The sequence below is a fragment of the Chlamydotis macqueenii genome, chromosome 6 (genome assembly GCF_036417535.1).
Source record: "Chlamydotis macqueenii isolate bChlMac1 chromosome 6, bChlMac1.mat, whole genome shotgun sequence".
NCBI classification, from domain to species: domain Eukaryota; kingdom Metazoa; phylum Chordata; class Aves; order Otidiformes; family Otididae; genus Chlamydotis; species Chlamydotis macqueenii.
The window spans coordinates 22,213,343-22,283,584 of record NC_141561.1 but is presented as its reverse complement, the minus strand read 5'-3'; the positions used below and the strand labels follow the sequence as shown (position 1 = coordinate 22,283,584).

Here is a 70,242-nt window from a genome sequence, read left to right as displayed (position 1 = left end):
GCCTGAAGAAAAGCACAATTTCTAGTGATCTAGCTCCAGATGATCCATAAGAATTACTTAGCCTAGAGCTGCTTCTTGCCAAGCTCTTTCCTCCAGGTCCTCACTGCTCCTTCCCTGCCACAACTGTCCCCTGCCTGTCATGTGACCCAGGGATGCACACAGACCAGATCGTATCACTGAGGCCCCTGGTACATCTGATTACAAACTAGGTAGTAATTCTGGATGTGTGACAGCACATAAATATATTCAGATAACAGGGGACAGATATTTATGAGGACACCTGATTACTTGATCAGTAAAGGCTAATGCCCACATCCATAATGCCTTGCCTGAGCAAAGAAGACTGAGCTCCATTCATCTAATTCATCACATCCTCATTTAAGGTTCCTGCTTATGAAATGACATTCAAATCTTTATAAATAATTAGCTATACTAAAACAAAAGAATAAGAATATATGCAGGTTTTTTAAAAAAGTTCCTGTTCCAAACATTAAGAAGTAGATGCACATTAGAAAAAAAAAAGTATTACCGGATAAATGGAAAGATTAAGAATTTACTTAAGTGATTCTCATGTGCCTTACTCATTACTTCTCCATAAGCCTAGCTTTTCATGCAAAAAGCATAGGTTACGGAAAATGAATAGGATATTCACTCTGTATGTTGTGAAGAATAATAATAAATGACAAATTAATTTCAAAGTTATGTTTACACTATTTTTTTACTTGGATGCATGCCAGGAAATACAGTACTGCACTAAATAATTCACAAAGAAAACACTGTCACAAGTGAAATTTCCAGACTACGATCAGATTTTAAATCAATGTATGCTTTTACATAGTGTGTGAAAATATAATACTGGAATGAAAGTGTCTCTTAGAATATTTAAATATATACAGCACTTAGGTAGTTCTCAGCTTTCTACTTTTAAAAAGTAACAATAGTAAATGCTTCAAAATCAGGAAGATAGAAGCCTTGTTTTTAAGATAGTTTGGAAATAATCAATCTGTATGACATAGGTATGATTCAGCACGCCAAGCTTATGAGCACCTCCAACAGTTCTCCAAAAGTTATATGATAGACTTCTATCTTTTTAATATTGAAATAGTTGCCTGCATCAGACTATTATTAATTAACTTAGTGCTAATGATGTCTAATTTTGTAAAGCAGGTATGCCAAAAGGCCCCAAACAGGTCTCAACATCCCATGAGGATATTCCCAGTAAATCCTCCTTGCTCCATCTTATCATATGGCCCATAGTATTGTCAATAATCTATTCCAAGTGCAGCAGAGTCCTGGACTCTGTATGTCTTGAAGTAAACTTGATGTGCATAGGTCCTGTTCTCAGATTTCAGTCTTTGATCTCAGAGGGTCAAGTCCAGGCTAAAATTTTTGTGTAACATTTTCTTTGGTGTGTAAGATGCTGCTATCCAGTTGATTTAACTTCCAAAATCACTGTCAAACTCCCTAGTCACTCATCCACATAATTTCAGATCTCTATCTGGGCTATCTGAGTTTTTGGGGCTGTTTCCCATAAAGAGTATGATAGAAAAGCAAGGATTACAGACTAAGGGTTTGGACACTTGTTAACAATACCACGCATCAGCCTGTCACATGCTACAGCCCGAGACTTATGCATGACAGTACAATTTGGTTGAATCCTCTTTCCCTGAGGTCTATGTGTGAAGTGACACACTGCAGCTTGAGCAGATCTGACTATTTGTCACTGTGAAAAGACACGGTCCCATTTCCCCATCACCACTTCTGTTCAACTTCTGTGTACTTTTCCCTGCCTTTGTCCTGACTGCTGCTTTTCTGACCAGCAGGAGGAAGCAAGACAATCTGGGGAACAAAGTGGAGAGCAGGAGGAAGATTCTGCTTTCAGTGGTGCAAGCTGTTAAAAACTGACTCAAATGTGATGTGTAATTTCATCTCAAAATTAAAATAGCCTGTGTTAAAAGCACATACATAGTTACAGCATTTTTAGTGCGGTGACATGCTAAAGCAGTCCTGTGAAGAACTTTCTCTAGATACAGCATCTCTAAGTCTAGGCATCCTTAGACACAGCTTCTTCCCTCAGATCTCACTCCTGTTTTGAGCTCTGATTTTAAAGCATGTCACATAGGGCAGAGAGATCTTGCAACATCTTGTATGTGATATGGGACACCTGTTCTTTGCCAAATGTACAAACCAAAATTCTAGAGTTATGCCTCTAGTATTTCTAACTGGCACGTGCTTCACATGCTGTAGGGAGGTGTCATGGATTGCTCATGAGATGCCTTCCACCTCAGAAGACACACAGTGTGGTTCTGGGTGTACTGGAGGTGCACTGCATAGCACCTCATAACTGCCAAAAAGGAATGTTCCTCTTCATTCCTCCTATTTCCTCTCCTGCTCCTTCTTGGCTGATCCTGTTGCTGACTTTCAGCAAGTTCTGAACACACACTAGATTCTTTAGGAACCATTTTAACACCACAATGGACAAGTACCATTTATGATTTCAAAGGGACTCTAACCTCATCAAGAGAGCTGCCTCTTCACAAGTTGCCTATGATGAGACCCTTACAGCTCAGCAGTCATTTGCTTCTTGAGAATTTGCAGCCCATTGGATGTTAGAAACTCTAACAATTAGCTATTTTTCCTTTGCACAGATGTTTTGTTATGTTTGAAGCAAAGGTAATAATGTTTGTCAGTTAACTCAGAGCAAGCATTATCTTCAGATGTGATTTCAAGATGAAACACTATGCTTACTGTAAAATATATTTGGACTCCTTCTCCTTGCTCTTGCACATTGTCCACCATCTCCCTTCTCCCATCTTTGGCACTTCTGAGACACTTTGTGCAGGCAATTAAACTTCCTATTCTGGCAAAAACTGTACTTGGAGTGGATGGGGGGGGGGTGTTAGTTTTCAATTCAGTTTATGGATCTGACAAGGGCCAGAGGTGGCACAAACAAACAAGCCGTAAGATGAAGTCTGAGTCAAAGAGAAAGCTGAAAGGGAGAAGTGGAGGAAAAAAGTAGGAGTATTTTAGCCACAGTGAGCTGTTAGATTGTCTCACCCACCTAGGTAATTTCATCCATACAGATGAAATGTAATTGACTCTGTAACGCCACATGGTGATGTGGCAGAGCAGGATTTTCCTTCTCTTTTCTCTGTGAGAACTGTTAAGTAACATTCCTGTTATATTCCTTTGTTAATATACTGCTGACCTTAGGCTACATCCTTATGTTTAAAATACAAGTTATATGATATTTATAAATCATATATGATGAGGAATATTAATTGTGCAAGTATCTTCCAAGATTTGTAGTGTCAACCTACAGCTTTATTGTATAGAGTTTATATGTGACCCGTAAGCAGTAGAAGACTGATCTGAGGATAGGAGACAAAGACTACCTCACCCTCCTTGTTCTGACTCACTCTTCATTCAGTCTTCCACAAACCCAAAACCCACCATGCTGCTCCTCAGTCTGCAACAGAGATTGTCACATCTCTGTAAAAAAAAAATGGAGGTCAGTAATGGGAAATCCTCAGAAATCAATTATTCCACATTATATCTTGATGGGTTTCTTAATTAGTCCTTTGGGAGAGAACCAAACATTATCATTTGCAGATCAAACACAAACTAGCATGTAAATGCTCCTTTGGAGCATGCCCTATGTCTACAGTCATTGTTCAGCATTTCCACATGTAAAATAAGACAAAATTCCTTATTTACTTATTTACCCCATTCTATCACACTACTATTCCTTCAAGCCCTTCTTAAAACTCATTTTTCCTATTGTATTATTTTCAAAAATGTTGCTGTACTAATATGCACACAGACTTTTATTGCCTGTATTTTTCCCACTTCAAGTCCTGAAAATCATCTGGACAACTACTGTGCACTGACAGCGTTTTGTCAGGCATCATTTACCTATAGGTGCTGATCCACAAATAATAAGTATTAATATTAACGTGCCTAAAGCTTTTTCATTTGATTGACAAGACACATACAACACTTTCATCAGAGCACATCTACTTCCCAATACGCACATTATTATAGTCTTCCCTTCTCCCTCCTACAGACCAACAATACAACATTTCTATCCTCGGTGTAGACTTAAATGAACTCAAGAAACAGCTGGTTTGGTTACTATTTCAAATCCTCCACACGAATTTAACCAACGTATTTATTAGCTATTCCTTTCTACTTTTAACTACTTCAAGACTTCTTTTTCTTGTATGCATGCAAAGAGGTATCCTATTCCCCAGTCTCATCCAAATTACCGTGAATTGAATGGCAAATTTCTGTCAGCCAAATTTGAATTAGATTCACAGTGGTATCTTATGTGTTGATATTTCATCTGACTTACTACAATACTCTTTCAGTCTCGTGACTTTACTTTTTTTGTCATATAATAGGATTTCCTCCCTAAATAATATTCTGTTATCAATGAATTCTTTGTAGATGTTCCTTTTTTTAATTTTTTTAGCTACGGTAATCTTCCATTTACTTTACATGTATCCTTACCTACACAAGGCTTGAGGCAACATCCTTACTCTGTGACACAGGGAAAAACTGAGTTTCAGAGGAAAAAAAAAAGAAAATGCATAGGGAAAAGCTGCAGAAAACCTTCCCCTATTTTATTCAAAAAATCTATACTTTATATAAAAAACAGTAGTTTGATCACAGTTAGTATAGATCTTACTGAAGTCACCAGGTGTTTCTCATTGCTTATTTATAGCCTGAAATTACACTTCCTATTGAGCAATATTATGTAAAACAACTTCAAAATATTGTTTATTGCTCAATAGTGATTTGTAACTTGAAGCTACAAAGCTGAGGACACACCCTACTCCCATTGAAAAAATTACATTTGCAGTGTATGTTTAAATCACAACATTCCCTTCATAGCCAGAACTAGACAGCCACCCACTTCTGCATCTTCCAGCCTCTGACTGGCTGGGCTCCTGCCGAAGAGCGAGCGAGCGCACATGGATGCAAACAGCATGTTTCACTGGAATTCATGTCCGGATATGCTGGACAAGTTTTCTGGCTGGATGAGTGCAATATATCATTCAGCAGTGAAGTAAATGTAAATAAGGTTATTAAAAATGAAATTCTGAGTTTGTCCAGACAAAATTCGAGTTAATCTTCTATTACAAAGAAAAAATACTCCTGCTTACATTTACACTTTAAGTCTCCAGAGGTTCTTCATTATTTAAGAACAGTAAAATCTTCCCTGTCCTCTCCCCAGAAATGTCAGTGGTAAAACTGTAGGAGAATTTCCACTGCTCTCTGCGGTATTTATCTGCCTTTCTTGGAGTCGTTACTAATGTTTCACTTAGTTCTCTTCATGTTGAAACTATCAAGAATTTTGTCACTGACTTTATAAAAATGTATCGTTAGAAGCTGTTATCTCTGTCAAATTTCTCCATTAATGTCGTGGTTTTGTTAGTGAGGGGGGGGCCTAACTACGACAATTAGTTTTAATGCTATTAGCATAAATTGACACCCCCAAATTTCAGGATTTTTAGGGAACAGTCCAGTGCCCTTATTTTTGCAATATTTAGCTCTAGTTTAAGTATATATACAGGCTAGATAAGCACCTCTGTGGTGCTCTACCATTATCTGCTTTTTAAACTTTACTGAGAGCATTGTATTTTTCTTTCCTAAACTGATGCTCTTTATGAACCACAGTGTGTCAAATTTAGTGGTTTTCTTGGAATTAGCCAGTTACACTAACAGCAAAAACACAGTTCAAACTCCAGTATTCCTGTTGGCCTTAAGGAACAACCCTTGCACTTAAGACCTAACATACTCATTCTGTGGGATGGAAAAAAGGTACTGTTCATGTTGTAGGTGTAATGGGAAACATTAACAAGTCAGCCCAGGGCTGAAACTTATGCAATCAAAAGTTCATACACTCTGTAAAAAAAAAAAACAAACAAAAAAAAAACCCCACCACTGCATCATAATCATTGTATGTTATGTAGGCAACAGAATTAAGAATGAGTTTAAAAGATGCATTTTACAAAATAATTTCAGCTAAGTCTGAGCTGATGAATTGCTTTTTAACGATGCTTATGGTGCTACGTTTTCTCTGGCACAAACCCTGTTCCTGGATCTAGCTTCACTCACTGGTACTGAACTTTTCCTTTCTCCTCTTGGGACATGGGAGAGAGCCAAAAGAGAAGGAGCCAAAGGAGAGAACCTTTCCTCGGGCAGCATTTCTGGCGTTTCGGTTCCCAGCTTGCACACATCCAGGCTGACTGGGAAAACACACCTCGCGAGCTTTGTCAAAGTGCAAGGCGATCCCAGGCCAGGGTAAACAAGTGCTTGCAGAAAAAAAAAAAACCACATAGAGCCGTTTCGCCGTATTACAAGGGACTCTTTCTCCCGTCTCGGAGAGTGCGGGCTCTCCTAAACGGCCCCAGCCGTGCCCCGCAGACCGCTCCGCTCCAATCCCGCCACCGGCCGCCGCGCTGCCCCGCGCCCCGCCGCCCCCGCAGCTCCGCGCCGCTCCGCTCCGCTCCACCCCGGCCCGTGCCAGCCCCGGCGCCGGGCCCTGGACGCACCGATGCCCTGGATGAAGACGAAGCCGGTGATGATGAGGACGGGGTGCCAGTTGAACTCCCCCAAGCCGCCGTCCCAGCTCAGCCCTTCGCGGTAGTGGAAGACCCAGACGAGGGAGAAGATGACCGACACGAAGCCGACCAGCAGCGCCGAGACCAGCAGCGCCAAGAAGCGCCCGTAGTCCTCCATCTTCCGAGCCCCGTGCGACGGCAGCCAGCGCCGCGAAGGAGGGGCCGGCCGGGCGGGGTCGGGCCCGGGCCCGGAGCGGCGGAGCGGCGGGCGGTGCCGCCCCGCACCGCGCTGCCCGCCCCGGGGGGGACCCCGCGCCGCAGGGGCCGGCGGCCCTTTCTCGAGGAGGGGGTTGCTTTTGGTTTGTTTGGGGTTTTTTTGGAACAGTTTTTACAAGCTGGCCGAGAGTTTATGTCCCCCTCACGCGGACACAGCCGTTCCTGTGTCGGCCTGTCCCCTTGCCAGGGCGTCGGCCCCGTCGCTCTCCCCGCAACCCCCGCCCCCTTCCCCCCCCCGGCCCTGCGGTGGGGGAGCTGCTGTTTGCGGGTTGTGTGCGCGCGGTGGTGGCGGAGGTCGGCGGGTGTGGTGAGGGAGGGCACTGGGGGGCCACAGGAATTTACAGACCGGCCATAAAGATAAGCCCGCGCAGCCATAAGGGCTGGCAGATAAGGCAGAACAGTGCTGGGATGAAGAGGCCGACGGATGGACTGTACTTGGAGCACGCTTTCCATCACGATCATACTTCCCATTGGATCCGCTGAGCGCTGTAAATGTATACTGGATACCAGTTTCACATACGGACCCTGGCCTGAGTATGCAGGAGTATTTGGGCATTTTTCTGTTGAACAGTATCAAATACATCAAATGTCCGCTAGCTAAGACAGGGAGCACAGAAACCTTAAGACAATTCCAACAGGTATGGGAAGGTCCATTGCAGGGAAGTTAGAGAGGAAAACAAAAAAAAAGAAAACAGAATTGCAAAGGAGACAACAGGCAGCGCTCGCCAAAAGTGTAACTTGATAGATTAGACCAGTTTTGTCAAATCATGTATTTAGTCACTTTTTCCTTTGCTGTAGAACATTCAGCTGGCTTTGAAGCCTGTCAAATGTAGTAGGAGGAGATGCCCAAACATATATATTCAACACTACTTTTCTGGTATTTGATTAGCTTACTTTTACAATATATGAAGTGTCAAAAATACATATGAATTAGAAATTAATTAACGGATTGAGAGAAAAACATACTATTCACTCTCGCTAGTCTTTGAGCTGTCTGATACCTCATGCTCAAATTGAAGCTTAAAAAATGAAAGAGTTTTATGGAACTTAAAATAGTTTCAGTAGAGTATCTGCCAATTCAAACCCAGTTCTTACTGAAGTGTTGGAAATATCTACATAGAGACATGAAGACCAAGCCAGATTGGAGTGGGATGTAAATATATTTCTTCATTATTCTCTGTAATCTCCTAAAAATAGATGTTGGACTCTGACATTTTAAAGAAAAACTTGACTTGAGCATCACTTATATAATGTTTAGTTTTAATTTGCATGGGTTTGCTGTGACCTGCTCTCAGGATTTAAGTGGTTGCTCATTCTAGTGACAATGGTAACTAGAACACTGATATTCTTTAGTTTCATGAGTTACAGCATCTTAGACAAGTGAAGATCTAAACCCTGAATCTTCTGATGAATGCACTCATGCACGAACTTCCAAGGCTGCCAGGTTATTGTTAGGTCTTGAGGCAAACAGGTAATCTCAATATTATGTTCATAAAATTTTTACTAAGTTTTCTACGGATTGCTTACATGAAATTAATCTTTCTTTTCTTTACTTGCAAACCAGCATATAATAAAACCACAAATCTACCTCCTTAGGCACAAAACATATCATGTGGCTTAAATGGTATAGTATTTATACATTATCAATTTGGGGATATTTTTAAAGATGTCTTTTTCTCTACTTCTCTAGAATCCTTTATTCATTGTCTTTTAAAAAAATCAAATAAGCTCCGTTGTACTTTAAAAAAAATCAGTGTTTAGTTAAAGAATATCATAAAACCTTCAAATTTATGTTGAAATGTTGCAGATTGCAAAGCATCAATTTCACAGTGCTTGTCAGTTCCGTACAGGGAATCGCAAAATTATTACATTTAGTTCCAAAAAAAGATTCATAGGCCTCAAAACGTGTCCATTCTTTGCAGTTATATGAGCTGGTATAACAAAATGTCTTTTGTCTCTGCAAAGTATACAAACTAACATAAAATAAATATTTGTTTTAATCTACTTTCTGTGAACCTAAATCTCCAAATTGCAAAATGCTTCCAGTTCCCACTGATTTCAACAAGCTTTGATTACCTCCAGTCACCCCGACAGTCCCAGATAGCAACCTTCTACTCAAGTGGATTTTACTGATGCCTAAAACTATGTATCTCAGAAGACCTTAATGAATTCCTACAGCTCAAACTGGTGTACTCTGTAAAAGCAGCCAATAGTAAGAGCAAACACAGAATTTTATTGAACTGAAAAACAAAGCCCAGTTTTGCCAGCTAACCATGAACAAATTGTGTTAAAACAGAATTGAAGAAACATGAAAGGTTACAGAGTGTTAAACCAAACCTGAACAAAGTGCAAAAATAAATAGTTAGACAAAGTGAAATGTACTTTATGGAGTATCTGTAATGCAGAAGATATTTCAGGCAGCACAATTAGTACCTTCTGCCTGTATTTCTCCTTGTTTCCCGTTCTTCCACCTCTTCTTGCCCTACTTGATAGATCTGCCAGATCGGTGTGAAATCAGAAGCAATCTTTAGCCCAGCTATGATGTCTGAGGAGATTGCACGTTTACATGGGAGTGGGAACTCAACATCGTAACAGCTGACTGCTGAGGGTTGAATTACGCATTTGATAATCTGGACATAAAATCCCACTGGCTTAAAAATGAAACTAGCCTGTATGGGGCTTTCAAGTCTCTTGGATCAATGAACGCCTGCTTTTGTTAACCATTACTGTGGACAGGTGCCACAGCAGCTCGAAGTTGCTATTCTTTCCCAGAGCCTACATCTCCTAAAGCACGTTGATGTTTTTCCGGTACAGCACCAACTCTGTCGGTGTGGGGCTCCCTCTTAGCAGTTCTGTCGGGACATCACCTAATATGCACTTCTTTCTTTGGGCTGCTGGTGTGGTCGGGTGTGGTCGGGTGTGGGAGTAGGATGACTGTTACTTCAGACCTAGAAGAATCTATAAAGTAGACAGACAAAATAAGACCTCAAAAACAGACCAAGATTCACAGAGTATTTTGAAGAGGCAGCAACGGACTCCTGCCTGTATTGTGCCTGCAGTATGTGGCTGATCAGCAACTTCTGTCATTGTTGCTATACCATTAATATATTTTCAGAGCAGCAGCCTGGACATAAATGTTCGTGAATGTTTATCTAAGCAACACACCGTGTCACCATAGATCATTATTTTGTGCTTTGGATGTAACTTTTTAAATACAGGAAGTGTTTCTAGCGACCAGTAACTGACTTGTCAGAGCTGTAGTCAGAAAGAGGTTGGAGTCTCCTTTACCAGCCAGAACTTTATCTCTGTTTTTCCATGCTGGACAAGTCATTGAAGATCCAAGCCTTAGAACAGGACATTCCAGAAGAGTTACGGTGTCCCTCAAAGCATTTGGATTAGTTTTTCAGAAGCCTGATGGCTGTTCATTTGTAAACAAACAAAACTGCTGAGATAGTCCAGCCAGGTTTGTTCTGGCAGCTCATTTAACTGACTCTTGTGCAAGCTTTAGAAATATCCCCTCAGAAGTTATCTTAGCAGGAGTAATACTGACAAATGAGTTTAAGTAATTAGTGTTTGAATGGCATAAACAAACCAGAATGATCCTTTTACTCTTTTTGGCACTGAGTTCCATTCCTAAGCAGCAGAACCATTTGACCTTTGCTGTTGAGGGCATCACTAATTTATCTTTGCAAAAAATGCAACTATTGAATGGGACCCTTCCTAGAAATAATCTTTACTTACTCTCCACCCTGGAGAGAGCTTTCACTGAGATAGCATAAGGCACATAGTGCAGCTTTTGTCCAAAATTCTATACTGGTTATAGGCCAGTCATTATTACCTGTGCATTGAGACTCTTTATCGTGCTTTGATCCATAGACATTTTGCTTCTGTGAGTGGTAAAATATTTTTCTAATAATTTAAAGTCTTTTGTAAAAATTTTTGAAAATTGTGGAACCATGGGGCAGTTGTTTGAACTGCCAAAGGAATATTAGAAAATTTTACTGCTTGCACTCTTCATTGGGGTTGTGCTTTCTCATTTTCTTCCCGACTGCTCAGCAGCCTTGTCAGTGAATATGTCCTCAATGACAAGAGAAAGATAGGATGTGCACTCTTCTTACGCTCAAAGCAAATCTTATCAAGAGAAGCCAGTCCTTCCTATCTTTTCAGTCCCTAGGCACTGACTGGGAAATTTCTCCTACGTCTATCAAATATAAATAAAGGCAGGGATAGCACTTCCGATCTCATTTTTGCTTCTCTGTCCAAATAGCTGATCATTGAGATGTCGTGGTGAAGTGGAAAATAAAAAGCAATTTTGTTGAAGTAGAAATGCTGGAAGTGTACTGCTTTGGTCCACAAAACAAATGGTTACAAGGCAGTAATCAAATCAGGCCAGCTTCCAGGCAGTAGAAAGAAGGGGCAGTGGCATTATGAAGGGCTAAAGTAGGAAGAGCGTGGTGTCAACAGTTGGGAGTTTCCTAGATCTCTGCCTCGGAGCATGGAAATGTGCCACAGCCATGCTGCAAGAGGCAGGCAGCACACGTTTGTACCCGAAGTTGAGACTAACTGCAGATCCAGAAGGTAATCAGGAAAACTGCCAATGTATGAGTCTGAATGTGGAGCATCCAAGTAAACATGTTAACAGAATAATTTTCCCATCTGGCTTCTGGCAAGCAGCTATTACTGGGGACTGGCTGGCAAGCCTGCAATGCTATGGATCATGTGGAGCACATTGCTTCTCCTGCAGCATCTCAAATAAGCCAGAGCTCTTCAGCCACTCTGTGGAGTAATTCCAGTTAATTTTAACTTTTCTTTCCATGCTTCCTTTAGCTCTCCTTGAGAAGAATATGCACTTACTCTTCCCTAAAAAGCATGATATTCCTAAGGACACACTATTCCTTCCCCACTCAGGCAGGAATAAGACATTTGTACTCCTACTAAATGAGTTGTTAAGCTATACCAACCAAAGTAGTTCTTAACAATTGTATCATTGTAACTCTTCACTTTGCTAGGATACCTAGTTCCTTTTTTTTTTTTTTAAAAAAAAAAAAAACACCTATTTTTGCAATTCATTTGAATCTCTTATTATCCAAAGCAAGCAGTTTGACTACTTTAAATTTATTTAATCTGTAAACATTAGAGTGTGTTGACAGAAGATTCTTTTGGTGCTCCTGAAGGTTATTTTGGTCATCATTTTGTAACTTCAGTAAAGCAGAAATAAATACTAAAGTTACAGTTGCATAAATGTCAAGCCTAACAACCAGAGAGCTTCAAGTGGTCCTCTCTGAAAATCTAAGCCTGTGAAATAGCTGCAAAACAAAGATGTTCCCTTAAATATCTCTAACATGGACTTAAATACTGGAATACTTGTTTACTTCTTTTAGTACTCATAACCTATTCAATCTGCGTATCAGGAGAGACACCTGGAACTCATGTTGATACACAGAAATTTTCTTCAAGTATGAATAGGGCTAGTTGACAATGACGGTACTGTTAATCCATTCTTCAAAAGTCACATTTTTGCAGGAAGTGTCTGAATTCTTTTTTTTAGTGGGGACTAATTAAATTTCTCCCGTTTGTAGAAAAAATCAAAGGTTCAGAAAAAGTTCAGATATGCCATGCAATTATTGTTAGTGGGGCATTGCTACAAACATAGCAGATCAATTCACACACCTTCCAGAATAAAAGCTCTTTAAAGGTTTTGTACTGGTGACTGCAGCAATACTTGGCAGTTGTGAAGGAACTCAGTTGCTGTTCTATAAATTATTTTGTGGTTCAGCCTTAGAAAACCACGTTTGACTACTTCTTCCCCTTTTTCACTCATGTCATTTAGGTTTTGTACATTCTGGCAACAGCAGAAAGCTTGTATTAAAAACCTTAGGCGAAACTCAACATGAATTCAGTGAAACCCAACATGAATTCACTAGTCCATGACTTTTTTACTTCCTAAAACAACATTTTCCCTTTTGCAGGCAGGGTGCCCAGAGACTTCACTTGAAGCAGCTAACAGCAATTCCTCACAACTGTTCTTTAAGAAAACACCCAGTCTACATAACACCTTCTATGGGTGTCCTTTCTAGCAGATATTCGTAATAGCAATCTTTATCATAACTGGGAAGCAAATTAATTTGTTTATTAGCTGTTCCGTTGAGTGGGATAGCTGTCGCAGTTGCATAAGGAATAAAAGTTTCTGGCTGGTGAGTTTTGGCAGTCTCCAGTTACTGTTAAGTAATATCAATGGTATTTTTCTCAATAACAAGAGGAAAATAAAAGACAAAATGAGAATAAAATGAGCAAGAAACTGTGCTGTTAAAGTAACTAGACATATCCAGAAAAAAAAAAGAATAAAGAAACATTTCTCCATACTGAAAATTGAAAGCCTGGGTGAAGTTACCTACTTGGGAATGCTGGCAAAAGTGGCTAAGATCCCTTCAGTTCTATGTTTGAAACACACATTTGAGAATCTTTACTCATGTTAACAGTTCATATATATATTTACATTTTTGTATAAGTATATACATATATTTCCTTGGGCATGTAGTCATAGTGAAAATAATGGAAGCATGGGCTTTTCAGCTTCAATCTTTCAGACTATGCATTTGGTCCCGTTACTTGAGATTGCATTTGATCTCATTACTTGAGGCTTTATCTGCAGACTCTGGAAGCCATGGAGTGAGTTGTAAGCACCCCCTGAAATCACGGGAAGTAAAGGAACTCAGAATTTCACACTAATAGTTCCTTAGTCTGATTCTTGTAGAACAGAAAACTATCAGTAAATGAGTTTCCTGATCATAAAGCAGTTAGCTACTGCTTATGAAAAGTGGAGAATATTTTTGTCTTCTGTATTTTATTCATCTTAATCTATGAATTTATAAATGGGAAATAAACTACATTTGAAGAAGTTACTTCTGTTTTTTTCAAAGCAATTTTGTTTCTTTTTTCTTGTACTGTTGTCACACTTTGGTGCTTGCAGACATAATTATGCTGGGCATGTGCACAAGATTTTTTTTCCTCTGTAATGAAAACCACATGAGTATCCTCAGAATTTCTCCACTTTACAAATACTGTTATTCTTTAGCACACTGAATTATTCAGATTGTGTAAGAGATTTCCAAGTACCTAATTTACGTTATGAAAAAGAGAAAGATAAGTGCTCTAGAATCATAATCAATGGACATCAAACTGTAGGTCTGCAGGTCACATCTAATGCATTTATTCAGATTTCACATGAATTTGATACTGCATGATAGTACAGCTCTGCCAGCAACAGTGACCAAAAAGCGCTTACGTATAAAATCTCCTGGCAAAATAAAGTACTACCTTTTTTTTTTTTTCTGGTGGATGGGTTTTGTTTAAAAATTGCCACCAAGCATGCGGGTATTTGTGTTTTTACCTAACAATGTAAAAAACCTACTGGTTCATGGTCAGGATTTTTCTCCCATTTAAATAGGAGTTTATTTTTAGAATTTTCCGGGGCTCTGCATAGGTACAGAAGGCAGCACTGCTGTTCACAGCTTGAAAAGCACAACCTGTAAGCACATAGTGATGCTGCTTCTCTGGTGTGTCCCAGCCCGGTCGTAAGTAGGGTTGTGAATATAGTCTTAAGTGTTCAGGGCTACTCATTCTGGATTCTCTGTTCTTAAATAGCTTTCAAAGTGTTTTAAAGTAAATAGAAACATCTCTCTGGAAGTTCACAGGATGGAACATCTGCCTTTATCTGTATATTTAGAGTGATAGAATTTGTGACACAAAGCTCATAATCTTCTTCATCAAAGTCTAGGCTGCCTGTTGGTCATTACAAATTGCTGGATTTTTCAGAAGACTGATATATACTGTTGTTGATTTAGCAGAATATCACTGCAAAAGTCCACAATAATTTGAAAATAACAGTCACTGGAAAGTATAGTAAACTCTTGAAAGCTATAGCTGATCTTCATGAGCAGTACTTGCACTTTTTAATAAACAATGAAGTTTAAATGTCTTGCTCTGGAGGAGCTGCTTTAATAATCCAAACAGAAATGAACATAAAATATCAGTATCTGCTCGAGTTGGATCTTCTGCCTAAGAGTATAAATTCATGTTAGTTTTTACCCTCATATCCTACTTATATAGTTACTTACATAATAGCAGATAATGGACAGGTGCTTTCTTGGATACTAAGTGAAAACTTATGGAAGCTAGGGTGGAAGTAAAGTGTTGCCACTGCTCTTTATTTCTACTGTTGTTTCATTACCTCCTTAGATCTCCTTTTTGTATTGTTTATTCTTTCCACACTTGTATTTCACTTTTTCTTTTGCATTACACTTTTAATAAAAGCTCACAATAGATAATTTTTATAATTCTTTTAGAGCTCTTCACTGTTGCATCAGCTAGAATGATCCACGCTTCATGAGTAAAGCTTGCAGTGAAAATAAATATTTGGGTTTAGAATTACCACACTCATGATAATGGTGAAGGTAGTGAGAAATGGGATGTTGGTCATCCCTCCAAGATCAGCCCATACTCTTGTAAGCCCATCTTTGGCTTGCACTTGGAAACCCTCTTTATCACCATGAAGTTTACAGCCTGTGTTTTACTGTTTTGGGTGCTTTTCAATTTAAAATGAAAGCTTGCATTCTGCAGAACCTGAATATGCATGGAACACCCATTCATCAGACAGGCTGCACACAGTGATCAGGCTGAGTGTCTGGTAGCTTTCGCTCAGGCTAAACAATCCCTGACCCTCGGCACAGGGAGAACTAGAGAATTGCTTGGTTTTTTATCTATTAATATACATGTATAAATAAAGATATATTAAAAAGGCAGTAAAAATACATAAGAATACATAATAAATACATAAGAAGAGCTTTTATAGGTACGTAGGGGACAAAAGAAAGTCCAGGGAAAATGTAGGCCCCTTCAGAAGGGTGTCCTGGTTACCATGACTTTTTTGCCTCAGTCTTCACCGACAAGAGTTCCTGTCCCACCGCCCAAGCTGTAGAAGGTGCAAGCAGGGACTGCGAGAATGAAGAACTGCCTGCTGTACTCGAAGAGCAGGTTCGGGATCATCTGAGGAACCTGAAGGTGCACAAGTCCATGGGACCTGATGAGATCCATCCGCGGGTCCTGAGGGAACTGGCAGATGAAGTTGCCAAGCCACTGGCTATCGTATTTGAGAAGTCGTGGCGGTCTGGTGAGGTCCCCGATGACTGGAAGAGAGGGAACATAACCCCCATTTTTAAAAAGGGGAACAAGGAAGACCCAGGCAACTACAGGCCGGTCAGCCTCACCTCTGTGCCTGGCAAGGTCATGGAGCAGATTCTCCTGGAAACCATGCTAAGGCACATGGAGAGCAAGGAGGTGGTTGGTGACAGCCAACATGGCTTCACCAAGGGCAGATCGTGCCTGACCAATTTGGTGGCCTTCTATGACGGGGTGACGGCATCGGTGGACAAGGGACGAGCAACTGACATCATCTACCTGGACTTGTGCAAAGCTTTTGACACTGTCCCGCATGACATCCTTCTCTCTAAACTAGAGAGACATGGGTTTGATGGACAGACCACTCGGTGGATAAGGAGTTGGCTGGATGGCCGCACTCAGAGAGTGGTGGTCAATGGCTCGATGTCCAGGTGGAGACCGGTCACGAGTGGCGTCCCTCAGGGGTCCGTGCTGGGCCCGGCCCTGTTCAACATCTTTGTCGGCGACATGGACAGTGGGATAGAGTGCACCCTCAGCAAGTTCGCCGACAACACCAAGTTGTGTGGTGCCGTCGACACGCTGGAAGGGAGGGATGCCATCCAGAGGGACCCTGACAGGCTGGAGAGGTGGGCCTGTGCCAACCTCATGAAGTTCAACCAGGCCAAGTGCAAGGTCCTGCACCTGGGTCATGGCAATCCCAGGCACAAATACAGGCTGGGCGGGGAATGGATTGAGAGCAGCCCTGAGGAGAAGGACTTGGGAGTGCTGGTGGATGAGAAGCTTAACATGAGCAGGCAATGCGCCCTTGCGGCCCAGAAGGCCAACCGCATCCTGGGCTCCATCAAGAGAAGCGTGGCCAGCAGGTCAAGGGAGGTGATTCTCCCCCTCTACTCTGCCCTGGTGAGACCCCACCTGGAGTACTGTGTCCAGTTCTGGAGCCCCCAGCACAAGAAGGACATGGACCAGTTGGAGAAGGTCCAGAGGAGGGCCACGAAGATGATAAAAGGGCTGGAGCACCTCTCTTATGAGGACAGGCTGAGAGAGTTGGGGCTGTTCAGCCTGGAGAAGAGGAGGCTCCGGGGAGACCTGATAGCGGTCTTCCAGTACCTCAAGGGGGCCTACAAGAAAGATGGGGAAAGGCTGTTTAGTAGGGCCTGTTGCGATAGAACAAGGGGTAATGGTTTTAAAATAGAGGGGGGTAGATTTAGATTAGAAATTAGGAAAAAATTTTTTACGATGCGGGTTATAGAACACTGGAACAGGTTGCCCAGAAAGGTGGTGGAGGCCCCATCCCTGGAAACGTTCAAGGCCAGGCTGGATGAGGCTCTGAGCAACCTGACCTAGTCAGGGATGTCCCTGCTCCTTGCAGGGGGGTTGGACTAGATGACCTTTGAAGGTCCCTTCCAACCCTAACCATTCTATGATTCTATGATTCTATTAATACTCCTCTTTAAACCCAAACAAACATAATCAGAAAACCTGAGTGATTTTATTTCTTAAAAAAAAACCAACAGAAGGATTTTGTCTAAGTGGATTAATCGCAGTAAGTCTGTCATTTTCATAATACATACAAAATTTATCCTATATAGTTTTACATACTTTGTTTAATGAATGGTCTGTGTTAAAGTTGCATAGGTAAAACTACATAAGACAGATGGTAGATGATCGGTATGTCCACATCTTTCTCCTTGATGTCCAGTATTTCAGTCCAATTGCTGAAGACAAGCAATAAATGCTGCATCTAGCATTAATGATGAACTGGTGAATACATGAAAAGCCATTATGGACTACAGACAAGCATACAATGTTACAGAAAAAAAAAAAAAACAAACCCAAAACCTCATGCAGTAGTACAAAATGTAAGATTAAGTTTTCCTGAAAAACAGCAGTATGTATGTATGAAGTCCTTAAATAACATCAAAACTGAAGTCTCTGTAGTTGTTGTCTATGGCTTAAATATATTCAAAAATTCTCCCTCCTTTTTTACAAGACACTTTTCCTGTTTTTTTGTGGCTTGAACACTCATCATCTTTTGCAGTATCACAGACCATTTGGTAAACGTAACAACTGAACCTTCTGTTAGGCTTCTGTTCTATATGTAATATGAGGTCTTTGTCAAAGTAAACTTCATGACTGTAAGTCTGAAAGGAGAAAAAAAAAATTCTGATTGAAGTCTCTATTTCCAGAGCTTGCTAATACTCATACTATTTTTCTTGGTGAACAAAAAATATTTAACACTGGTGACCTCCATGATCAGACAGGAACTTTGTGTGGATACACACAAACTGCTCTTCCAGATAAAGGATAGAATTTTAAAACTGTGAGGTTTCCCACATGCCTATTTTAGGAATCTAAGGGCAATTCAGAGCATCTGAATTAAGACCCTAAGTTGCCTATGCAGTCAGTGATAAAAGAGGTGCCAAAGGTGCTGAATATTTCAGACCATCTGGGTTGGAAGTCCTACTAAACTTAGACTGTATGAACAGCCCATTCCATCTCTCCAAATATACATGCAGTGAGGTCCATGCTTAATTCTATGCATGAGTAGTTCAAGTTAAGCTAGTGAGAGTATTTACAAGTTGTAAAGTTAAGCTGATGTAACTAGCCACAGGGTGAGTATTCAAGTTGATAAATACTTCAGAAATACATAAGGACAACCCCTCCTCCAACCACAAAACCAAACAAATCAACCAACAAAAAGAATCTTAATTTCAAATCACGGAGATTTTCAAATAAGTGAACTACTGTCTGATGGAATACTTACAATTTTTGAGTTACAATTATTATTTTGTACACATCTCATCCATAGCACTTGACAACACTATTGATATATCTGCTTCAAATCTGAACAAAAATGCTAGGTAAAAGGGTATAGGGAAGTGTTAGCATGAACAAAAGACAAGAATTCTCCTCACCACATCCCAAGACTCCAGTAATGGAATACTCTTAAGTAGACTCCCACGTTCATTACAATGAAAATCAAGGTGTGCTCTTCCATCAGCTCCTATTTGAGTAACTGCCACAGTGGATAATAAATCCAGTTCATCTTCATAGTCCACAATTTTGAATGTCTTAGGAAAAACAAAACCTCAAGTTTATACATCAAACATAAATTCACATACTCTCTACCTAAAATTGCATAGCTCTTTTTCTTTCAGGTGAAAGCAGAATTGGAAAAATTCCAGTTCTCATCTTCTGGTGTGATAAAGAAAACTTTGCCAGCCTGATACCCAACAAGCATCTTTCCCAACACAAGTTGTCCAATGTATTTCAGCAAAATTCCTTAAGATATGAGAGAAGAAAGTGATGTTCTGAACAATCCTAATGCACAAGTAGATGTATTTTCTATATATCATACAGGAATTTTTTTAAAAATTACTTTTAAAGTGACAGAGGAAACATAATTAAACTCCATGCCCTCTCTTGAAGTAGACATATTAGAGACAGTATAGCTTACAACCATTCACATCAACACCTGTATGTTCTGTTCAGAGCTCTCTCTCGCTCCACAGAGTATGTGACAGTGAAGAACAGACCAAAAGGTGAAGACTGTAAACTGCCTTAATTGCCTCTATCTCACTGTCATGAACTTGGTAATGGACTCTTTAAATTCAAGCCAGGGTTTCTCTTCCGGAAAAATATCTACTGGAATTACAAATAAAGTGTAATAGTGGGACAAAAAAATAGTGTGCAGACTCTAATTTTTTATAAAAAAGTGGATAGAAATGAACTGTTATATTGGACTGTCCTGATTTTTACCATAGTAAAATCTATTTCCTCAGAAAAAAGAATAGAAACGACTGCCAGAAACTGATGAATTTTAACTACTGTGCTTATGTCAATTACAGCTCCAGCTCTAGATAGAGAGTTTAAAAATATTCTTCATAACCTCTTGAAGACTTGACATCAAGGCATGTGGTGTTTTAACTCTCAAGAAGCAGTTACTTAAACGAAGAGCATTGAATACCTTATCCTGCAATCTAATCAAAGTAATTGGGAGAGGAAAACATAGTTTAGAGATACTATATCAAAGACTAGAGGAACCTAAAGCAGAGAAAAAAGGAAATGTTTCTTTCACTTCATAAAATGCTTCATAAGAAATGTTTAAAGGAGATGTTTGAATGGAGAGAAGAGCAGTGGTTCATCACTTTAACATCTCTTTTCTGTGCCACTGGAGTTATGACGGTATTATGGTGCATAAGATCAGTTCTTAAAAGAAAGAGACTATCCAAAGCATGTGTCAACCAAGAAGAAAAGACAACAGATAGAGAGGGGAAATGATGTAATTAAGAAGATTAAGAAAGCCACAGAAGAGGAATAAAGAACTCAAAGACTAACACAGCTAATGGTTACAGCCACCACGCCTGAAACAAGAATGACTTCCGGTTAGCTAAACATTTTAAATAATCCATGAACTGCTCTTACGCACTACATCAGTTACCTCTTGTTCTGGGTCATCATCCAGCAAGTTAAAACGCTTTTTTACCACTCGACCAGAAGCTGTTACAGTAACAGCGTTGTCTACCTGTGCAGAAAAAGAAAAAGGTGGCTCTAAACTTTGGAGCATTTCAGTTTCTTCCTATCTGTTTTACAATGTATCCACATTTAAAGTCTTTTGCTTTCTGACCTTGTTCTAATATCTTGGATCTTGTTTTACTCATTAAATGTAATGAGCAGGCCTAGTGCTGCTCTCTCTTCTTTATGAGGGCTCATGAACTCAGTGGCTTTAGTTGAGATATTACTGATGTTTACTCATATTCAGAGGTTCTCAGCTACAGTAATTTTTAGAACAGAAGTGAGTAAAGCCAAAATGCTGGAATAAGAATTAAGACAGCGAAGTCACCACCAATTTGTTTCTTAGACTCACTTCCGGAAGCGGGGGAAAGTAGCATCTTAAACCATCACAGCTGCTTCCGCTGGGCATTGTTAACAACAGAAACATTAAAAACTGGGGTATCAGTACTTTAATAGAAGTCAAAAAGAAAAGGCACAGCACCAACAGGATTAGAACTTATATTTCTCTGCTCTTATTGCAACAGAATTTATGTAAACAAATGCTAAAAACCAAAAGAGTATGGCAAGTCATTAGATGACAAAGCTTATCCTTTCTGAATTCAATGGAAGTTTTACTCCTGACTTAGTTCAGATTTCTAATACACACACTTCTCTTCTGCAGAAGCTCCAAAATTAGTATTACTGATTTCCAGGGACTTTACAGTACTCAAACTATAAGAACTTGCTTTTATGTAAGACATAACTTTGTATGCTGAAGCAAAATGACAGTTACAGGCACTGCCAAAAAATTGTCTTCACAAGTGTGCTCTTTGACCTTTTTGACATTTAGATTGTCCTTGTGGTTTTCTATCACAAAAGATTTCATTAAACAACTGAGGTGATTTAACAACTCATTTCTCCCAGGAGGTTCAGGTCATCCCCTTGCCACTTGGCTTCACCTTTCTGCACTCTGACCCACTGACGATTCAGTCCCCTTCTGATCCAGTTCCAGTTCAGCTCACCAAGAAAGCAGAGAAGTACTGACCTTTTCTGCTGGGTTATTATTCTATTATTTTAGTGCACTGATTTGGCTCACCAAGTGTTAAATGAATGCCAAACCTGTCACAAGGGAATGACAGATGTGCACGGCCAGGAAAATAAACAGACTTTTGGAAGCAATGTATTGTCTTTGTTGCCTTATGAAGACTTAACCCTAACTTATGAGAGACTTGAAACATTTCTAGCATTAGTATAATCAACTTAACTGAGATGCACACAATTATCACTTGGTGGCACCTTCTTTTGAAGGGAATCTGTCACCATCTTTTTTAAGCAAGTGATACATATACTGCATGTCATAAAGAATGATGAAAACCTGAAGAAAAGACTGGAGGTTACAGAGAGCTATCCTGAAAGTGTTACTGTTTTCAAAATTTTTTTCATATAACTTAAGGTCCAATGAAGACAGAGAATGTCTTTCAATAAACTTTGAATTAAGCCCATAAAACACAGCGATTACTCACATACACAAAACCCCCATGTATTGCTCAAAATCATACACTATGATCTTGGACACTAAACTCACACAGTTTTCTCTGTTGGCCACAATTGTAAAATCTTCTGCAATCTCCATTTGATCTGTATAATTTTTAACTTCCTTAAGCTTCAAGACTCTACAGAAAAAAAACAGAAATTAAAAAATAAGTCGTATAATCTAATCCCCCTAGTACAACACTTCTATATTTATAATTTTTAAAAATCAGGTATATTAAAACATCAGAAATAACTGAAATGGAAATAAATTATTTTTGTAATTTATGTTTATCACAGTGGTCCTTGAACATTTTTCATATCAAAATCTAGTGTTCCCTGCCAGTGTGCATATTTGTCCCATAGAAATCTGCAGCTCTTTCTACCAGAACTTCTGATTCTGACAAATTAATAAATTTTACAGTTTCTAGGGCTTGATGAGTGTTTTGGCCTGCAAATCATCAAACTACTGAATTTATGCAGTTATGCAACTTTTCCTCTAGTGAAAATAAGATTTGAGAAAAAAAGGCCCATACTTTATCAAATTTGGTCCCACGTGGATTATTCTACCTGACATATCTGGATGGAAATATATCCAATCAGGTTCCAGTGAACAGCATTTCATATCCTGTATGCCATTTTTTGCCTGAAGAAGGAAGGAAAAGCTTAGAATATTAGTATTTTGAAAGTCGCACCGATCTAATTAAAGAGGAAACACTGAGCTCCTCTCCACATACCTCTGAAGATTTTTAAGTACTGCTCGTAATCACGACCAGAAAGGGTGGCAGTGGAACAACAACAACAGCAACAATAATAAAAGACTCAGTTCCAGTTCTCAAGATATTCCATGGAACAGTTTCAACTTCTAAAATATTCAATAAGCAATGTCCTTGTACCATGGCTATACGTGGTTCTATCTCTCCTTAAACTAAGCAAAATGAAGATTTAGTCTACACTCTGCAAACACTTCAACAATTCTGGCAATGTGAGTGTCAAAGACATGAGATGTGTCAAAACATGAGAAAAGCATTAGCACAAATTTTGACTTGAGCTCTAAATCTTAGGCTCAGCCTGTTTTGTGGAGTGTGTAAGGCTGGAATAACTTGTGATATTTTGCAAATATTTGTGGAGTGTGTAAGCCTGGGATAACTTGTGATTTCAGTGCAAGCTGGTCAAAATCTTAGGATTTTGGCAGTGGCTTTTTGTTGTTAAATTCAGCTGACCCTGATCATTCAAATTTTCAAATGTATGAACCCACACTGAAAAAACTAGGTGAGAAAGGATTGTACAAGTCCCTTTGAATCAAAACTGATCTTCAGCTATGGTGTGAAAGATCTGTTTTGAAAATAAGAGATAGAGGGGAGATCATTGATTTGATCAGGCTAATAAAAGAGATGAAGACATTTACAGATGAGACATTTTTTAGCGAAGAACCCTTAACTAACAGATCTAGAAGCTGCCTGTATTATAGAAGTATCTTCAGGTCAAATCCAGATCCAAAAAAAAAAAAAAAAACAAAAAAAAAAAAGCTCAGATATAGAGCTCATGCAAAAGAATATATGATGAATAGTACAGAAACAAAAATACTTAGGAATGCTGGATTACACTGGGTAATAAGATCTTTCTAGGGAGAGAGAGAAGGTACAAATTGGGAATAAACTACAAATGTTAAGGAAATTTATTCTGCAATTTCTTAAAACGTTTCTTTAGTCATGCCATTTGGTAGGCTGACTAGTCAGAAGTGCATTAAGGTGTTACCATGCAAGGGATCAGGTAATGGGATTCTGCTTGAGCCTTAAGTTTTAAGCCAAGAATACAGTGCTATGTAGCACTGACAGTACTACAATTATATTGTAATAAACATTTTACATATGATTCCAGTGGACAGCAGATATAACACTGTGGAGTGATGCCTGTGAGAGCGCCACACTGGAAAACAAGGGTATTGTTACCTCGAGCACTACTCAGAAGAAGAGATGAAGACAAATGTGATACACATTCATTTCAGAGAAGCTGCTATCTGAATATATTACCAAAGCATTGTCTTTCAGAGAACAAATATGGAAGACTCCTCTATGCTTTTTCTTGTTAGGTGTGACGATATAATGCCAAGGGTAACCTCCAATTTGAAATGCATTCTCCAGAGAAGATGCTTCAAATAGCAAAGGTGGAGTATCTGCAAACATTCGGTAACGTTAACACCATTAGTAGCAGAATGATCATAATTCCATTGATCCTTACAACTCTAAATTCCAATAAAGCTCTTACTTCTTCAGAACTTTTGAAGACTGGTGGAAATATATTGGCTGTGATCTTTTTTCTAGCCCCAGCTACGCTACCTCACCTAGCATCCAGGCACACATCTGCAAATCCCTGTGGAAGGTTACTGCCTTCTCAGGTCTTCATGCTGAACTGCTCTTCTGATACCTTTGACTTAATTAATTGTAAATGAGCTGGATAACCAAAGATGTAGCAAACAATTAAAATTAATACAGCTCATCTGAGTGGCAGAGGATGTACACATGAACAGAACAAAGAGCATATCAAAAAGGCCATTATTCTCTTGTGAAAAATAGTGATAAATAGTTGGAAACAGCCTAATAGCAGCAATCTCAAATAACAGAATTAAATGCAGAAAGATACCCGAATCTGAATATTACTTCTCCTTTTGCATAACACAACAAAATAGTATTGACCATGAAGGCAATCTTTAGCTGAGTTCATAAAAATCAATAAAAATCTAGGAATTTTTGTAATTAGTGGCAAAAAGTATCTGGTTTTCCTTTCAGTTCAGCTGGGAGAAATTATACAGATGTAATATGCCATTCTTACAAGTCTTCTGTGTACTGAATGAGAGAAGCATCTTGGGATAAAATAGACTGCATGGAGCTTTACAACTTCTACCAACCTAGCCAAATAAAAGCAGTTTCTACATCTGCTATAACTGAATCAACTTTAGACTGAAGATCAGCTCTTTCTAGCAGTACAGAGAAGTGCTGGGAAAAAAATTGAGAAAATGTGGTGAAAATCTGCAATTACAAGGGGCATTTAAACAGGCAGGACATAAAAACCCAAGTTGAATTACTGTGAGGAGAAAAAGCTTCTTATCTGGACTTCTGTGTCCCAAAGGTCTGATCCAACTTGTTCTTGTCCTGCTTAGTCTAGATAATTATCCAGATGATAGCCAATGGTGCTAAGATGTCACATGACATCAGAAGTTTTGTTTACATAGTGCTTCTCTCTTTTTCCCTCATTCATGTTTCCAACAACTTAGTTATTTAGATTGAAGGGAATTAGTTCACTGCCCATGGAAATGAAGTCCTTCTTAAGCTGGAAAGTGGCTGCCTTCTAGTTGTTTTTTGGACTAACACACAGGAAAAGGGAGATTCTGTGCAAGATATAACAAAGTAGAGGTTATAAAAACTGAGGCATCTGCTGAAAACGTAGAGAATGTTGAAGAAGGAGGCATAACCAGAGGACCTACTGATTTTAAAACCTATCAGAAAATGGAAAATCAGTCAAGATAATTTGTTAACATTTTACTCTATTGATTTTTTCTTTTTTTTTCTCCCAAAAATTCTGGTAGATGGACTAAATTATAGATTTAAATGTGTTTCAATAATATATCAGTCCTAAGCACAGGCTGCTGATAAAATATGCCTTTTTAAAATGTTCATTTGGCAAAGATTTGCAAGATCATAGCCACCTAAACCACTGTGATAGCTTGACTCTGCTGCCTCAACTCCCTCTGTCCTGCTATGTGTCACTCACTCTTACTGCTTAACACCTCCTGTTCTAATTGTTTGTAAGTCCTTTCCCTAGCTTTGCCAGTTTTCGATCTCCAGTTGAGTCTCTTTGTTCACTTCTTCAAAACTCTCCAGCCTCATCTAAACATAAAGACATAAAGCTGTTCCTGGCAGCAGTAACAAGTATTTGTTCTAAATATATATAGTTTTAAAATCTCAGCAAAGTATCTTCCTCTTTATTTTTTATTAAATGACTGTATCTTCTAATAATAAATTGAACTACAGTTTTAAGTTCTGTTTCTGTTTAAGTATGTTTCAGAAAGTGACATAAAGGAGATTTATAGGTACACCTTTCTGTTCCTTCTGCTGTGACCAAAATCAAATTCCTTACCGTCAATAGCTGTGAATGACATGGTAGGCACATGGTAGCCTGTAAGTTTTGATCTCTACGCGCTTCCCTTTGGGTACCTAACACACTATAAAAACAGCACCATAATAATGGCCATCCCTTCAGGCAGTTTCTGTAGGGAGGCTAGGACTAAATAAGCAGGAAAATTACAGAGTTAAATTATAGTAAATACAAGCTTAAACTCTGAAACTGTTAAAATCTCGCTCACTGATGCATTACATTACATCGAACAGTCAGTTGGCCATCTCATTCTTAACAGAAAACAGCTCAAAAACCACAGGAATGCAACTAACTGCAAAGAGTAGCCATGGCAAATGTCTGTCATGAGTTCAAAACTTCCTAACCACAAATTCTTGCGTATGATTCAAGATCAAAACTGTTTTCTCCAGTACATTGGTTTTAAATCTCAAAACTAAAAACTACAATGATCTATCAGACATGAGAACAAATCTGGTGTAGGCTTCCTATTAAAGCTCCCACAGCATGTTCTCCATAGGGCCCCTAACATTAAATTGTGGGTTTGCAGACTGAAACAGAGAGGAAAATGAGGAGAAATTTCCCTTTGCAGAACCTGAGACATCAATTATAGCAGCCTATCACTTTGTTTTGATAAAACATTGCAATATAACTGAAAGCCTTCACTATGTAAGTCTGTATTTTATCTTTGTGTATTTCTTCAGGTTTATGTAAATCTGTTTTGGTTTGCCTGTTATTATCTGACATTGTTTGTGAACGTGAAGATCAAAAGCATTTTTTATGCGGACAGCCACCTGTAAAAACCATTTAATAGAGAAACATTCAAAAGTAAAGAAATAAAAGCATGTATTATTTGATATTCGTGAAACCTACTATTTTTTTTTTTAAGTGCCTCAAGTGTGAACTTGCAATAATGTATTTTTAAAGTAAAAAAAAAAAAAAATTCAAAGAAAATCTCAGGCTTTGGTCATTCATTAAGATTCTTAGCACCAAATTCTAATCTCAAATGCACCAACAGCAATGATTGTCTGGTTTCAGAGAAAATAAAGTCATTACATAAAGCAGAACATGCATAAGTTAAAAACAAATCTTATGCCTGAAATAATTAATAGATAATTTGTTCTCTCCTCAGGAATTATTTTTATTGAAACTGGCACATTTCTGACAACTCGGAATTATCAAAATGCAACTCGGACAAATTGCATTTGTTCTCCTTGCATTCCCTCTGCGAGTTAGATTAAACATTCTCACATCTTTTGCTGACATGCTGTATACTGTGCCTCGGTGTTACTAACAGCTGTCCTGGGCCTTCCTCTTTCCCAAGAGCAGTCTCAAAAACAAGGAAAGGGTTTCCACTTCATGCGCTGCTTATGAAGTTTTTCAAATAGCTTAGTTGCTGTACTAGTTTTCTAAGTAAGTCCTATGTAATTAATTCTTGTAATTAAAAGTAAAGCAAAGCACATTTTTACAATAACCAGAAAATAAACCCAGAAATATAGCTACAGCACAGTATGAATACAGTAATTTTAATGTTTTTTCTTTGTATGAAATAAGTCCTAATTAATTCATAACAGCCACTAGCCAAGATAATACAAAGATCGTAAATACCTGTTATTTGAATGTTACATGGAAGACCAAATGGATACTTTCCTACGACTCCCACTTGACCATTCCAGTTGAATTCATGTCCCAAATCAAATGGCTGTTCCATGAACTAAAATAACACAGAACAATTTATCTTTATTGATGCATATTTACTTGCTGTTTAGTTTTATTGCTCTGTTACTACTGCATTCTTTATCTTGATAGAATCATAGAACGGTTTGGGTTGGAAGGGACTTTCAAAGGTCATCTAGTCCAACCCCCCTGCAATAAGCAGGGACATCTTCAACTACATCAGGTTGCTCAGAGCCTCATCCAGCCTGGCCTTGAAACTTGATAGAAACTTGATAGAAACTTCTTGAAGTCTTATTTTTGAATTAACGCTTGATTTTTTGTTAAAAGAATATAAACTCAAAAGTCTCACTGCATTTCAGTTTGAGATCAATCTTCCATGCACCTCAGTTTCTACCCTTAACACTCATCTGTAACTACAGACGAGGTGCGTAAAGAGCACACTCTTATCTAGCATTTACACAGCTTCTCTCTATATGCACTGAAGTGCCTGTCTTACCCTCTCTCTCTTATGTCTTGCTACCTGTAACTGGTGTGGGTTGAATTTTCTGATAGTGTATCCATTTGCATTTTCCAGCTGTAAACAGATTTAGGCAAGAACTATCCTTTGACACATTCATCATGTACCTATGTGGTATTAGATGAATACTTATGATATGGTGCCCCAAAATAGCATAGACTGTATGAAAAATTCTGTATTACATTACCTGTTCAGAGATGGCCTGGAAGTTATAGAGCCTGACCAGACCCATGCTATGCATTACAATCAGAATTCCGTTAGAAACAGCAACATCTGTCACACTATTACCAAATATCTGGAAAAAAAGGAAGAGAAAAATATTCTATTAGGGAATAAATAATTGACAGACAATGCAAAATACTGACATTATGTCCTTAATTTTGCCATAGTTTTCATTTTTCATTCTGACTAAACCCTGTGATCAGTGTTTTAGTTCATTATGTTTTCTGTATCTCATCTGTTCTGCTGTGTTTCTATAATACTTTGCACTGCAGTAACATCTGAGGTTAGATGAGTAATATTCTGCAAACAGATTTGATTCTCTAATCAGTTCTCGTTATATCTTCATATCATGTTACCCAGTTATTATCATACATGAAGAGATTATATTACCCAGCATCATAGAATCATAGAATGGTTAGGGTTGGAAGGGACCTTTAAAGGTCATCTAGTCCAACCCCCCTGCAAGGAGCAGGGACATCCCTGACTAGGTCAGGTTGCTCAGAGCCTCATCCAGCCTGGCCTTGAACGTTTCCAGGGATGGGGCCTCCACCACCTTTCTGGGCAACCTGTTCCAGTGCTCTACAGCCCTCATTGTAAAAAATTTTTTCCTAATATCCAACCTAAATCTACCCCCCTCTATTTTGAAACCATTACCCCTCGTCCTATCACAACAGGCCCTACTGAACAACCTCTCCCCATCTTTCTTGTAGGCCCCCTTGAGGTACTGGAAGACCACTATCAGGTCTCCCCGGAGCCTCCTCTTCTCCAGGCTGAACAGCCCCAATTCTCTCAGCCTGTCCTCACATGAGGGGTGCTCCAGCCCTCTTATCATCAAGAACCTTACTGCTAATTAACGTTTCAGGGCACTATGCTTTTACAAGGATAGTCAAAGTATGACTTCTGAAATTCTGGGACAATTGCCTAAACTATGCCTCTCATACAACTACAGTATAGATCACAATTAATAGAGGAATTAACTTACCTTTTTGTTTATTTCTAGCATTCCAATGAATGAAAGAGGCAAAACTTGGAATACAGCAAGATAGAACAGTACAGACTGTTGGATACCTGCCTGGGAAGAACAACAATATTGAATACAGTTATTACACTTGAGGCATTTATTCACGGTAGGACACCTTCATCTTCTACCATAATAACAAAGCATAATGTCTCCATCTCTGTCCTTGTTTGTTTTTTTTTTTTTTTTAACTGATCTTATAAAAATTTAAGAATGACAAGAGTTTTTCAACAAACTTACCTGCCGTGCTGCTGCAGGAAGCTTATTCTGAGCTGACTTTACAACCATTACTTCTTGAGGAGTATCCCAGCTCAGATACCTATTTGTGACAAGAAAGATGTATCTTAGTAACTTAAAAAGAATTTAATAGTAAACACATTATTTCACGTAATCTACTGTAACTAGGCAGATCTCTCTGTTCAGGCAAACTGTACAGTATCTGATTCGGGAGAAGTGCCTGAGATCTTTGCTGTTTGCAATAATGCAAAGCTCAGAGAACTAGGAATGGCTTACTTCAGTTGGGATTGTGAGAAAAATTCTGAAAGTATGAATATTCACTATCTTAATTTTTCTCCTTCCCTTCATGAATCACTGCCTTCTTATCCTTCAGCCTAAAGGAAATAATTTCTTCTGAGAATTGAAAAAAAATAAGCAGTAACTGCTCTGCTTTTAAAGAGCAAAATGGCTACCTTATGAAGAAGAAACCTTGCAGGTTAAAATGGCTTAAACTTCAAACATATTTTTTTTCTTATGTTTTCCAGCTTTTAAAGGTCCTCTCCTGCTATGTTGCTATTGCAGTACTAAAGGCTGTAAAATTGTCAGAGAAAAGCCAATAGTAGCCTAATTTTTGTGGCTTTTGTGGAATTTGATACCAAATTTGAGACTATAATAATTAAGCTGCTGAAATTTTTCTATAGAAAACAGCATGCAGAAGCAGTACTACAGGTAATGTGCTAGACTAAGAAACTTGAAGTCAGCCATAGGATAATACTAAAATAAACATGATTCCCTTTCTCCAGTATAGTACTAATGATTGTTAATTATATAAAGCCTAGTCAATATTTAATACCTGAATTTGCAACAGGAACCAGCAAGGTATATTTTCTCCAGTATTTCTCCACTATCGGCAGAGAGACGTAGAAGCCAGTTCTGCACTGTCAAGACTATCAGGGAAGATTTATAGTCTGATGGATTTGGTAGCATTTCCCCCTGCATAACAAAAGGTTATCAGAAAAAAGCTTGTACCAGGAAGATACATAACATTTTGACACACTAAAAGAAAACAGAAGTTAATACACATTCCTTAAAAACTAAAGGTGGAAAGCTGCCTGCTAATTACACTAGGATCTCTAAGCTCACGTCTGTGCCAAATAGTCATCTGATAAATATTCAATAATCATCCCATAAATAATCTGTTGTCGCACTTCTTGCAAGGCAGTTACCTGTTCTAGTAAATACTCCTTTTAAAACTTCCTTCCTTGCAAAAATGAAGTTATAACTGCTTATCAATCTAATTGATACCAGTCTTGAAGAGACAATTGTTTAAGTATTGCAGAATAAGACATTTGGTGGTAACTAACAGTAAGAATGGTGGTATTCACACTGCTTTATGTTTAGGCACTTAAAAAATGGGGCTAATATTCCTAAGCTCTGTGGACACTGGGTGAGAGAAAATTCCTCAAAAAGGGGGGAAATTATATAATCTATTACCTAGAAACAGCAGAACGGCTTTTGAGCAGAGTTACTTTAATGGGTCTTCAGTTTATCTGCGTTTTTTAAAATGTCAACAGATCTGGTAAAAACTAAAATTCCCACCTACTGCTAATTAAAAAATAAAGTAAAAATTAGACAGAATTTATATTGTAAGGAATTCCAGTTAGCATAAAGGCACTGTTTAAAAAAATCTTCTACAAAAGCTCACAAAAAAGCATTTGGATGTACTATTGAGAAATTCAGAGAAGTACACCTCTAAACATTCAGTCAAAATAAATAAGCACACATTAAAAAGTTAAATGACCTAACTCCATAAAAATACTGAGAAAGTAGCTTGCAGGGAAAGAACGCTCTATTCTAAATATGTTTCACTGTAGTAAAAAGTAATCTTACCAGTGGGGATTCCAATAATAAAGCATCTTCTATTTTTTCTGACTTAGAACACTTTGGCTTTTGATAAAGTATTCTTGGCTCTTGTGCAATGCTGGAGGAAAATGATTGCTGGTCATTAGTCTATTTTATAAACTACTTTCTATCAACAAGTCATTTCATTCAGCTTTATAAATCCTGCCTTTTCTTTAGACACGTCAGAAATCTAAACATCTTTTTTATACTTTGTAAAGATAACCTGAAATCGCTCTCAAAATAAGGCCTAAGAGACAACAGTTAGTATAAAGTAATATTTAAAAGCTAACTTTCTCTATATTTTCTATATTTCTTAGTTTGGTGTTGTGGTTTGGATTTTTTTTTTTTTTTTTAATAACAAACTTAACAGTAACATTCTTACTTTAGTGACATACATTAAAAAGAAAGCATATTCCAGAAACTAATGGTCATCCTGGAACCTTCCCCTCAAGCTCTTCCAGTGTTGCCTTTCATAATATAAAGGTGTGGCATCATGTACAGATAGGTATTTATTACTAGAATAAAAGCTTTGTACTGTGCACAATCTTCCCCTCAGGGAGAGGATGAGACAAAGATAAACCTGAGAGATGCTAAGACAGGTTAACCCAGTACTGGAAAGCATTTAGACAATGTAGAACAAAAACATGGCTAAGTAGATCTAGATCTCTGCTGTGAGTGATAGATTAATTTAATTAATTCTCACTGGTTTACACTGACAAAGTAATTTGTCTTTTATGTATCAGATGACACCGTCTCAAAACTCTTCTGACCACAGCTTACTCAGCAACACAGTTGTCCAAGTCCCTGACACTTCCCTCGCAAGAGGGATGGGCAAGGGGAAGGACTGCTGACCACAGGACTTCCCGTCCTCTACCCTGCCCTGCGCTGCCTCCTAAGCTGTGCTTCCGCAGCTGATCACGGAACAGGAGAGTACATCAGATCAGAGAACTGATCCGCAAAATACATTAACAAAAAGCAGCAAGTGTTCTGCATAGCATACTTTTACATGAACAATAATTTACTTATTTAATGCAGAATTCATAGACATATGAAGCACCAAGCTTGTTACATAGGCAGATTTTATGACACGTTGTTTAGCACACTGCTAGCTACCAGCTCACAAAGAACTACTGTTCGTCTTTTTAGCACAAAATTAGAAAATGGTGATAATCTTCCACTCCTACTGAAGTGCTCTGAAAGCTGAAGTTATACAGCACCAGTAAGATCACTTTACTTCACCAAAGCAGGTGTCACATTAAGACACAATGGCACCTGAGTGTAATTTAACATTTATGCACCTGGTTATTTTTTGTTCATAAGTAAATTTCACTCAACTCACAGGGGCCACCTGGATAAGTAAAGTCAGCGACATGTCTAAAACAGAATCATAGTGTAAAACTGCAAGCCAGGGTAACTTTTAATTGTAAATTTATTACCTGCTAATACAGCACTGGTAATTGTCTAAGTAAATCCTTCCTCTTTCATATGCAATAGGAGATGCAGAATGAGTTGTCCAAACGTTCTTGAATTTAGTACTTTCCTGAAACAGACAGTGGTTGTAACAGTGATGGCTTTTGTAACAAACCTTGCTTTTTGGAAATATTTTATTTGGCTTCTACAGCTTAATAATGTACTTTAATTGAATCTTTGCTGTTGAATACATAAAGAAAAATCTTGGTTTTTTAAATTGAATTGAAAGACCTTTTTTAAGGAAATTTTGTCTTTTTAAAAACAAAATTAAAAGATCTTTTTGTTAGCTCTTACGAACAGCATCATTAACTTGTCTGCATAAAACTGGCAACTAAACTTCAATGGCAACTTTTAAAATCAAGGACAAAACTCCCTAGAGTGTACATATGCACATAACTCTTTTATGTGTAATTAATTTTATTTACTGAACATCTAACTCCATTCTGCTGTTGGCATTTTGTGTGAAAGGTAGAAATATGTGTTTACAGTTATTTGCAAAAAGTGTGTGAAATGTTAATGGGATAAACTGCTCACATAAAGTTTCTTGTTTATGTTAAGAACATCAAGAGCTCTACACTACTAACAAAGGTTCCAGTCTTACAAAAAAAAAAGTACTTGTGCAAGTCAGATACACTCATTTTTGTTTCAATAAACCTTGCATGTCCATTGATCTAGTAGCATAAGCAGACACTTTAGCTGACTTCCAATAAATATACTTTAAATATAACACAATTGCCAATTCACTTCCACATATTCACTTTCTATCAGCTACTGCATGGGAACTGTAATAGTTTTGATTAAAAAAAAAAATCAAGTTCACTTTAGACTGTAACTGGTTTAATTCCTGGTTTTTTTTTTTTTCTGTGACACAAGTTTCACTGACACATTAGGGGTATGTTTACCTGAGGTTATCTGCTGATTATCTCATTTTGTTGTGAGAACTTCATTCAGATCTAACATTGATGCTCCCTAAACCACTATGAATTTAATATTGTTATTAAATACTAAGCCATCTTAGGGGAAGAAATAAGTGATTAAAAAAATCTCATAAAATCTCATAAAAATTTAATATAATTACTAGATTTACAAGTGCTTGTGCGGTTTTTCCACAGCATATTCTCTCTACATTCCTAGGTCTCTGCCTTATGAAAGAAACTCAACCATTTGTCACTCTCTCCAGCAAAACCGCAGCTTTTTTCTCGCCAATCTTATTAGCGGGCGTGACCAGGGGCTTCTCAAGCACCTGGGCTGGGGACTGGAAGCCCGTACCTGCCTGTAGCATCGCCGTTACCTGACATATTATCTGTCTGAGGAGTCCCAGGTTTTTTCTGTGGGCGACACCAGCATCTCTGGCGTAACAGCCGCGGGCCCTGCGGGTGAGGAGGCGGCAGACGTTGTGAGCCCCGCGCGCGGCCCTCCTCCCGCCGGCGGCTGCCTGCGGGCACATTCCGGGGCCTCGGGGCAGGCTGGCCGGTCTCCCCCGCTTCTGGCTCGCTCTCGGCAGGGCGAGCAGCCTCGCAAGGCCCAGGCCGGATTTCCCTCACCCCTCCCCCGCCCCGGCGATAAGGGAAGCGAAGCGGGAAAAGGCCCAAGCACCCCTCGCTCTCTGACTCCCGAGAGACACAGAAGCCTGCCTGCGGGGCGGAACCAAGCCAGGCCAGGCTGCCGCCTGCGCACCGCACCTCCCCCGCCACCACGAAGCTGAGTAACCCGCTAAGAAAAAACAACCCGACCGCCACCGCCTTCCCTCCGCGGCCCGCCGGGTATTGTAGTTTCCGCTGCCCGAATTCCGCCCGGACTACATCTCCCACCATACCCCGCGGCGGCCCGCCCGCTGCCTCAGGCACCGCGGCTGCCGGCCGGGACGGGCAAGTGTGGCTGCGTGGGTACCCGCGGCCAGCGGGCGGGAGCAGGGCCGCTGCGCCCGTACCGGGGTGTTGCTGCTGGTGAAGCGCCGCACGGAGGAGCGCGGGCAGGAGGAGGGTCGCTGCGCAGAGGTCGGTGAAAGCCGCCGGCAGCCAGGGAGCCGCCCTGGCAGCGGGACCTCTGCTCCCCGCCGGGCTCCGCTGCTTCACCTTGCGCTGGAGGGACTGAAGTAAACGCAGTGCGCGGCGGCGTGTAAATGGAAACGTTTTACCCGCTGTGTTTGTAAATAAAGGCAGGGAAGTTTTGTTAGCTGTGGTGCAGCTTACCAAAAGCGGGTACTGGTCTCTGCTTTAACCCCTTGCTCCGGCAGAGCGAAGCCCCCGGGGCCGGGCGGGGGGGCGGGGCGCGGCGGGGCAGGGACAGCGCCCCCTGCCGGAGCGCGCCCCGCGGGGCTGTGCCGCGGGTGGGCTGGCCGCGGGCAGCGGCGGCCGCCGCTGTGCCGGGTGGAGCGTGCCCGGAGCTGGGGGAGTGTGTGGGGGGGGCAGAGTTAAAGGATTTGTTTAGAACTGCACAGCCAACAGCAACTTCTTGAGATGTTTGACGCTTCACTTTTATATTTTTAGAGCTGTGTCCCAACAGTTGTGACTGGCGTCAATAGCAGAGCACCTGAAGTCTGTGGAAAAACTTGTTTCCCCTCCTTGCCAGAGGCCAGACACCCAAATGGGGTAGTGTGGAAGCTGCTCATCTTCCATGTGTTTCCGTGTCCGTTCTTCAGGATCTCTGAGGGGAACCTTTAATCTTCTGATACTGTGACAAAAGGTAGATTCCTCTGATTTTCTGGTGCTTTGCAGTCCTTTGGATGAATTGAGCTAAACACACAAACACGGTGGTTGCAGTTGCTCCCTCCAAGAGCGGGTTAGGACGGTACACAGAGCATACTGTCCGGTGGATCTGCGACGTTGCCGGGGGCTGCAGAGCTGACGGGGCAGGTTGTGGCTAAGCAGGGTCCGTGTGGACATGCAGAATCTCACAGGGATGTAAATGAAGGAGATTCTTCGATGTGAATTATAGATAGTAGTATAATTAATGTTCTTCTATTGCTGTTCTCAGCATCTTTAATAATAGAAAAACATGATTTGTGCTGAGACAAATTATCCTGTTAGGCAATACAGTTACATGTTCAGTATTCAGTAGAAAATAAGGTTGAAAAACAATTTCAGTGATTGAAACATATATTTGGAGACTTAGATGTATATTTGTACATCCACTGTGCGTGTATACGTGTATATGCATACATAAAGTCAAGACAGCTTTTTTTTTTTTTTCCTTCTTTCTACCTACGTACCAACCAGCAGAGGGTGCGCAGGTTAACTAGGAAGCCTTATTTCCCAGCTGTGCTTACCATTGATGGCTTCCTTGTGACGTTAAACTTGTGAATAGATTAATTTAGTGAATCAGTTTTGTGTTGTATTCTGCTGTATCAACAACAGGAAAAGGAGTGAATTAACTCATCGAAAAAGGGGAAAAATAGGGAAAACAGGGGAAAAAAGTAAAGGATTGCACAGAATACTTGTGTATTTAAATCCCGTATCTCACAGTCATAGGAAGACAACTTGTCTGTAAAGTTAAACAAATGTAAAGGTATTTGCAAGATTGTAGCCTAAGGAATTATTTGTGACTTTGCCTCTTTACATTATTCAGTATTTAAGAAATTTGTACTAAGTGTGACAGGTATCTTAATTTCTATTACTCTAATTATTTTAGAGTTCTTCAGTGTGCTTTTAGTAGATATTACAAACACAAAATCATAGAACACTTATCACTGAAAATGTTATCATAAAGAGTAGAAATTCAATTCCAAGAGTGATTCTAAGATATCAAAATATAGTTTTAGCTTCAGTTGGAATGAAAGTATTCTTCACAAGTTGAAGTATTTTGAATTCAGTTAAAATACTTTATTGAAGCTTCATTTTAGAGGCAAAATAGTCTTTGATGGTGAAGTCAGAATATTTCTATTATAAATTGAAATGATGCGATTTCAACAAAGCATTTATCCTGATCAAAACCTTTCAACATTCCAAAACATAATAAAAACGTTTGAAAATATTAAAGTGTCAACAGAATTGCTACATTTATTTTAAATACTGTGGTTTTCTTGAGTCAGCATTTTTTGACGAGCTTCAGTCAGAATGTTTTATCACATACCTTTGCAAGTGAAAAAGGAAATAGCAGCTCTGGTTTAGTTCAGGGTAGAACAAATTACCTTGGTCACCTGTAGCAACTGAATTCCACATTTTAGCCATACAATTAATTAAAATAAAATGCTTTTGTTAGTTGTTTCATGTTCTCATTAATTGATTAAAGATTCAGTAAATAGAATACATCCATATTTCTAAGGTACCTGTTTCTTTCTCCCTAGTTGGCCATTCATGTCCCTTTGATCTTGCAGTTGCCATTATTTTATCTTTAGTTGCATTCTTTCAAACTGTATTCATTAGGTTAAAACCATATTAACTAATGCAGGTAATTCCCTCAGTACTGAGGAGAAAGCTTTCTGTGCTTCTACTGTATTTTGAGACCAGTAGATGCATATGCCAACAAGAATTAACGGTGCAGTTCATGGTCTCAACTGAAGAACATTTTCCCTTTTTTATAGGAATGGTATGAATGTTTCTTAAACATAAAGAATAAAAATACAATTATAAAACCTGTAGTTTTATAAAATATTGCAAAAATGGTTTATATAGCAGAAAAATTTCCACAGGAGTATCAAGATGGAGAATGGTGGCTGAGAAACAATTCTCAATGAATACAAAATTAGGAAATTAAATAGTAATTTTTTTTAGCTCTCAAGGACTTTTAGCTCTCAAGGACTTTTAGCTCTCTGCTTGTCCCTAATAGCAGTTTGTCTGCTTTTTTTTTTTTACTTTTAGAAGTGATTCTATAGTACCTACATACGTTATTTTATCACAAATATCGTACCTTAAAGTTTTGTTGCTGATCTCCTGGATGTATGGTGATTCAAGTGAATGTTTTCAGTAAATGAGCAGTTTTCTCTCCCTCCCTCTTTCCCTCCCTCTCCATTCTATAAACTATTTCCTCTTTGCTTGACTCTTTTTAACAGACTACCTGGGAAGTAGTGTAAGAACAGGCTCTTCTTATTCATCATTTCTGCACATGTGATTAAAATCATATGTGGTGGAGTTTGTTTTTATCTGCTGTTGCTTTTTAACCAATGTTAACTGTGTTGTCTCTACAGGAGTCAGAATACATCAAAATTATTTTTTGTTTTGTTTTTATTTTCCTCATGGTAGTTAGTGCTCTGCGGTAGTTTTACTGAAGTCATCGTGTGCCCGCAGGGAGGCCTGCATCATTCCTGGTGATGATGCATGAGAAGGAAAAACAGTTGAGAGTTTTAGATCTGCTGAGTTTGAAAAGTTGTGAAATTTCCTATTGTTTCAAATGTGCACAATTGTTTTGAAGTCTATTATTGAAAGACCAATCGTGAAGCCCCAGGAGGGCATGTTTAGTCACTCGGTAGAACAGAATAGCTAGCGTTAAGCATTCACTTAATGAATGGGTCTGGTGAACAGTTAAGTCTTCTCTTTCCCCCTACGCTCTGATTGAAATATTAAAAATAACCACTGGTAATTCATAGTTATACCTTCTGTGTTACCACTGTCTTGAGGAGTTTTTCACTTTGTGTCCATGATTACCACTTGCATCTGTTTTGTGTAAGGTGTTCTCAGCTTTGGTAGTGTCTAACAGTGACAAAACAGATCAGCTACACCTTACAAGAGAGCATTGGGGATTAGTTGTCAAATGTGTGATAAGCTTTTAGGTGCCAAGCAGAAGAAGTAATTGCGTGGAGATCATAGACAGAAAAATATTCTGGAAGCTAGAGATGTAACATAAGCTGCACATGTTCTTCCTAATGTAGGATATTTTTTTCTTTGTAATGGAGACTCTACAAGTAGGCTTAGTGATTGGAGATGGAAGGAGTTGTTAGCATGGTAGGTGGAGATCACTCAAATGTCAAAATATTTTCATCCAATAAGTTCAGTGAACTAGGTTTTTGGACAAAAATGGCAGGTTATTTCCGTTTTGCTTTTTATTTCTTTTTCCCACAGATATCGCTTTCAGAACTGGTATTTCTCAAAGATTTTACTCATCAATGAAGTGGTTTATGTATGTTTTGGTGTGTAGTTTGCTATTTTAAAAAACAAGATTAGAACAGTTCTTTTCTCCTGTATCTAGTTTTTCCTCTGTGGATGTGACTGCTCAAAGTTTTTAATGCCAACATCAATTAGCAATGTATTATTTCAAGTCTAGCTGGCAGTTGATGTGTATACCTTCTTCTGCATATCCACCTTCAAAAAGCTGTATGAAAGGTGCCGTGTTAGATTGTTTGGAGATGGGAGGAGTTTTAAGGCTTTTTTTTTCTTTCAAGTTTCTCAATTAAATCAAGGACCTGATCTGTATTTCTAACAGTGACAAAATTCTAAAGGCTAAAAGGCAGGGAAAAAAATTGTTCTGTATTGCTTTTGAGTATGGTTACCAAGTGTGTTGATTTTTTTGTTGTTTTTTTCTGAAAATTAGTTATACTGCCAAAAAAAATAGGCATTTTTAATGTAATTCAGTTTCATTATAATATCCTTAAAGATGAAGATTGAATTGCTGTGATTAATAATCAAACTTAAAGCCTTCCTGGCTGTGGCTTTGAACAAGGAAATAACTCCTAATTCTTTCAGACAACATTTCGTGCTGTCATGGCTTCAGGGTATGATCATCTTATCTGACAAATAGAAAGGGTGGTTATCTGTTTCATTAACAAAATCAATTAGAGAAACAGTCAGACAATGATTCGCTTCTGAAAAGGTAATTTAAGCTTCCAAGTCATGTAGATGCTTTTGTAACTTTTAGTAGCCGGATTGCCCGTCAATTTCATGATCACTCTAACTTTCAGGGCTATACATGCGTGTCTCTAAGGAGTTCCTTCACATTTAACACTGGATCCAACAGTAAACTTAACTCCCCCACTCTCCTTGCATTTTCTTGGTGTTTCAGAATTTATCAGCTAAAATTGTGCAATTATCATTCAAAGGCTCACATTCTTATAAAAGAGCTGCATCTCTGGATTTTAATGATACAAGATCATCTTAGTCATCTGACTATAATTCCCATCTGTGCATCTTTTCATGTTCTTACTGAGATATTTAGAAAGCCAAGAACAATTATGTGACTAGCCTAGCAGCTGAATCATTGCATTTTATGTTGAATATCAATACTGGCACAGGAAATGCAAGATACTAACTGAGGTATATTTGAATGGTTGAAGGAGGAAGAGAATTTTATAAACAGTTTGCAAAGTAATAATGGAATCTTTATCCAGCCATTTCTATGATTTAATAATAATAATTTTAGATCAGATTGTGGTTTTGGGTTTTGGAGGATTTTCTAATTGTTTTTGTTTTCAATAACATTGCCTTTATGTAAATTATGCATTTTGCAGAAATTGTCATGTGTGTTAATTTTCATGTCTCATAATTATTATTTTATAATACTCTGTATATGTTCATAACTATGAATTATGTTATGAAAAATGCATATTTTCAAAACCAAAGCATGAACAGTGTGTAGTAATTAAAGTATAAACTGGAATTGTTTTAGTTGCTGAGCCACATATTAAAAAAAGAGCCTTAATAAACTTGTTAAAATTAGAAGAGGTTTTAATTTTTTAGTGGGACTGATACATTTTCACTGTATGGTGATGCCCCATATCCTGCTAACATTGCAGTCCTCTCAGCCAAAATTTAACAGTGTTTTTATTTGTAATTGACAGCCAAAAGGCAGGCCCCATTGTATTTAATTTTTGACGAACAAAAATAAATTTTAATCTTTTTTCCTCTTTTATTTTTTCTGTAGGCTTAACATGAATAAACAATGCTCTTTTTAAAGCATGACTCATTCAAAAGTACACCTTAAATGTGGAATTGTTCATTTAATTGAAGTGATTCCTTTGCCAGGCTTTGTATTGATGTGTACAAATTAATCTTTTTTTTATTCACAGTACAAGACTTGTGATCAAAATAGTACTATTTTGCTCAAGATAAAGATCTTCATTTTGTAACCAATTCGCACAGAATGTTTTCTAATAATCTCTGTATTTAAACTGTGCCTGTTCTTTTGTAACTGCATTTTGTATTTCCAGTACATTAAATTTGTATGTGTGGTTTATACAGAAGCATCACAAAAAAAAAAAAAAAAAGGGAAAAAAAAGGACAGAATAATTTTTAAAGTCATATGCAGAACAAAGGCACATCAGGATAAAGGTAGTAGGAGGGGTATTTCATTTTACTCAACTCCTGGAAAGCCTACATTAATGAGAATATGCAAAAAAAAACCAAAACCCACCAACAAAACAAAATACTGGTATTAGCTACGCACACTTATTATCTTTCATTATTAATAGTGTATGAAGAGATTCTAAGTAAAGTAAAATATAGCAATATAAGACAGAATTATACATGTAATAGAAAAATCTCAAGCACTTTATAATTTGCATGAATATAAATTTAACATTTAAAACCTTTCATTTCAAACAGGCCATTAAACAGGCATCAGGAGAATACATGGCAGAAATTTTTGGAAGGCTTTCTAGTGCATAATGTTTACACTTTAAAAAAAAATAAAATCTTTCATTTCCTATATAAAAGCGTAAAACCGCAGTCACAGTTCTAGAATGAAATCTTTTGAAGATGATTACCTAGTGAGTGGGGTGAAAAATGTCAATCTCAATGACGGTATGTACCCGCTAGAACAAGTAGTTTATTTACTGATGGCTTCTTGCTTGTCTTCTTAAAGGTACAATGTCAAACTTGGTTTGTTTTTTTTACTGTATAATTTATCTTTCAACTGGTTGCGTTCCAGTAGCCTTCTTTGGGATTATTTGGGCTTTCAGTACACTGAAGGGCTGTTGCTATTTTCTAAATAGCATTAAAATTGATATTATAGTAAAAGTTTATTACTAAAGCTGATATTGGTGCTTGATTATTTGACCAGTTTCTCATGTAAGTGACATAAACAATTAAGTTACAGCAAAACTGTAATTTGAGTTAATTGTGTTTTCAGGTCTCTAAACGAAATGAATTCCATTAGAAGGCTTTCTGCTTTGTGTCTGAGAAGAAGCAAGATGCAGCAGAGGCACCAAAGTAGTAGACGACCAGCTGTTCCACTTGGATCACGGATTTTAACGGATCCTTCTAAGGTTTTTGAGCATAACATGTGGTGAGCTGTTTCTTCAAGGCTGATTTTAATATATTTTTGTGTAGTATTTACTATGATGAATAATGGGGTGTGTGCATGTATATATGGAAAAACGGACTGCCAGAATAGGCATTAAAAGGTAGTGCTAGAGAGAACTTGAGACTGTCACGAGTGACCTGACAATTACAAGTTCTCAGTGACTTGGGCAAAAAGCTGCAGAGCGAGTAGGTAGTCATGGAATGAAAGGCAAAATATTGTTATAGATCAGTAATGAATTAGGAGACAGAAAGTGTAGAGGATAAGTAGTCCATGTTATAGTTGGAGAAAGTTACTCAATAGGTACAAGAATGTTGCACACTGGATTAGCGCTGTATTCCAAAATGGACACAATTTCAAAAGGAACATATAAATTACTTGTATTCTAAAGGTGTACTGAAGAGGTTACAGCTAGTTCAGCAGAGATTTCCATATAGTGCACAATTGTAAAAGAAAAAAAAGTAAATTGAATCTTAACATAAATATGTTATATAATAGAGAAAACATTAACATGTAAATATTAACAAGAATAAGAATTTTCCTGATTTGCAGCAGTACATCTTCATTTTTGAAAGGCATTTTTATGATTAATGGGGGCTCAGAAAAGAGTGAGAATGCTAGTCAACACTGTGGGAAAAATGAGATTGAAAAGACTAGGATTTTTTACCATGGAACGGAGATGAACACAAAACAGTAAGTGATACAAGAAGTGTTAGAAGGATGGAAGAATATCTAAATCTATCTAGAAAGTAGAAGAATATCTACCTAAGATATTTGGAAGACCAGGAATTTTTATTCCTATAGTTCATAACTTAAGAACAAAAAATATTTGATGAAAAAAGAAGTGGAGAAATTAGAAGTTATACAAAAAATATTTTCTACGTAATTTTAAAATATAATTTTGAATTCTGCCACACACCATTTCTGAGAGCAAGGATTTTGCAAAATTAGACAAGGAACTGAATGTGGCTAATGATAACCAATGGATAATATAACAGAGGAGTAAGAGATGACAAGTTTCGGGGCTTAAGTTTACTTCATAAAAGTAATCTGTAGTTCTTATACCTTCCTCAGAGGTGTCCCCTGCTGGTAACTGTCAGAGAAGTTATTGGACAAGCTTTTGTTCTGAAATGAAATTTCCAACTTGCTTGGTTTTTAAAAATCATTACTGTTTTTAGTAGTGCATTTTATTTGTTAATTAATGAATTTTACTTTTTAATCTAAATTATTTCAAAAATTTCTCTACTAAAATTCTGATGAATAAAAAGGTCTTAAGAGAAGAGTATGACACAGAAGATTGTCTTCTGGTTAATAAACTAATATCTTAATTACTCTTTTTAGTCTCTAAATTTGGGCTTAACTCATGAGGTAAGATATGCAAATACATCTGTCACCTATTACTGCTTTCTAAACTAGATGTCCTCAAGCCATTATCCCCAGCACACACCACCTTATGGACAAATCTGGAGTTATTTATACTTCCGTAAATTCTTTGGTCATGGAAGCTGGCTGGTTATTGTGTTAAAAGAGTGTGAAGTTTATATCTGTGTTTCATAAATCTGTATGTAGTGTAGTTCTTAAGCATGTTCCAGATTCAGGCCATCCTGCTAGGTGGAGAAATTCTTTACTTGTGTGAATGCTGATTCAAGTGTAGGCTGTAGAGTCGAGGTAGGAAAAGATTTTAAGAAAAAGGCCACCCTTGTTTTACATCGACAAAACTCAGTTTTGTTTCATTTTAACATTTTCTTTCAAATAACTGATCACGTGTAGCTTCAGTTTTTCTTGCTAGCATTCGGTGACAGCCTAATACAGAGTTATTGAGCTATGATGCAGGTGGTTGGGATGGATTGTGAAGATGGGATTGAAGGGAACAGGGTTATTCAGAAAATGGATCTGCAGGTGAATCCATGTAGCTCACAAGGGAAAACAGGTGAAACGGAGTTGGAGCAGAGGTTGCATGGAAGTTGCAAAGGTCTTGATAAATCAAGAACCTGGCTGTGAAGTCGGGGGAGATCCTTGGATCTGAAGCTGGCTGAATCAGCAGGGTTCTCACTAAGCACATAAGGGGAATCAGGGTGAGTGGTGGTTGAGCTAAATAGATCATGCAGGGTGAGCATGAGAGATAAATCTTCCCGAGCATTGATGCATGAGGATTTGTGTCCTTTTGTTTTCCACTCGTCATCTCTGATGCTTCATAAAGTGGCATCCTTCTTTTTGCCTATGTGTGAATTGGCAGGGAGCTGAGAGCTGCTACCATTGCTGCTAGGAATACTAAGCAAATTAAATTTGGGAACTAATGCTTCAGATATGTGCTGTGGTGCTTTTCTGTCATTTTGAGAGAGAAGTAACAAATGATGATTGGAGCAGAAAATGTCTGCTTCTGTTCAGGTTAGTAACTGGCATAATTTTTACGTTAGTTTTCAGAAATAATTAAACCCTATGTTAGCCAACATGTTAATGGAAAAGGGATAAGTTGAATAAGCTGAATCAAAAGTAGCATTGCTTGATCTCATGTCAGGCCTTGCTCATGTTAACGGTTCCTGGTTTTGTTAAAATGGATAGCTTGCTTTGCTGCTGTCAGTGTTCAGCATGAAACATTTCTGTGCTTAGAATTCTTCTGTATTCTGCATTCCTGACAGCTTATATTGCTGAAGGAGCTGCCTCATTTGACTCATCCAAACTATGTAAATAGTTTGCATGAGAACTATGCGATATCCCCTCTTTTGTGTATTTTGAACAAGAAGTGCTGCTGCAGTCCTGTTGTTTGGGGTCTTCCATATAGAAATTTATAGGAAACAGCCAAGAGATCTTTTTTCAGCTTTATGAATTTCTAAGGAGGGACAAAAGGCAAATAAGTTGTTGATGAAGATGGAGGACTTCAGGCACCTAAAGTATTATGTGTAAAGCCCTTAAGGGCTGTGACAGAGGCACGATGATGGATTAAAATTGATCAACTAAAGCTTATACCACAGCAAGTCATACAGTTAGCCCTTCTGACAGATGAATAGAACTTGGTTTCAGCTTGCTAGGATAGGCAAGGTAAAAAATTGTGATAGCAGTGAGGGAAGCAGGTCTTTCCAAGAGGATGGCTGCCTAGTAATGCTTTGGTCATTCAGTTTTATTCTGCTACAGCACGTCTGTCAGAGCCTTGACACTGCACAGGAACATTTGGTATACGAACAAATACAGGAAGGGGAGAGGCAACCTGCTGAGGACAATAATGAGAAATATTTCAGTAGAGATGCGGAAATCAAGTCTGAGGCAAGCAGACAAATACATACCAATTAGTCTCCCACAATTAACAAAAGAGGAACAGTGAAGGTCTAAGAATTAAATTACTTATATGTCACTAAGCATGGAACAGGAAGATACTCATTGGCTGTTAAGAGACAATCAGCTCTTTTAAAGTTAGCACCTTGTTCCTTTTCCCATAGTAACCAATGGAATTTTAGTCACAGGCTTTCTGTTAATTTATTTAAGTAGGGTGAGGATCTAACAGATTACTTGAATTATATTATCTAATTTAATCCAATTTCTAAAACTGTTCAGACTGGACGATTTGGAGGGACAGCTGATTTGCTTTTAAAAGCTGCCACCAGCACATTTCTAGGCACTCTCCATTGAGGCCTGATCCAAACACAGAATCTGCAGGGAAGGCAATTTTGTCATCAAGGTCAGATATTGGCTTGGTTCTGTGACCATTTAATGGATTAATATAACATTTAGTGAACTACTTTGAGCAATATAGATAGCATAGACTCTGGAACCATTGCAGCACTGCTTATCTTTTCTTAGGAGTATTTCATTCTTCTTTTCTAAACGTTTCCTGTCTCTGTTCCCCAAATCAGTACAATCCTGTTCAACAATTCCAGCTGTTCCACATGAATAGGTGGATTATGCTCCCTGTTTCAGAAACAGCTGATTCCTTTGCTAAGTCACCTTTGTTCCTCATTATAAACATTAGTAATGTGAGAAATTTCTTGCATCAGTATGTTTGTTGATATGTCTATTATTATATGCAGCTAAAGACAGTTCTAATGGGACACTCAAAATATATTCCTATAAGTGCACTCAATTTACAAGATATATGTTCATCTTATTATTAAGAAAAGAAATGGATGCTACTTCAGCCTCTTTGCCATTGGAAGATTTTTCGTAACCATTTCACCTGAGTTTTACCTAACTAGCAATTAATTTTTATCTGTCATACACTGAAACTTAGTTTTTAACTGTCAGTATCCTTGTGGTCATTTGCTTGCATTCAAAAAGAAAATGTATTTGTGACTGTGTAGCTGATTTGTGACTGTTTTCTCTGGAAAAAAAAAATAATTGAAAATCCGTTTAAAAGGCTGGTTCTTCAAATGCCTTTTGCAGGGACCACATGCAGTGGTCACAAGAAGAAGAGGAGAATGCCAAGGAAAGAGTGGCAGAGAACTCATTTGTGAAAGTCCAGTGGGAAGACCAAGGTAACAAATTCAAAATGGCTTAAAAATTCCTATTTTAATGCTATTTATTAAACCATCTAAAGATGCTTTAAAATCCAGGAGCACTCTTTATTTTTACATTCTCTTGTTTAAATTTGTCGGTCTTTTTTTTTTTTTCCTTTGTTGCCTCAAAAGATTGTCTCTAGCAATTCAGTTACTTATTTGAGCAATTTTGCCTTAAGGGAGGCAATAGGCTCTGTGTAGAACAAGTACATCAATACGGTGCAGTTGCAAGTTCTGGCTCCTTTTGCAGTTCTTCAGAATAAAACTCCTACTGCACAGGACTGTTACTTCATCAAAGGGAATGAATTTGCAGCCAGCTAGGCTGCTGGGGATGAAAGTTCCCATGTACAATATTCAAATGCTTTTTAATGATTTGTGGACTGTTTAGAGAGCTACTGCTTGTACACTGCACTATATTTCAATTAAGTGCCATGAAAATTGCACTGGTCCCAGCTGGTCCCAGCTTGCTGCCTTGGCCGGGCTGAGCTGAGAGCGCTTCAGGAAGCAGTGTGTTCACTTTGTGTGGAAGGTGTTCCAATACATCATGCAGAGTCTGCTCTGTAAACGATTAAGGAATTTCATGTGTGTCTTCAAAGGGGAAACTTAATGTATTCTGTGTTTCTGAGGAATGATAGATCTATGTTCAAACTGGCAAACTAAACCCTAGACTAGACTGTAGGATAGTTACCTATGCTAAAGGTGGAGTATCAACTTGGTAGTAACATAGAAGACTGGATTCTTGATTTGTTTTATCTTTATTAGAAAGATATTCTGAAAACAACTACTTAGATGTCCTAGGCCTCAGTTTACTTGGCATTTCTTGAACCTGTTAAAGTAAATAGTGACATTTTGATCCTGTGCTCAGTTTCACTGGTGTAACTAGGGCACATATTTGAATTACCTGTGAATGTGTCTTGGACTGTGTGCTCTTCATCACTTTGAATGCTCTAGGATTGTCATCCTTCCCTTTTTCTGTTACCTCTCACATTCTTTGTCTAAATACAGGAGTACAATGTTTGTTTTCCAAAAATGACATCTAAGATTTTCATTTGGTTTGTATAAAAAGTTGAAAAAGAGCTTATAATTGAAAAGTAAGCTGTATAACCATGTGGCTCATGGAACCTTTTATTCTTCATCTGCAATCAATTAGAACTTATTTTGAGCTGGTGAGAAGTGGAATAATCAGGCATTTGTCTATTGCCAGAAAACAGAAGAATCCAAGGACATTTCCTATGAGTGCCCTTCTATTTAGAACTTGAATAGGTGAGCATTGCTGATAGTGTTCCTTCAGAAAGCTTCAGATTCATTCTGCAAGTGGAAGTACCTTTTGGCCTATTTGTGTAAACAATGAACTAGACTGAAGCTAACGAGCAGGTTATTTTGGAGCCTTGGAAAATACAGTAAGGGAAAAAGGACAAGACAGATCTCAACAATACTACCTTGCTAAAATAGAATAGTTCTGGTGAGCTCATTAGAACAAGAGACATTAAACTGAATAAACTCATGATACTACCTTTAGGAATTTGATTTACCTATTAGCATAGTCCAGTTTCTTCTCAGGCATGCCTGCTAGTACATAAAAGATTCTGTTAAGGAGAAAAATCAGTTGACTAAGTATGGGACTTTTTTTTTGTCTCAAAAAGTTATACTTTTATTAATTTTGTCATTTTTACATGCTTTGGAAAAGTTAGCAGTCAGGCTACTTAAATTTAAAAAATGAAACAAAAAAAATTTATAATAATACTGCATGTGTGGTTATTACACAGTGGTGCAGGAGTGGCCAGTGAAGGAATGGAAAGGAAAGTGTTCTTTCACTTGAACCTGTGTAATACCATACTAACACAATTTGAAAGGTTGACTTTAGTCTTTGCTTTCCTTCAATTCTGAAATCTGGAAAACTTGATGGGAATTTAAGTACAAGGGTTCTGAGAAGACTTGTAGGAAAGTAGTGAGTATAAAAAGGAGTGATAGTGATTTAAGAACCTTTTGAGTGGAAGGTTTGTTTTTTATACTGAAGCCAAGCAATCTGTGAATGTGCAACAAATGTGCAACAAATCTGGTATATATGACCTCAATCAACTCTGCACTTATAAAACAAGTCTTTACCATTACTCTGCATGTCTGAGTCTTGCCCTTTAATACTACAATTGGATGTATTACATGTTAAATTTAAAAAATTATGCAGATTTCTAGGACAAGGCATTCTGCCACCTCATTGCCACTTCCCACTGCATGTCTGTGCCTCTAATGATAATTCTCAGCCTTGTTTATCTCTGAAAAGCTGTAGCAATTTAAGAAACAGTATGTTAAGATTTAAATGAGAGTAGTAGGAGAAATGGACCATATATTTATCCTGTGCATTTATACTAAAAGAATTAATGGGTAAATGTAAGTGAGCAGGGACAAAATAAAAAAGGCAACACATTATGTGATGTACACGTCAAGGGTAACAAGAAACAGTTCTGTAAATGCTTTGTGAATGAGGGGGAAAAAACAAGAAAAATATTTGGTTTAGTACTTAGGAGGGATGAGGAAGGGAAAACATTCAACAAAAGAGACACTGAAAAAGCTGTAATTCTTATCTTTTTATCAGCCTTCCTTTGAGAGGGTTAGGTGCAGTCCAGTGGCTAGCACAATTAGTGCTGGTGAGAAGAAGGAAAGATCTTGTTCTTGTACTGAGAAATAACAGGTTACAAAGTACATCCATAGAGTACATGGATGACTGGGAAAGCAGAAAAGAGGGTATTTACTTTTTTAAAAAAGGAGGTGGGAAAAGAGAAGAGTCAGAGAATTAGTTTAAATTTCTGGAAAAACACTGGAAGAAATAATCCAGAGCTTGCAGACACTGGATTTGGAAGAACAAAGGAGATGAATATTGGCCAACAAATATTGTTCAAGAATAAATAATGTAAAATCAAGCTAATTTCCTTCTTGGAGAAGGTTACAGGCCTTGGGAATAAGGAAAAAACAGCAGACGTCCTGAAATTTATCCTTAGTCAGGCTTCTGACTTGCTTTACTTGACATTTTCATAAGCAAGTTAGGCAAGCGAGAGCTAATGAAGCTGCTTTTGGGTGAGTGACTGCCTAGAGAGATCCTTTCAGAATAGAAGGCTATGCTGGGCAGAGAAGCATTTTGTTCTGTGTCCAGTTCTGGTTGGTATTTTCATTAGTGACCTCAGGAAATGGGAGACTTGAAGATGGTATTAAGTGAAGAGATGTTTCAAGTATGGTGAAGGACAGGATTAGCATTCAGAAAGATCTGAACAAACAGTAGAAAAAAAAGTATCTCAGAGATATAAACTTGCTAAAAATAAATGCAAAATGCTTTTCTTAGGAATAATTCCTTGAAAAAAATAACTAGGTTCTGGAAAAACTGGCTAGGTAGTCATTTTGCAGAAGGAGATCTGAGAGTTGTGGTGAATCAGTAGCTGAATCAGCAGTGTCATGACATTGCAAAATGGCAAGCTGGGAGTTATAAAAAGGATTACAGCCTTTAAGACTTGTAAAATATTCCTTTTGCTCTGTGTTGATAATGCCTTTACTAGAATACAGCATCAAAAAGTAGTAAATCAATTGGAGAGAATCTAGAGAAGAAAAAATGACCAGAAGTCTAAAAATCATGACTTCTGTGGAAAGGAGAGTTAGGTTTAGACAATCTAGAAAAGAGATTGTTTATGGGACACATAGTAAAAGACTTCAATTAAGTAAATAGGTGTTGCAAGTAGAAGTGAGTAATCTTTGCTTTATCTGCTTGGTTAATGGGACAAGAATTACTGGACTTAAAACTGCAATAAGGAAATTTCAGATTGGGTAGTGGAAAAGGTTTCTAACTGTACAGATAGTGAAGGACTAATATATTACTGAAGAAAGTTGTCAAACCTGTATGGAAGGTGATATTTTAAGAACAAGTTGGACAAATTTCTGTGGAGAAAGAATATGAATTTCCAGACTGGGTAAAATCCCTTCCGGTCCTAACATTCAGTTAGAATGTTTTGTGAATTAAAAGTTAACACTAAGATGTATTGTAAGACTCTGAAGTGTTTTGAAAGTAAGAAAGCCAATATGTTGCTTCTGACTGTATTGTTATTTTCTGTCAAAACTGCGTTGTTGGATGGTTAAGAGTGACCTACTCTCTATTGGCCATGCAGTAACTTTTACCACTCCAGTTCACAGAACTGGATTACTAATTGATGGGGTTTTTTTCTGAGAGATGACTAGCTGCCAATAAATTTACAATTGTCCATAGGGTTTCATAAATCATGAAATTAATTTCAATTTAGTATTTCTTAAATGGGGACGACATGGAGAACATTTAATTGAAAAGACGCATTGCTTTTGTAATTTGAGAAATGAAAGCTTGTCTAAGAAACTTACGATTGTATATTTTGGTGATGCTGTTCTATTATGTCACTGCATTAAAAAAAAAATTATGCAGAAAGCCTGTCTGCCCCATCCTCAGTGACATAAAATCTAATTATGGGAGTTATTTTGAGCACAGATTAAGGTAAGACTCCCAAATCCATGTGTTTTTATTTAAATGTGTACAATGTGGGAAACAGCATTTTTAAACTGTAAATTTGGGGTCCAAATTCCATGTTGCTTTACAGTATTTCATAGCTAAGCTTATATTCACCAAGTTTTTGTTTTGCTTTAATTTCAGATAAATATGAGAGAGAAGCCAGTAAATATTGGAATGAATTTTACAAGACTCATAAAAATAACTTTTTCAAGGATCGCAACTGGCTGTTTCTGGAGTTCCCAGAAATTCTTCCTGAAAAAAGGAGAGGAGAGTTGAAAACAGAAGAAAGATCTTCAGAGCACACAAAAATAAATAGTACCAACAGTTTTTCACACAAAAATGGAATGTTTGAGGGAGGAGAAAAATACTGGAAGAAAAATGATGGAGATGGTTCTGCTTCTGTACAAGGAAATGTATATAATAAAACCCAAGCAAAATCTCTTACTGACAATCCTCAGGGTAAAAACTGTGGAGAAGAACTTGGTGGGCTAGAATCCTTCCCTGGTGGTGATGCCACTTACAGAATATTAGAGGTAATGCACTACAAATGTTCTACCCATCATATACAATTCCGCTTAATTGCTCAAAAGCCTGATAAAGACGCTTAGTATCCAGAAAGTAACATTTAGCATTTGACATGCTACATTCATTTATGGCAGAAATTTTCAGAGAAACCTAGGATCTGGGCTTTGTTTTCCATTTAAAGTTTGTCCCAAATCAGAATTTAGGGCTAGATTGTCAGATTCCATTTTCACTGAAAGTTGGGTTCCTAATTTTTTAAGGAAAGTTCTGTCTTAAAGTGCAGGTACTTGATGCATTCTTGCTAAATGGTGAAATTGGATAAGAATATTGCATTTTCCTATGCAATTTGAGAGATGGATTCTCTCTTAACTTTAGAAAGATATTGAGGAGAAATGTGATCATAGCAGTGATTTGAGATTTGTGGTATGAGTTGTTTATACCTTTTCTGTCCAACATACCTTCAAGTCTAATAGGTCCTACCTACCAGCTAATTTAAGATTAAAAAAAAAAAATTAGGTTTTATTTGCTCATTTATTTTAACTTTTTGTTTCTTTTCTGATTTTAGGTTGGTTGCGGTGCTGGAAACAGTGTCTTTCCTATTTTGAAAGTTCTATGGTATGTAGTGCTGGATTTTCAAATATGAAAGTTGTATTCTCGTCATCTTAATTTTCTTCAAATGTTGGTGCTAGACCAGTGCTGCAGGAAGTGTTGAGTGGACTGTTTTACAGCCATGAAATTCTGATTGCTTGCAGACCTCAGATAGTGTTGGTAGCATGACTAGAAGATACTCCTCATACTGGTCAACCCTAGTCTTGAGGGGACCATACTTGCTGACAAGGTTTGTCTGCAGGTGCATTCAGACTGATGTAAAGCTACCAGACACCTCTTCAAAAGGCCAAAATCAGAGATAGTAGATAATGGCGTGTAATCTACTGGTAAGAAGTTGTATTATTTCTGAATTTGACTGCTACACTTTGTCATATTGCTTCAGGTTTTAGTGTCAAGGAAGGCACAAGTCCTGTATTGCATTACTTAATTCCCTGAAACATCTTAATCCACTTAACAGCTTTTTCTAAAACTGGAAGTTACGACAGCATGTCTTCCTTTCCATGTAGGCAGGAAGGTTTTATTGTGTATGTATCAAGGGTTGAAATAGATTTCTTTTTATTCGTGCCTCCAAGAGCTTGCGTATGGCACAGTTCATTATTCTATATACAAATTCTGATTGCTAGTATCACCACTATACAAAAATACTAAATTTTGCGGATATGGAAACAAAGAGCAAGAGAAATAGAGTGATGCACCAGGGTCATACATGAAACCTATTAGTGTTAGCAATACATCTTCATCCCAAAACAAATGCTTTGCTTTAGACAGCATTTAATGAAAGAGGAGCCCTGTTTCTTAGTAAAAGTTTGGAAAGTAACACTATATAGGGAAAAGATACCGTGTGGCTCTATTAAAAAAGATGAGACAAACTTTTCTGTCTTCCTCACAGGAGGCATTGCTCATAGGTTAGCATTTCTGATAATTAAGAATTCACTCATTAGGTATTTTTCCTGGAGATCTCTATTCTTATGCAAATCCTTTCGTTAGTCACATTAGTTGAACAAGTCACACGTTTGTCTTGTATATGACCTGATGGAAACATCTCTTATCTCTTAGCAGGCCTGACTTTATAGCACAGTTGATTTTAGTCTGAGTTTAATAATACAAAAATTGCCTTTTTTATGCATATAAAAAGAAGCCAGTGTCAAGTATGAGAGTACTCTGGCTACAGAAAAGTTTTCCACTTAGGTTTGTAACAGAACTCTTAAACCATTTCTCCCTGCCCCCTTAAAAGTTAAGTTACTGCTTTTTAATACAATGCATCATGAAATTACCATCCAGATGAAGCTGTGTCTTTGTTTTCTACAAAGACACACTTTTTGTCTTTGACTTTCTACATAGCTCCTACTCTGCTCTGAAAAAATAGAAATAACATCCTAACAAGTCTATTAGGTAATCAGCTTAACCTTTCCCAAAGGAGTGGCTGGGTCCAAAGCCTGGCCGCTTGACCTCATCCATGATAAATACCTAAACTCACCAACTTTTGTGGTGGGCACAGAGCTGGTGAAAGTTTTGCTTAGCAGTAAGGATGGAGTGTATTTTGATCCACAAGAGTTCTCCTTTCACCTTAAAGAGAGGTCACTAACTCAGTTGTGTATACTGTGAGACCTTATAGGTATTGCCAGAGTATATTGATTCCCTTTCTAAAGAAACAGTCTGTCCAAAATCTCAAATATTTTCAGAGAGATATTAATTCATCCTGAGTTGACCATGAGGCCATCCATCCATAGGTTTTGAGAAGCTTGCTCAGTTTCTCTTAATTAAATTTTTCAGAGATTAAAAAAATGTCTCCCTAGGGTTACTAGTATATGATGAATAGTATGAGGAAATTTGCGGCTGGCTTAGTCTTGAATGGGAAAGGAAGGGCAAACAGTGCTACAGGAAATTCTTATTCATCTTGGCTTACAAAACAAAGGGGATAATGGAGGGAAACAACCAATACTGCTTAATCTAATCAAAAGCACAGAAAGGTGGCACATGGGAACTCAAACCTCCACAGAACTGTGGATGACTTTTGCAACACCCCACTCCTGCCCAAATCACGCTGCTAATTAAGCTGCAGACATGAGCTAATGATAGAGACTTTGTGCAGTGCTTCTGTAAGAAAATGTGACCTATTAATGTGCATTTATGTAATGCTACACCAGGACATTGTCATCAATCCTGACAGCCCTTTGTGACCTTCTTTCTTTTTCTTTTCACTTCCTCCCTGACAAAGCTACAGTTCTCCTTTTTATACCAAATGCCTGTTGGTATTCTTACGAATTTGTCTGCCCTATTGGTTCATTACAACCTATGTGACTTTCCATGTGCTAGACATCAATAAGACATGCTTGATCAAACCTGTGGAGAACCCCAAAGGACCCTCTGTATTTCAGTGAGCACTGATGTATACTTTCATCTTTTACAATAATAATTTTTTAACTGATGTTGATTTTGTTTTCCTAGCAATACACCTGGAACCTTTCTGTACTGTTGTGATTTTGCTTCAGGAGCAGTGGAGCTGGTAAAGGTAATTCATATGCTTGCTTTAGAATACCTTATAAGCCTGTAATTCAGGAGGCTGCCAGGAAGCCATCTTCATGAAAAAGAACGTGATGGCTTTGACAACTTTTAACTGAAGTTTTCAATATTCCAAAGAACAAAGTCTTACTCTATGCAGAGAGGAATGAATACCATCAGTAAGCTTGCTTCTCAGCTTGAGTAAGATACCAGACAGAATAGGCTTTTATATGAGATGTTTTACAATGCTGAATAATTGAAGAAAAAAAGTTTATTGAGTCACAGTAAACGTATTAACTACTACTGTTCTCCCTGTGCCTCTTTTCATCTTTTTCCTGACAGTCACATTCGTCCTACAATTCAGCCTGGTGTTCTGCCTTTGTTCATGATGTGTGTGATGATGCTTTACCCTATCCTTTTCCAGATGAGATCCTGGATGTCATTCTCCTTGTCTTTGTGCTCTCTACTATTCATCCTGACAGGTAAATGAAGACTAAAGGGCAAAGCAAATGGATTAAATCTCTTTTATCACTGGAGGTTTTCAAGAATATCAAAAGAAGATGATGAATCTTCAATTTATTATTTAGTAAGCTACAATATATATAAACCAAGGTATTTTAAATGCTGTTTTCTATTTCCAGCCTACTAGAGAAAAGCTGGTCAGACTAATTCGTTAGTGAGCCTCCTGTCTGCATCAAAATACAAGGGGTATATGCTAACTAAATATGTCCCTATTAAAAGTGACAGTGCTTCAGGAAAATTACAAATTAAAAAACAGACCTAGTCTTCTAGAAGGAAATTCTTTTTGATTATCAAAACCAAACATTCATGATTTAACACCTTACAATATGTTGATAAAGACTTAGGTTGCTGATTTAGCCACATGCAAATGCATGCATGCAGGCCTTTTAAACCAAAGTGCATTCAGAATTTTGTAACTTGTTTGTATTAAAAAAAGTTGATCTAATTTTCATGCACAGTGTTATGTTGAGTGCTATTAGCCTTGTTACTAATGCCTCTCAATGCCTAATGAACCAAATTTTATTACTGTTAAGGCTGACTGATTATGAAAATGTCCTTTTTTTTAAATGGGAAAAATGCAAAAGAGGGCATGTAAGTTAAACTCCTTGACTCTTCATTTAACCAGATCATATGAAGGGAAATACATGCTGTATGTGTGGTAATACACTTATTACTTTAAGAGTGTCATTAAAATGGGCTTGGCAAACAGAACTGTATTTGCCTGAGAACTGTTTCTCTGCCTCCCTGTCTCAGTTATTAATGATTAGCTTTACAGAAAAATCTTTCCCATATAGGATATTGCTCCTTCCTGTTTGTTCAGAGATGAGCACATGAGTCGTGCAAAGCCTGGGTCCAGGTTTCAAAAACAATTCAAGGAGCAGATTTTAGATCTCTGTAACTGCTGTGATGTTGCCAGGAAGAAATTGGACAATAGAGACGCATTCATTCAGTCACTTTGCTTGTAGAAGCAGTAATCAGATTCAAAAGCTGACATGGATGCTTTCGTGTGTGTGTGTATACACACATAAAGATCTTCATTTAATTATCTGTGTGGTAAGACCCACTTTCCAAAGATTTGTTAGTCACTGCTGTCATCTCATAGAATTAAAATGACTGCATAAAGGCAAATGTAATTCAGATCCATCTTACTCAGTATACGTTTTTTTCTGGGAATTTTGAAAGTGGGAAATTAGAAAACCAAGAGAATGATGATGAAGAACTTACGTACGTTAGAGACCTGGAAAATACACGAGAGGGACACATTTGTATTCAGCACAATTGTTACTTAGTGATTTCTCTTCAGGCTATTGTGTTTAGGTTTTGATAATTGCTACTCTTGTACCCTGTTTTTAACACACTGTTTTAGAGGGGACTTCTAGCAGAAAAAAGTTGGTTACAGAATTTGAAAGGTATTAAACTTTCTTCAAGCTATATAATTAATTTGCTGTAGTCTTACAGGATGAGATTTCTCAAAGCACTCTCAGTTTTTGTGCGTGTATCTTTTTTTTTTTTTCCATGTGCACAAAACTTACATTTATATAGGCAAAGTCTGTAATTCTGTGCACAGCTACCTGTCTTGAATGGTCTCTTATTCTTAGGTGGTGCTGCCTTTTCTGCCTGTGGCAGCATACATGGTTGCCTGTGTTGAGCAAAGAGGACAACTTTTAAGGCACTTGGCTTTCTCTGAGGGAATTATACACTTAAAAAGTGTATGCTGGTGGTGATTGTTGTTGTTTATTTGGAGATATGGTATTATTTTCTGCTGAAGTACCTCTTAATTCTGTCCCTTAAAAATCATGGTAAGATGTCTGCACTGCCGTTGTATAAGGACCAAATTGCATCAGTGCTTGAGTTCTGACATTCTTGGGGCAAGCCACCTCAGAGACAGGGATGGCATAAGGATGTTCTCTTGGTACACAGTAATGGTATGCTGATTTTGTGTAGTTAAGATGGACTTACTCTTTAGCTCTTTACAGATACAGCACCCTGCCTTTTCACTCATTTAGCATTCATTCTGGCTTTACATCATCTGCATGGTCTATCCGCTCCCCTGTGGGAGGAAGGGTTGAATTAGGCAAGTGGACTTTTCTAACTTGCAGCCTACCAGGTGAAGATTGCCTTTTGACTGTGCTTTCACGCACGTGGAAAACCCAAGTCCTTCACTTTGTTCTGAAAGAGAGAGGCAGACCCAAGCCATTATTCATTAGTAACATATTTTGCACAGTAATACAAATGTATTTGTAAGAAGCTTCAAGGTAAGGTTAAAAAGTGAGAATGAAGATGCTCTAGTCTAGCGAAGGGGAGAGAGTACTGTGCATGGTATTTATTCCTATCATATGTACAGCAGGCTGGGGTAATCTTGATAAGGAAGAGCTGATATTAGATAGCACAAGATTCACAAACTTGTCAGCATTTTGGAGGATGCACACTTTCCTCCTCTAACTAGCAATATCTCTAGATGGAGTTCGTCAGGATTCGTCTCCTGAGGTACTACTCAGATTCTTCTTCCCATCTTCAGCCATTAGGTATGGAGATACTGATTTTGTGTGTATGATCAGTACCTCCATAAAGAAATCAAATAAGTTTTTGTCTGCTTAGAACGCCCTTGATTTTGCTATGTACCGCAAGAAGGCTCAGTCTAGCTTACCAATGCACATAGCTAAGTGTTCATTCATTGCTTGTCATATATCTGCCTGACCCATATACTCAAAACGTGTTTTAATCTATCCTTGAGATTCTTTGAAGGTCTCTTTCCAGTTTATATTCTGTTACAGTTCCTACTAAATTTTTGGTTTAGAGGGTTTTTTGTAAAGACTTCTTCCTGTTCACTAGTGCCTGGCCTTTTTACGGTAAACATAGACACATCTTCTTGCTGTAGTTTTGGAAATCTGTGTATATTCCAAGCATCTAGAAAAAAACAGTTATGTTTGCAAATTTCACCAGTATCTCATCTATTTTCTAAGGATGCAAAGAGTTGTAAATAGGTTGGCTAAACTGCTGAAACCTGGAGGAATGTTGTTATTTCGAGACTATGGAAGATATGATACAGCTCAACTTCGTTTTAAAAAAGGTAATTCCTGAATGCTGTTATAGTTCACTGTTCATTTTAACTCTTTTTGAAAAAAAAAGTGACATGTGCTTTTTCCTTATTGCTCTAATCTTAGGTCATTGCCTGTCAGAAAATTTTTATGTACGAGGAGATGGAACCAGAGTATATTTCTTTACCAAAGGTATGAAATAGTATAGTTTCACAGAAAGAGTGGAGTGTATCTGGAGATAATTTGAGTTATAAAAGCTCATCTTAAAACAGAAATTTAAAGAAGGTTTTATTGGCTTTTTTTTAAAAAAAAACTCTCTGCTTTTACAAAGCCCAAAACTAACTATTGTAAGGAAATTTTCCCCTTTACGTATACACTTGTTGCATCTGGGGTCCTACAAGATTGTTTGCAGACATCACTGGAATTTCTCTTTGTATGAGCATCTTGTGTCTAATGGTATGCTCTAATTCTGTTATGTAAAGATGTACTTGATTTCTTTCTTTAAATGGAGATAAACATGCTTCGAAGGACAATTGGTAGCAGTGCTCTGATATTTTCTTATAGTTTGTTGATGAACCTGAGCTGTGAGGCTGCTCTTTCCTGATTATGGATACTATTGCTCTTTGCCCGTCCACTCATTTGGTTCTGTTGGCAGTCAGCTTATACTGGTATATTTTAGCCCAGCTACTGGAAATTGTGAAAGTGAGCATCATGATACTTTTTCTACTTTTTCTTTCTTTCTTTCTTTTTTTTTTTTACTCTGCAACCTAGACTGTAAGCACCACAGATGGATTAGGATTTATCCCAGCCTGAGTAGTTTTAGAAGTGAGGAGGATCTGGGACATGTATGGGAAATCACTTAAATTCAAAGAGCCTTCTCAGTTTTTAAATGTCTTATTTTATGCTTCCTCATGACAAAGAAGCTTGAAGTTTTCCAGTGGTGACTGACAAAGAGGAGATAGTGACATTGGCATAAATGTGTGGATTGTCATTTGGCAGGTTAAATAGCTTTATCTTGATAATATGTGAACAGTGACCAAAGGGCATGCATTTGTTTTCCTCAACTCTGGCATACGGAAACCTCTGAAGAAAGGGGATCTATGAATGCCATAAGTAATAACCAATGTGGTTTGTGCCTCAGCATAATATTTTTCACTGTGATATAAATCGAGAGCTGTGAAAATTAATTTATAAAAACAGACTTCTTATAGGTAGATCCTTGATCTTTCAAATCACAAAACAGATTTAGTTCTATCTTTGGTTGAACTGAAGGTTGTCAATTACTGCATTCTACAAATGTCTGTTTGTTTTGTTTTTTTTTTTAATTACAATAATTCTTCGTGTGAGAAAATAGATGAGGTATGGAACATGTTCAACTTGGCTGGATTAACTGAAGTACAGAATTTAGTTGATCGGCGATTACAAGTAAATAGGAAGAAAAAAGTGAAAATGCAGCGAGTTTGGATACAAAGCAAGTTCCAAAAACCATTGCTGCTGTCTCTGAATAATCCTGAAGAAGCCACTGTAAAGCATGTTTCTAGATAATTGTACCATGAACTCCAGAAACGGAAGCAAATTTGAGTACGTATGTTTCCTATAAATCTTGTGTTAGCAATTGAAAAGGAGAAATATATTGAACTGTAAACCTTTCCCTGATTTTTTTTTTTTTTTTTTTTTGGTAAATTTATGTGTGTGAAAGTGATCTGAGGGAAAAAAAAAAAAAGCATTTCTGACTTCTGTTTTATATGCAATAAAGGGATATGCATTAATCTATTCATAATTGTGACCAGGCACTATTTTACTTCCTTAAATATGAATAGTCAAGAAGTATAAGCATGTATCTTGTTCCTGTTGAAATTCACAATATATAAAGAGTTTTAGACTGAAGCATAATTGTTTCAGAGATTTACAGAAATAGAATATATATTCTCACTGACACTACAAGCTGTGCTGTGTTAATTTGAGTCATGTCTCTTTTAACCACTGTGTGTCTTGCAACTGCATTTCCTCTTTTGGGGGAAATTTCTTGGTCCGTAAATAACGAAGACAAAATCTCTCTCTGATTTGCATGTAAGTTATCATTTCATACCAACTGCATGTGATATGCAGAGGTATCAGATTAGTCAGTGATTGGCATCCTCCATTGTGATTGACTTAATCCTCTGAAGTCTTCACTTTCCATCTACATGCTTATCAGAAACATGCCAAACTCAAGTTTCTGTAACAACTTAGTGACACGTACATTATATTTAAAGTGCCATAGGTTGTAAACTGAACATCATGTAGAAAAGAATTACCAAAATGCCAAAACAATGCTGAAACCGAATAGTTAACATTTGCCTGGATACATACAAGCATTATTTTTATGATATGTCAGATATGCTAAAGGGAGGAGCAAAAAGAGTAGTCCAGAGTACATTTTATTAATGTTGTTATGGGGTAAAGTAATCACACTAGAAGGGTGATCTACATGGCAGCTGAGATATTTTTGTTGTTTATAGAGAGGTTGCTTTCTTGGGGCTCAAATCTTAGAAAAAATACACAATGTTTTTGCATTGACCCTGTGGAGAGACAGTAAAAGGACAGCACTACACTAGTATGTCAAGTGCTTTTAAGAAGAAAACCAAAATGCAAACGCTGTTTTCAGATGCAGACCATGATACCGAGATTGTTGAGCTAGTATTTAAAGATGCCTCTTCTGCTATTTAAATGCAATTTTACAATCACTTAGCCACAAGGAGCAGAGGACAAGAAACAGGTGACTGAATAAATAAATGTCTTCAACAAGGATATGGAATGCATGTAATCTGTAACATGCCTGCAGTTTTGAGTGCCATTAATATAGTGACACTCTCAAAGTCTCTTCTTGCTTTTGTTTTAGTCTGAAGGGTAAGCAAGTCACACCTGACAACCTTTTTTTTTTTTTTTTTTTTTTTGCAAGTTGTTAGCTGCTAAGCTAAGTAGAACTGATTGTCTTCTAGAAAAAAAATAAGTTATCTAATGTTTTTATGCTAAGTATTTTCATCCACTTTGACAAGATGAGAGACTTGCTTAATTTCCATAAACCCAGACCTGTTTCAAGAATGAGGTGCAATAAGCAGTCTTTTAAAGGTAGGATCTGATCCTGCATTTCTGGTGTATTCTACGCTTCCATTAGAGTAAGATACTGTTTTATGAATTAAGTGGCTTAGGAAGTTTTGATTAGGAATGACATTATTGTAACCTGCAATAAAACTCTTGTGGTATAAATCAAAAATTAAAACAGCTGTGTTTCTTCAAGCCCTAAGTCTTAAGAGACTATAGCATCTGCATGGGAAATATAAATAAATATCTACTTATATTTTAATGAGGTTGCTACCCTGTGCTATTAATCCTGACTTCTGAGTATGCATAGCTCTTAGTCTAGTACAAGGCATTTTCAGTTGTAGAATTTTCCAGGGGGGCGATGGTGATAATAAGCTGTTGAGCATCATGCAGTATTATTTCTATGTATGATGTAGATTTTCCACGTGTAGAGGCTAAGGAAATGTTTGCTTTGGCTTTCACACTGATATGTTAGTTCTGGCAAGATTTTACCATGCTCTGTTGTTAGTTTAACAAAAATGTGACATCAGAAGAAACTAAGCCTTGAATTCTCGTACAGCCCTGAGCAAAATTGGCTGTTTCTCTTCCACACCTTGCAGCATAAGTATTGGCTGCCTTTTTTGGAATAATGGTGCCAGTTTTAGAAGTAATAAGATCAGCTACTATTTGTAAGTGTAGAATATTCACTGTAAATGAACTGTAACTAGTCTGAACAGTTGTAAGATTGATAGAAGAGGAAATGGAGAAAGACATTGTTCCCACTAAGAGTTTTTGAATCTGAGTAGGACTTTCTGTATTTTGGCTTTGTGACATTTCAGTTTTCAAAAAGTTTAATCAAGGACTTGACTTGAAAATAATTTCAGATTATCTGTATTAGTCGGGAAAACTAATATTACAATATTGGCAAAAGAAAGGCAAGTAGAACTACTGAAATAAAGAAGAGATGCAGACAACTCTATAGGAAATGCAGTTTAAAATGGCTTATTGTTAATTAATTTTTGGGAGAAAGAAAAATTAGGGTATTGCAAAAATAGTGTGCCCAGTATAGAAAAAGGCTATAAGTTTGACTTTTGAAATTTGAATTTACTTCTTTAATCAGATATGTACCTGAAATCTCTAATTATATAAATTTATAGAAGTACGCATTATATAAAATAACTAAACATTTTAATTGTTACTTGCAAATGATTTTTTTTTCTGGTTCAGCATGACTTCCTATGCTGGTAAAGCAGACTTGTGAATGTACACAAATGGCAATTAGAAAAAGATAATCTTGTTAGAATTGAGCTTTGGCTTATTTGAGTTTGGCTTGCTTTATGAATAGTGTGTACTTTTTGCCCATCTCCACTGGTATTGCATTACCTTTATGTACAGGGATACATGAGAATGGTACTTACTGGTTTAGACCTTGCTTAGTTTTTAAGCAGGTGCAAGACAACTGTAAAGAAAGTGACCAGCCTTTTTTCCTACAGTAATTCTGAAGGATCTAGTCAATAACAACTTATATAAAAAATGCTGGTTCTTTTTCAGCAACACCAAGGCAGGTGCTTGTGCCATATCTACAAATCCACTGAATCTGAAGAGGACAACTGAAATGCAGGGCCGATGGGGAGACAGCAGGAACTCTAGTGATACAAGGGAGAGGTTTCTTGAAAACTGCTGTTTCTGTTTTGTCTTTTGCATGTGACTTGGCTAATCTGCAGATTCTGCTGCTTAATAATGACTAAAAATTTTGTCATTGTAACAAACCATCCTGAATTTTGTATTAAACACCACTTAACATAAATTTTGCTACTTCATTTTGATTTGTGGTGTGATCTTTATTCACTGCTCCGGGATGCTCTTTGATCGGTTGACATATGCCTCATTTCCCCTTTTTCCTGTGCGTGCTAGACAATCAAGCAGTTTCCACAGGAGCTATATACACAAATATTTGCAGTAAAATTTGCTATCTGGGTTATTTCTAGGATCGAAGCAAGAGAATTTTCTTTCCTTCTATACAGAACAGATTGCTTTTTCTTTTTGTGTGAATGCAATGAATTGTATAGATGCTAAATTAATATAGTGGTATTGGTTGTACTTTTAAATTATTTTAAGCTAAATATACCTCAGAGGATGCTGTTTGTGACGGCAGTGATAATATGAGACAGTTCATACATAAACTATTTCTTCTTCATGGAGTGTCTTCATGATGAGTGGTTGAAAAATGTTGGAAATAAACCATCCATACATATTATAAAAATAGTAAACATTGCTATGGTTAATCATACAGGTCACTTTGCCTTTCAGTATCTGTAAACAACTGTCCATCTTTGGAGCTAAGATTGGAGGTAAGGGGTTTTTTTTACATCAGTTATGTGCCAGTTGCCCTCCTCTTGAGAATCAGCCAGAAACTGGAAAGGCCAGGTCTGCTAAATGTAATTACAGTTAGTACGTAGTCAGTAAGAACTACATGGGTTGCCATGGGCATCTTAGCAGGTTCTTTGTCATACCTGCTGATCCAGGTATATAGATCATGCCTGAACTGAGCTTTGAGCTGAGAAGGGAACTTCTCTGTCCATCTTCCACCCTTTGCTAGTAACAAACAACTAAAAGAACTTGCCTGATTTGAAAGCAAGAGCCATACAGGCGGGACGGGAGGAAGATCAAGATGCATCTCAAAGGGAGGCAAGAAGAGTGAGAGTTTCCTCTGTGAACCGGAGTAAGGAAAAAACTTGGATGGACTGACAAAGCAAGAAGAAGGAGATGCAGAACTGAAGAGGGAACTGAGGACCAGAACACCATGGGCATCTTACAGGGAGAAGATGCATAACAGAAGACAATGTTGTAGGGTGAGGACATTTGGCCTAGAAATGCAAGAAATGAAATGGAGGAGGCAAGAGGAAAAAGGGGACTGATCTGTCACAGAAATAGGGTGAAATCTGGGTAAACAAAGAAATTGGGGTAAGGACTGGAGGTGGAAAGACCTATCTTTGAAGTCTGTTTCTCCCAAGTGATACTGTATTTTCACATTTTAGTGGAATATTATAGGCTTTGTCTTTCATCCATATGTGCACAATGTATTTCAATTGATTACAAAGGTGGAATGTTTCATTTGTTGTAGTTTATATGTACTATGCACATGTGTTTGCAACAGTGCAGGCAGGTTTATGATACACCTGCTTTTGCTTTTTCTTTAGGGAACAATGTTTTTACCTTCTGTAGTGACAGAAGCTACACTCCTAACCTCCTGGGAAGCAAATACAAAAGAATAACAGAAGTGTCTGCATCCTGATTGTTTTCAATCAAGGTAGGACAATTAAATTTACTCCATGTGTTCTGATGTTGTCCCATTGAAATTAAGACCATATCTGCAGATTATCACCTTGAAGTGCCTCCCAATCTCAATTTCTGTTATACTTGCATCTGTTCAACAGAACTTAAATGAATTTGCATAAACTAGATATACAACTTGAAAGGAAAATAGCAGAATAATCTTTAGGCTTTATTTGGGATTACAACAGTTTAGAGAAGGAATATGTTCATTGGTTTAGAACACACTCACAGTTGCAGAGGAGCACTCATCCAAGAGGCTGAAAATTTAGCTTATTTGAGGTATAATTTACATCATCAAGAATATTAAACCTAATATCTGTGTTATAGAGCTCTGTATACTTAATGTTAGCCAAAGCGATCTTGTCAATTGTTACTGTGAAAAAGGAGTTAGCAACAAGATAGTCCCATTTTCAGAGGATGTTATATTGGTTATGTTACTACAATTTTGATGGGAACATGAAAGATTAAGAAAGCAAGTGAATTAGTTTAATGATATCTAAAACCCACTGATGACACATACAATTTAATAATTGCTCAAAGAATAATCTGAGCATTCCAGTGTATTGATACTAAATGAACTTTTAAGTTCATGTCAAACTGATTCAGTGTATGCTGCTACTTATAAAACTAACCAAAATGTTAAAATTTATAAATGTGATATAAAAATAGAATGCTATATAACTACTGCATAAATCCAGTGTATAGTTTTCTCTGTAGTGTGTCCTGTTCAGCTAGAAAAAAAAAGATGCAGTAGAAATACATAGTGAAAATTCCTAGAAACGTTAAAAAACTTCATCTGAAGGCAGGTTAGGGAAATGAATGATAGGCAATGTGAGGATGGCATATAATGTTATGATTTAGTATTTAGAGGATCTAGTCATTGATAAATATATACTGTGTGCCCGATAAAAACACAAGGAATCCCAATTTTCACAAGGCTAAAAGATGGCAAGTTACTAAAAATGGGTTATATTAGACTTTTCCCTTTTTTTTTCTGTTTATGATTTTAAAATGCCTCCAATAATTAAAAAAAAAAAAAGCCAACAATCCTACAGCCTTTTCATTACCTTTTGTGAGATCCTAACATTGCTCAGCAGTAGAGCTGGAGAATAAACCTGAATACAAAATGGGTCTAGTAGGTACAGTTTACTCAATTAAGAAAAGATAGAAGGGGGAAAAGTAGAAAAAGAGAGAACATATTAATTGGCATGACAACATGTAGTCCTGTAGCAATCATACAGCAGTTAGTATTTTATATAGAATGACAAATTCAAGTGCAGTGCCTGAGAGGGAGGGAGACATCAGTCCTACCACACTTGCCTGGCACTTATGACAATATCATTGTAAACTGGCATTTAGACAAGTCAAAAGCCAAAGAATAAAAGTAACTGGTTTGCTGAAAGAGCATACAATTGATTAATTATGCTTGGGTCAGACCGGCTGTATTGGAACGTTTCAATGCAGAGACAACATTCTTTTTTTTTTTTTTTTTTTTTTTTCTTTAGCATCAGGCACACTCTAGCCTCCATTTCCTCCCAAATAACAAGTGCTCTTTAAATGGAGGAGCTGCATCTTTGAACTTCAATAAAAGGGTTGTTAGGCAGTGTAGGATTTAGCAGATGGGCTTAGAGAATCCAAACCTACCACTAGTCTTTTATTCTACACTAGAAAAAGCTTTGCCATTTTTAATGACTCTGCTACATACCCTATTAAGCACAGTAGTCAGATGTCATTCTGAGGAATCGGGCAGCTTAGTTTCCAGTGACATTGATTACACTCAGCAGCGAGAGGATGAGAAAGAGCAGTGGGTGGAGAAGTGAAAAGACAGTGTGAGGCATTTTAAGGAGGAGGTTTGCAATCCAGCACTTGCGTGTGGGTGACAATCCCTCTGAGAAGCAGTTTTTACTCCAAAGTGGAGCAGAGTTGAATCTCCTGCACTCACTTCAGGTTTAATCTCCATCCCGCAAACTACCAGTGCAGCCTGTAGTTGAAGGTGTGTTTACTTAAAATGAAGAGAAAATAACAGTAGGAAGAAGCTGCATCTTTAGAATGGAGCTGTGATTTCACAGGGAGACCCTGGCATGTTAATCCCTGGCATAAAAGGGTGCAATTCTTGATGACGATGCTAAGCCTGTTTACACAGGGGCTGAGCTAAACCCAAAGATGATACACAATGCTGTTAAAAAATCAATCATTTAATCCTTTTTAAGTTTTTGTGATCTAACAACCAAATATGTTTGTGTTAATGAAAGTTGGTGTGATAAAGCTGTGATTGTCACTGAGCATGACTTGCTTTGAGATAAAAATTATGACAAACACACTCAATCTTATTTTAGATAAACATTTCATCTTGTTATTCAATAGCAAATATTAGTGAGTTGAATAAATACTCGGTGATGGTTACCAAACTGTGAAATAAGGTCTATTTTTTAAATTGGAAACAATCTGAGCTATACTAAGAACAACAAAATTATGCTGGCAGTAAGTCTACACTGTATTTCCCTGAAGTTTACAAGGAATCAATATAATCAACAAGAACCTTGGTTTTAGTTTCTTTTTATTTTGCATGTACTTGTTTTAATAACGAAAGCAGATGAAAAAGGAAACTGCATGGTGCATAGTCTGCAAAGCATGTAAGTATTCCTATATCACTTAAGATATTTAATAAACTTCAAAAGCACACTCTTCTTCTTGTACCAGTTGGCTTGAGGCAGAGTATCAGAAACAGTAAATATTTATTTTACTTTGAAACAATTAATAAAAGGGCTCAGGGTTAAATCTGAAAGAAAAAAAATATTTGAATCTTTGACCCAGATTTCCAGTGTCAGTTGTGTCAATGTAAGTCCAGAAGACTCTTAAAGTCTATGGAGTGTCTTCAAGGTACAGACTAGTTGCTTGCATTAGAATCCAGATAAACTGGTGCCTAATATTCCTTGTAAAAATAAAAATGCAAACATAGTAGTACAAAAATATTCTGTCAATTAGAACATCTACATTAATCACTTAAAAACTAAATTAAAATTCAATTTCACAGAAGCAATAGCTTTCTTCACTACTCTTAACTTTGGTTAAGGGCTGAAATCTGGTTTATGCTCACATATCTGTCTTTATATTTTAGTATAGGATATTCAGTGTTTTGAGTCCTACAACACTTTTTCTAATGGGTGGTAAGTATTATGAATCTTGACCACCAACCATATAAGTGTGGTTGATTAACATGAGTGGTTTACAATAAAATGCTTAAGACATCTTCATTTTTACTATGTTTCTCTCTCAAATACTTGAGAAAGTACCTGTGACAAAGTATGCCTATTCTTAAACTTAACAGTCCTTTGAAGTCCAAGATAACAAAATTTGTGAAGATAAGATTGAAAAAACAATAAGGGAAAAATGGCTTTTTAAACGCATTGTCAGGAAGTGAAAATGCATATTTATGTTTCCCTGTCTTTTTAGATTTCATCGAAATGGTGTTATTCCATTGCCAAAAGACTTTGCATATTGGTATGTGTTTCTAAGGAAATACCAGTAAAGCAGTATAATTTAAACTTAGATTAAGCTTTGGGCTTCCATTTTTTTCACAATTATTTATTCTCCTTTTCCTAAATCAGTCTATCAGATTAGAAAAGAAAACAAACATAATAACACTCTGAAAACCCCAATTTTTTTAATGATAATGCAGACAAATATTAACTAAGTGTTGTTTCCAGTGGATTTTCCTGCCATCTGTGAGATCAAGAGTGGGATAGTTTTATCTGCTATGTTACCAATATTTTTTTTTTAGTAGAGGTATACTATATGTATGTTTGTGATACTTCATATCATTTTCACGTTCTTGTTTCCAGCTACCCTAATTCCTGATTTATGTTAATAAAGCTTTTGGAGATTCCCAAGTGGAATGTAAGTATTACTTACACATTACTTACATTATCTAAGTATTACTGTTTGTATTCATAAAGTGAATAAATACAAAGTTTAATATAAATCTCCACATGTAACTACATGAACAGCAACAGTTTCAGGTCTCTTGTTTCCATCCCCAGTTTACTAGGCAAGATCAGCAATGAAGGTGCAAACTTCACCAGGGGAGCCTAGAGCGCCCTTTTTTATCTCTCCGAGAGTGCTGCCAGGTATTTCAGTGCCCCTTGATAAAACAAAACAAAACAAAATAAAAACAACCAACCCAAACCAAAACAGTTACTGCCAAAGAGAAGCCTAAAGGGTTTAGTTTATATATATATACATACACATGTGCGTGTGTGTGTGTGTATAAAAATAAAATGAGAGCATAGAGAACGTTAGTAGGCTGGGAGGTAGAGAAATGGAAATTGGCTGGCATCCAATTAAAGAAAAGTCCAGGCATGAGAAAAAAGAAATTCTTTAAAGATGCATTTAACATAAGGTAAAAGAGAAAGGTTTTATACTTAGTTCTTCCTAAAACCAATGGTAGTATGGGATGAGACGTAAAAGGAAAGTTCTTAATGGACTTGGGTTTTGGTCTGGAAAAGTGTGTAAGCCGTAACTTTCACGTTTGGACTTTCGAAGCACTTTTATACAAGGGCCTGCTGAGGATCCACATTCTTCTGCAGTCAGTATGGATGCTGAAGTCATCAGGAAAGTTGGCCATTTGGTTTTATGTTTCTAAACATAGAGGCGAACATTTAAAGCCCTAATCTGGGAACAGGGGAGACTGAGACTGGTATGAAGCTTTGGTGACCTGAATGATTTCATTCTTAACAGTGCTTGTATCAGAACCAAAGCTGTGCCTATATTGCTGCCGTAGTTTAGGGAATGGGTAAGAGATAATAGAACAAAAAGCTTGAGGTTTGAGATAAGGACAGGGAGAGATCATTCAAGTTAACATTACAACAGACTCGACTTGGGGAAAACTGTAGCCCTGCTGCTACACAAAACCAGCATATTCCACGCACTCCTGAAAATCGTAGCTCCTATGACAAACAAAAAATAATTAACTAAAATTTAAAAAGGACAAAAAGAAATATAGAAGAGTGGCAAGTTTGAGTGTCTGCTAAGCATCAAAACTCTCTCAGGACAGCTCATGTGCTCTTGCTCTATGCAGAGGAGGTGGAAAAAGTAGACTTTGGGGGAGGGAACAGAAAAGCAACCTAACTTAAGGAAGGAGGCTTAGGTTAAGCCTGAGAAGGGGAAAATTTCAACTCTTTAATTGGGTTTTAGCTATTGAGTTTGTGGGAGTCTGGCTGGAAATTATCAGTTTTCTGAATAAATATAATCAGAGAAGATTTGGACTAACTACCTCAG

General features: G+C 37.6%; 3 protein-coding genes across 14 annotated transcripts in view; 1 reads left to right on the top strand and 2 right to left on the bottom strand.

Annotated features, from left to right (window-relative positions):
- CYBRD1 (cytochrome b reductase 1) overlaps positions 1-6,892 on the bottom strand; it is a 13,672-nt gene extending 6,780 nt beyond the window's left edge. The window contains exons 1-2 of one of the 2 annotated variants that reach the window (XM_086750313.1): positions 6,561-6,892; positions 6,135-6,320 (exon numbers count right to left, since the gene is read on the bottom strand). In XM_086750313.1, coding sequence (XP_086606439.1) covers positions 6,135-6,320; positions 6,561-6,747 — 373 coding nt within the window. In that variant the 5' untranslated portion in view covers positions 6,748-6,892. The remainder of the gene's footprint in view (positions 1-6,134; positions 6,321-6,560) is intronic. The other variant, XM_086750314.1, reaches the window with a different exon arrangement.
- Positions 6,893-17,489: 10,597 nt separating this feature from the next.
- Positions 17,490-35,028, bottom strand: DCAF17 (DDB1 and CUL4 associated factor 17). 4 transcript variants are annotated; one of them, XM_086751516.1, is made up of 14 exons: positions 34,933-35,028; positions 33,166-33,269; positions 31,718-31,808; positions 30,681-30,820; positions 29,852-29,930; positions 29,576-29,665; positions 28,559-28,666; positions 27,786-27,891; positions 24,080-24,222; positions 22,583-22,692; positions 22,102-22,189; positions 20,464-20,547; positions 18,938-19,093; positions 17,490-18,163 (listed from the first exon to the last, which is right to left on the bottom strand). In XM_086751516.1, exons 1-14 carry the CDS (start codon positions 35,011-35,013, stop codon positions 17,975-17,977), a joined length of 1,569 nt encoding a protein of 522 aa, XP_086607642.1. In that variant the 5' UTR covers positions 35,014-35,028; the 3' UTR covers positions 17,490-17,974. The 4 variants fall into 4 exon arrangements, with proteins under 4 accessions (XP_086607642.1, XP_086607641.1, XP_086607643.1 ...); XM_086751515.1 differs by lacking the exon at positions 34,933-35,028 and adding an exon at positions 34,491-34,828; XM_086751518.1 differs by lacking the exons at positions 17,490-18,163; positions 34,933-35,028 and adding exons at positions 21,813-21,891; positions 34,491-34,828 and having other exon boundaries at positions 18,962-19,093.
- Positions 35,029-35,085: 57 nt separating this feature from the next.
- Positions 35,086-63,436, top strand: METTL8 (methyltransferase 8, tRNA N3-cytidine). 8 transcript variants are annotated; one of them, XM_086751522.1, is made up of 12 exons: positions 35,086-35,196; positions 35,771-35,884; positions 42,197-42,352; positions 46,742-46,833; positions 51,515-51,906; positions 52,461-52,510; positions 54,953-55,016; positions 55,349-55,488; positions 58,492-58,598; positions 58,693-58,758; positions 59,921-60,147; positions 63,181-63,436. In XM_086751522.1, exons 3-11 carry the CDS (start codon positions 42,210-42,212, stop codon positions 60,109-60,111), a joined length of 1,245 nt encoding a protein of 414 aa, XP_086607648.1. In that variant the 5' UTR covers positions 35,086-35,196; positions 35,771-35,884; positions 42,197-42,209; the 3' UTR covers positions 60,112-60,147; positions 63,181-63,436. The 8 variants fall into 8 exon arrangements, 7 of the variants coding, with proteins under 7 accessions (XP_086607648.1, XP_086607647.1, XP_086607646.1 ...); XM_086751521.1 differs by having other exon boundaries at positions 35,689-35,884; XR_015258989.1 differs by lacking the exon at positions 35,086-35,196 and having other exon boundaries at positions 35,614-35,884; positions 59,921-61,455.
- The last annotated feature ends 6,806 nt before the right edge of the window (positions 63,437-70,242 follow it).

Coding starts and splice junctions, on each gene's coding strand:
- METTL8 (XM_086751522.1), top strand. CDS start 42,210: ATGAATTCCATTAGAAGGCTTTCTGCTTTGTGTCTGAGAAGAAGCAAG. Junction 51,907..52,460: donor CCACTTACAGAATATTAGAG/GTAATGCACTAC, acceptor TTCTGATTTTAG/GTTGGTTGCGGTGCTGGAAA. Junction 58,599..58,692: donor TCAACTTCGTTTTAAAAAAG/GTAATTCCTGAA, acceptor CTCTAATCTTAG/GTCATTGCCTGTCAGAAAAT.
- DCAF17 (XM_086751515.1), bottom strand. CDS start 34,646: ATGTGCCCGCAGGCAGCCGCCGGCGGGAGGAGGGCCGCGCGCGGGGCT. Junction 28,667..29,575: donor TGCTAGAAATAAACAAAAAG/GTAAGTTAATTC, acceptor CTTTTTTTCCAG/ATATTTGGTAATAGTGTGAC. Junction 27,892..28,558: donor TCCAGGCCATCTCTGAACAG/GTAATGTAATAC, acceptor GTGTTATTTTAG/TTCATGGAACAGCCATTTGA.